General features: G+C 37.7%; 2 protein-coding genes and 1 long non-coding RNA gene across 10 annotated transcripts; 1 reads left to right on the top strand and 2 right to left on the bottom strand.

Annotated features, from left to right (window-relative positions):
- Window positions 1-6,124: 6,124 nt before the first annotated feature.
- On the bottom strand, window positions 6,125-11,437 carry GTF2A2 (general transcription factor IIA subunit 2). Of its 5 annotated transcripts, none has more exons than XM_063347126.1 (5): window positions 10,896-11,437; window positions 10,690-10,815; window positions 10,035-10,139; window positions 8,586-8,712; window positions 6,125-7,288 (listed from the first exon to the last, which is right to left on the bottom strand). In XM_063347126.1, exons 2-5 carry the CDS (start codon window positions 10,759-10,761, stop codon window positions 7,263-7,265), a joined length of 330 nt encoding a protein of 109 aa, XP_063203196.1. In that variant the 5' UTR covers window positions 10,762-10,815; window positions 10,896-11,437; the 3' UTR covers window positions 6,125-7,262. The 5 variants fall into 5 exon arrangements, with proteins under 5 accessions (XP_063203196.1, XP_063203194.1, XP_063203199.1 ...); XM_063347124.1 differs by having other exon boundaries at window positions 10,946-11,437; XM_063347129.1 differs by having other exon boundaries at window positions 11,088-11,437.
- A 38-nt stretch (window positions 11,438-11,475) lies between these two features.
- Window positions 11,476-31,590, bottom strand: BNIP2 (BCL2 interacting protein 2). Of its 4 annotated transcripts, XM_063347120.1 has the most exons (14): window positions 31,461-31,584; window positions 29,576-29,644; window positions 27,076-27,213; window positions 26,479-26,609; window positions 25,639-25,706; window positions 24,755-24,922; window positions 22,643-22,819; window positions 21,893-21,995; window positions 21,460-21,591; window positions 20,773-20,859; window positions 20,520-20,618; window positions 19,034-19,069; window positions 16,359-16,403; window positions 11,476-12,183 (listed from the first exon to the last, which is right to left on the bottom strand). In XM_063347120.1, the coding sequence occupies exons 4-14, from the start codon at window positions 26,526-26,528 to the stop codon at window positions 12,084-12,086; spliced, it is 1,065 nt and encodes a 354-aa protein (XP_063203190.1). In that variant the 5' UTR covers window positions 26,529-26,609; window positions 27,076-27,213; window positions 29,576-29,644; window positions 31,461-31,584; the 3' UTR covers window positions 11,476-12,083. The 4 variants fall into 4 exon arrangements, with proteins under 4 accessions (XP_063203190.1, XP_063203191.1, XP_063203193.1 ...); XM_063347121.1 differs by lacking the exon at window positions 29,576-29,644 and having other exon boundaries at window positions 31,461-31,590; XM_063347122.1 differs by lacking the exon at window positions 19,034-19,069 and having other exon boundaries at window positions 11,477-12,183.
- Window positions 16,417-26,456, top strand: LOC134521061 (uncharacterized). The gene is made up of 5 exons (XR_010072610.1): window positions 16,417-17,208; window positions 19,703-19,771; window positions 22,669-22,767; window positions 23,456-23,522; window positions 26,296-26,456. It is a non-coding gene; the product is annotated as an uncharacterized LOC134521061 (long non-coding RNA).
- Window positions 31,591-59,553: the final 27,963 nt, after the last annotated feature.

Here is a 59,553-nt window from a genome sequence, read left to right as displayed (position 1 = left end):
GACAGATGTCTGTAGGAGATCTAAATAATTTATTTTTCAAAGAACCTCCTGAGCACCTACAAAAAGCAAAAAGGTGTTTGGGGAGTGGAAGGAACCCCAGCCTGAAATAGTGAAAGATTTTGAAAGAGGGACCTCTCTTATTTTGCAAATGTACCCGTAAAGAAAGATACATACTTCCAGATTTGTTAACAGTAATTTTTATCCCCTTCACTCTGTAAATATGTTTAACTTCTTCAGCTGTTTCTTCTTGCAGAAATATGAAGTATTGCTTCTATACACTATTTAAGTAACAGTGCTTCATCTATCATTGACAGGCACTGCCCTGGCAAAAAAATGTTACAGATGGAGAGACAGAGACAAGTATTTAGACCTGAGGGGGAAGTGCCACTTCAAATCTGTTCCACAGTAAGTCTTTTAGCAAAGGCAAAATAATTTTTCTTTCAGTGTTACTTGTTGCAATCTATGCTCTTCCTGGTTAGACCTGGAGACAGGATCAAAGTATTTATCCACATTTGAAAGAGCTTGCCCATCGAATATGAAGGCCTCAAGTGAAACCAGCATACCTAAAACCCAGCTTGGTGACACACCAAGAGGGACAGCAGTTACCTAACAACATAGCCCACACAACCTTCCCCTTTCAGAGAGATCACTGATTTGTATCAAAACAAATGTTCTGGCATTATGATCTTGGAGATGTAAGCAACTTGTAAACTTCTACATCCAATTCTCTTGATTCGAAGACATTTTTCAGTTTATGTTGGCGTTATTACTCACACTTTATCTCAGATGATTTGGTTCCAAATACAAAGGCGTATCTTGTGCAAATTTATTTTCAACTCACCCTCTCCTTTTAGTAGTGACTTAATTTATTCTGAAAGAACGAGACTACTCCCAAGTTCAGAAGGTGAACTAAGACAAAAATATTCTTACAAAGGAATGTTTTCAGCATTTCCTCTTCCAAAGATATTAGAAATGTCATTTTTATGAGTGTAGTTACATGTCAAAGCGGTGACACACACACACAAAATTTATGTCTCCTTATAATTAAAAATAACAATAAAAAGTGTCACCCAATTCTAATACAGAACTTTGTATTCCAGAGATCTTAAAGTATCTTAGAAATAGCTAGCATCTGACAACAGGGCACAATGAAAAGATGTCACTGGCCAAGGTTAGGTGAAGAACTTAAAAAAGCAAAAACTTCAAATAGAGTAGGACACACACAGTGCACAAAGTAGCACTGGCATATCAGCATATAGGATCACCTCCAAAAAACAGGTCAAACCCTGTATGAACTTCATCGGTAAAATCTTCAGCTATTCAAATTGGAAATACAGTCATATCAGAAATATTAGTGTTAACTTTGTCTAGTGAGAGGATGAAAATCTACTTCTGACACTTCTGTCTACGATCAACTGTTAAATAACAACCTGAACTTTAAATAAACCACCAGTTGTTTAAGGAGGAAATATGTTGCAAAATGCCATTTGCCTTTCAAGATATGCACAGGAAAAGGTGAAACTGTAATTCTGAAATCTAGTAACAGATTTATTTTTTTTAAACTCACATGGCTTTAATTTATATTTTATTTCCAAGTGGTTCTCACTTTATTTTTACAAGAACAACCTAACGCAAACTGGAACTGTCATAGTACATATTTACACAGTGGGTCCATGAACAGCTCTCCTTAACTCCAGTTAGGAGAGTCTGTTTCCTTCTTGCTTTCCATTTCTTTCGTACTCTATATGATAATCTCTGAAATGTTCTATAATAAAGAGATGGGCCAATTGAGGAAACCAGGTAACAAATTACGAATAAACTAGAAGCAAACATGACCTATAGGAACAAAATATCAGTAAAGTATTTGCAGTCATGAGTAAAACTGATTCAAGGAACAGGGTTAGGGTGTCCTTTTTCTTCTGACTGCAACAGCAGTGACCATGAAACATTAACTAGACTCTCAGTGAATTATTTTCCACTTTCTTGGAGAGCGCAGGCTCTTTTAGCACAAGTTGAAAAACCAAAATATTAATATATCTGTGACTTTCTACCTATTAAGCCATAATGGGTAATTTATGCAGTAAATTTATCTTTGAGCAAAGTTATTTTCCTAACAAAGATCACCCTTTAAGTTACAGTGAAGGAAAAGTCCACTTCTCCCAGTACAGTCTTATTAAAGTTCAAATGCTTTTTTACCATGCTCCTACTTTTCTTCCCCCTACTCCCAAGAACTTTTAGAGTACAGAAAAGCAAAAGTCACTAATACCTGAAGTACTAGTTCAGTACTACTAGTAACTGAAATACTACCTCCTAAGCTGCTGAGATCCTTAAAAGCAAATATCTGTGTTTTGAGTAACTCTCATCTACCTCACTGTACCTAGTCATTGCGTAAATTGACATATGATCCTGATTAAACTTGTCTTCTGGGAATTCATCATAAATTCTTCCTGCTCTGCACCTTCCTTTAATTTGTGTCTCTCCGATAACATTTAAAGTCAAGTATTGACATCCGTGAGTGAAGAAACAGCTTACTTCAGGTAACATCCTGTTGTGCACACTTAAGGAATTCACAGAATCCTTTTTCTTGGAAGCCACGTTTAAGCGCAGGCAGTCACCCACAGCCACTTCTGTATTGGCGTTTATTCTTCCCTTTTCTTCACTTTCTTTTAGTTAATTCACTTTCTAAATAGAAATATCCATTCCAGCTCAAGGTCAAAGTGCAAAGGTATCTTTTACTGTCTCTCTGCTACGGATAGGTGGAAGCAACCGTGACATTTCTGAAGAAAATCAACAAAAAAAAAAAAAGAAAAAAGAATTGGTCTATAACACTACAGGCAAGGAAGAACCAAATAGGCAGCAGCAAGTATGTTGATGCTGTAGCAAGAGAGATGGTTTGTCCTCCGCTGGATATTAAAATAGCTTAGTATAACAAAAGTGCAGTTAACACTTTTAGGTGTAAGTTAACAAATCTTCTAAGATCACAAAGCACATTAATCATATGAGCATGGAGGGATTAGCTGAAATTCAAACACAAAAAAGAGCAAGGAGCAAGAAAGTTATGGAGAGTAACGCGATAAAAAGCAGGATTTGGCACCAGATCCCCATACCTTCTCTTTGCTCCCCTCTCCTTCAGTGAACTGAAACAGCCTCCACAGATGTAGCAGATCCGGGGCCTGGACAAACACCATACCAGAAACATGGTTAGAGCCAAAAAGAATGTGTGATGCCAAGCTAGTGTCAGAGCTTGTGTTGACAGCTGTGAAGTTTGCAGGAATTAATTCCTCCAGAAGCATGGGCAAGCTTCTTTCCTGCAGTGTGCAGGCAGCAGTCTTCACCCTATAGGCAGATACTCCCTGAGGCACCACTGGAGCAATTCTATACATCAAAAAGTTTATTCCCAAGAATTATTTACACCTCAGTATGCCTCAAGAGTTGTTTTCTAAAGAGACAGCAGAGTTAACAGGGTAAATGCCTTACGCTGAATGGGATGTTTAAGAAAAAAGGATAGTTTAGAAACAGCAACGACAACAAACAAACAAACAAAAAAAGCGAGAGAGAAAAACTAGGGGTAAGCTAGGAACAGAGAGTATTTCCAAACATAATAACATAATACAGAAAAATGTCAGATAAGGTTGCAACATCAGACCTGTGTGAGGTTTACTTTAGAAGCTTTAGAAACCATAAAGCTACCCTTATTCATGTTCTTACTTTTCAACAGTATATTCACTGAACAAACAAACACTGAAGAAGTGGTACCTGGAGCTTCTGCACTGTAACGTAACAGTGCAAGGAGCAAGGCTGCCAAATGCTTCTCTGTTGCATATGCGCAGATTGCCTTTTGGCTCTCAAAGACAACAGGCTACAGGAGCAAAAAATAGCATTGATCATAAAAGTTCAAGTATTCTTTGTGCGCCTAGGTAAACTCAGTAGTCTGTATGTGTCCAGATTTAAATTCCATGTCCTAGAAACATCCCACAGATATAAAAATACCAGATACCTGCATTGCCTAACACTGCAGAGTCATGAAGGAGACAGAAGATGCATATGTAAGCTAATTTTAGGAACAGTAAGTCGTCAAACTTGTAACAAAATATCTATTTTGTAAATTAAATATGGAGTACACAGAAAATAAGGAGGATTCTGCCATGAGAACGGAAAACAAGTGGCTTGCAGACCAACAGCTCGATGCATTTGCCATAACCAAACTGAGCTAGCCTATGTTACCAGAAAATTTTAAACAGTGTTACTAAAACATTAATCGTATGCAAAATAAAATTTCAAATACCACTAATAATTAGCCAGACAGTAGCAATACAGAAGGTTCAGGGTATGTGCTTGCCTGCCTTTCCTTCAGTTTTTATTTTTGTTGGGTAACGTCTTCTTTCTGTTCTGTATGAAAGGCCTTCTCAGACTTCCAGCTTGAGAGAGGAAAGGAATGTCTAGATTACAGAAACATATGTTATGAACACCTACTTGTTCCTACTCAGTTCTTTGCTGTTTCACCTTAAATGGTCCCTTACTCTCCATTCGCGCATGCTTTCTAGCCTTTCACACAGCCTAAATTACACAGATTCCCTCAGCATGGTCCCTTTGTTATCACTGAGCCCAGGAACAGATTGCTTCCTGTCCACAGCCATTCCAGTTGCTCCAAAAATCTTGAAACTCTGCCGTGCGTTTCTTTTAAGATATTATTATTAGCAAAAGGAGAAAAATCTTGTAAGAGTTCAGAAGCATACATAACATTTAATGTGTTTTTCATCTATGTCACTTTTTGCCACTCACTTAACTCAGGCTGAACAACAAGCTCAGGCTGAACATTGGTGCCACTTAAGTTTGCATATTTTTTTGGTACAGGAAGACTCCGGTACAGAGCATTCAAATTCATTTCAGAATGTCCATCTCCTTTTAAAATGCTTCCTTACAAGGCAAGGCAACATTAAAATCTCAGTTTTCACGCCAAATAGGACCCACCTGATAAGTAGGGTATACAATTCAAAGTACTACTGTTACACATCAGCACAGGGAATATCCCATGACCTTCTCCATGCAAAGGACCAAGTCTAGTGCTTCAATGGGACTATTGCGACTACTTTTTTTAAACAAGTCAGTAAAGTTGTCTTGAATTATGAACATAAGTCCTTTCTGGTTCCTGCTCACATTGATTTGAATTTCCTGAATTTATAAAATTTGAAAGAATTTCCCATTCTATTTGAATTTGATTACTATGTAGCAGACATCTTCGTCAACAAAATTATTTCTCTTTTCATTTGTAATTTTTCTTAGTATATACATCCATTACATTATTTTCTTTTTCAGTTAAATATTACTTTTCCTTTCAATTAACAGCTAAAGTAGCACTAAGTCTGGGAGTGCTAAAGTAGTAGTATACAACTGTTGAAAGACAAGAGAAATCTGACAGAGCTGAGTATCAATGAAATGTAAACATAAATCCATTCCACACAGTAATCTCACGTCATTAGTACAATTGTGCTTCTCTATTAAATTGTTTTATAATAGAAAAATACTATAGTAAATATGCTAATACACACTTAATTGGAACAAAATCAGATATATAATTATTTGCATTAGGAGGGAGTGCAAAGGCCACGGAGAACTGGAGATTGAGAAGTTTCTGTCCAGAGACAGGATGAGACTGCAAAGCCTCGGAGGTAGAGACAGCAAACTTTTATACTTGCAAGGGCTGAAATTCAGTTTACCACATGATTATTAGAGAACAAAAAAAACATTTAAACCTAAAAGATTTGAGTCTGGTATAGAAAAAGAAAAAACCACGTTACTGATATACATTTGCATCCTTTAAGATAATGACCTCAACAGATACTTATTGTGTTGTGCTGTTCAAATGAGAGCAATAGTCTGTTCTTCTGGTTTCAAAAATGGTTACTTACAAATCTGCAGTTTGCAGCCAAGGACATTTAGCATAGATACAAGAGCAAAAAAATTAATGGTAAGCATAATACTTCGAACAGCCTAGCAAGCAAGTTTGTGAACTCCTTTCTCACTTGAAGTGAGGGAAGCAGAAGTTAACCAAACCTCAAATATATGTTCTTTGATGACCAAAGGTAGGATTTAGAGAACCATAACATATCAGTCTGGAAAGGTATTAGAAGAGATACTAAAGCTTTATTACTTTAATAGACTGGGCCACTGACACATAAAGAAAGGTTTCAACATGTAAATTATGTTCATTTCAGCACAAACTAAAGGTTTACATTGATCTGAAGTCAGTTACCCGCAACTTTTCTTCCATACGGTTTCCAGTTTCTAGTGATCTGTAAGTAGCCCCTCGTCAAAAATAAATAATTTGACACAGCTGAGGCAGCCAGCATTTCTATGACCACACTCCAACAGTCACTGCTGTTAAGTCAGAAAAATGAGCTGTCAGTATATTATATTCATACTTCTAGTGAAGAAACTATTTTAAGGGTTTCTTGATTGGAGTTATTTAGTGGAATGTGCAAGTCTAAAAGGAACAAAGTTTTTGATTTGATCTCTCAACATTCATAGTTCTACTCTTTCACTGAAATCCTGTTGCCCAGGCGTCCAACATAAATGCAAAAAACAAATAGAAAAACATTAAAACAAGCAGCACTAACATTTGTTGAGATGTAGTGCAATCTTATGAGACTCAGTTTCATTATTTCAATTTGATTAGATGTGCAATAACTTTAATACTTGGGTTAGTGTATTATTAGCAGAGGCTACCAGACAGACAAATTTATAGAGAGAAAGATGCAGTAACAAACAGAAAACGACACTGTCCAGCATGAGTTGCTAAGTTTTTGGTCATGGACACCTCCCTCATTCTAAAACAGCCATTTCTTGCAATACTAATCAGTGCAACCATACTCAGAAACCTGTAGCTGAAAGAGCTGTGCATTTGCCACATTACTCTAAACATATTTTAACAACATTGGGAAACGTATTATATTAATGATTGTTTTAAACAAAGTTTTCACAAGTTTTTAAATAAAAGTTTATTAAAGAAATTATTTTGAACAAAAAAAGGCAACAGTATCTTTTGTAGTTAAAAAAAAAAAAGTAACTTGTATTCATGCCCTGTAAGGTGAACTGAAGAAATGCTACAGTTATTTCTTCCGCTGTTGTTTGTGACGCTTTCTTGTATGGATTAACTCACATCCGCATCACAAGAATTAAGTATGAACACAGTCCTTTCCGTGCTTTTCTCCAGAAAGTGCTGCATATTAACAGAAAATATTGCAGACAAACCACAGTTCTATTCATTCTGCAGTATTGGAACCAGTGTCTAGGAAAGAAAAAAGAAAGTGTGAGTATAAATTAAAGAGAACCATTACTATTATCTAATACCTTCCCCAATCTCAGAAGCATTCCCCAAGCATTTTAGAACATGTTCTGTACCTACTCAATTCCCTCCATTGCTACCAATGCGATACATGAACTGCTTGTGCTGTTTCACTTCAGTTAGCAATGTTGAAAAGAGACAGCACAAAACCACAAGGTTGTGCATAAACGTCATTTTCTATTAAGGCACTAAAAATATAAGCAGCTTTGCTGACTTGTAGTGATAACACAAACACTTTATTGCAGTCAGCCACAAGCACATCTAGCTAAATCACAGGATCCACTAAAAAGAAAGTTTTGCACATACAGTAGCATAAGCTGCTATGGAGCATGGTCTATAGTTTATTATGCATTTTGAAATAGACGCAAGAATGAGCATGATCTTTATAAAACAACTAAGAGCAATTCTCTGTTCTGAGCTTTTGTCAGAAGCGCCAATTAACGCCAGTGCAATTTCTGGTATTACTACCATTACTGCTTTCTTATTCTTAGAGCGATGGAAAAAATACATAACTTGGATACAGACAAAGACAAGTCACTGCTTACTACATGCCTTTAGCAAGTCAGCTTCCTGTGGGATAACAAGGCTGTAATGTTAATAGCAACTTTAAGTCACCCAGTTCTTTAAATCTTATCTGCATACCTCATCATGACTGAAAACGATTTAATACTTGGAAAGTAAGGTTTCCTCTACTAGCTACAATAAGCACACAAAAACCAAACAGAGTAAGCTTGGCTACTACCAAAGTTGAGCAAACACTAAGTTCTGTCAACTCTTTAGAACTACAACTTGAAGTGACTACTGTAATCATGCCAGGATCAGGAAGCCATGAAGAATCTGTTTCAGAGGTCTAGGGTATATTTAAATAAAGCCTTTTCCATTCTCAGTTCTTCCTTTTACCATCACTCCTTTGTATTAACAAACAGGTTAATACTAGAAAAATTACCATACAGAAATTCAATTAAGATTACTTCTGGCTTTCTAATTGCTCTAGTATTATGTACTTCCCAACAACAGGTGTACAGCGGTCTCTAACACCTTCCTATTTCAGTGCTTATGAGTTAGGGAAGCATTTAGCTTGCTTTTGTTTCATTTCTCATCATAGGTACAAGGGAGTACAGAGCCCTGCTTTTGTCTGAATAATACAATCCATCTAGCTTTAATCAGACATTTGGTCAAAGCTTTTTATAAATGATCAAGTCTTGTGTCTCAGGTTATTTATATCCTATTCCGTACTTACTTTTTCCATCACATGCTACAATTTTCACTTTATCCACTTTCACAAGTTCAGTGACCTCCCTAAATTCAACATCATTCAGTACGAATGTCCATACGTTGTCACAGAATCGGTATGTATTCAGAGACCCCTTTAAAAAGACAAGAGACATTTTCTATAGGATGCATCCCAAAAGTAGCAGAAAATATGATGTTTACTACTTACTGAACTACATACCTGCTACAACTAGATTTGCCATAAAGCCAACTGTGAACCTGAACGCACATAAACTCGGCAAGCAAGCAATTCTGACAAAACTGTAGTTTAAATGCCCTCCAGTGGCTGAAATTTTCAAGACCGTGTAGTGACGTTATAGTCTATCCCAGGAGCAGCTTCACAGGTACGCTAAGAAATTTTTTAACTTTTCTAATATGTATAAAGAATCAGTATTAGAAAAGATTTCTTAAAACACAGGCCATAAGAAAAATCAGTTATAGCAGTGATCATAACAAGATGTGAATTCTGCAACTGTTTAAATAAATCGATAGTTTAAATAAAACATCATGACAAAACTGACCTGTGTGACATAAAGGGATATCCCTCACGTTTGATGTATTACTGAGGATGTTGGTATCTAAACCTTTTAGCCTTCATCTTCAGATATTTTAATCTGTTATTCTTGAAGTGAAGCTCCCAAGTAACATTTTTTTAATTTATCCACTACACACATGCTGAACAGTTTTCTATGCTGTGTTACATACACAAAGCAAGTTATGTGTGTTAAAGAAGTTATGTTCTTTTTAACATATCTATATGGTTTAAAAATCTCAGATCTTAAGAGCTCACTTCACTGATGCATTCTGCATAGACTGTAGAGGAAATATTAGGACATAAGTTAACAGGGAAGGGTTGTTTCGGTTTTTTCCTCGAAATTACAATCAATTTGACATTTAACAATTTTCTGGCTATCTGACATTAATTAGGATGGCTAGCTGGGAAAAAACACCAAACTCTTTATCTACGATACCTACAGAAAGTAGCTACAAAATGATCCAGTGACTTGCATAGGGGGTAGATCTACAACTCTCTAGTTTCTCTTCACGTTATAGGTGTAGCTGAGAATCTGGCCTCATCTCACTTCTGCTGGGTACAACGAAGAGAAGCAAGTCTCCTTCCCCATCTGCAAGACACTGAGGATTGCAATGCTACCTATCTAAGTATTTCCCTCTTCCCCTGCTTTCATCCACCCACCAAATCCATTTCTGATTTTTGCATTCGTTGAAAAGATCCCTGGCAGAATACAAAGATAGTAAGCCTTACAACTGCATACAGAATATACACATAAACAGTCATTATTTCAGACTCAAAATGGACCTTTGCAAGTTTCTGCTTAGAACGCACAGCTTTTAAGGACATTTCTGCATCAACACTTACTGTACTTCAATGAACAACTTTTATACATTGCTATCTTACCCTGAAATTGACTCTGTTCCTGACTCGTTGTGCCAGTGCCGAATTTATAGCTTTGTCAAACTGAAGTAGCACCTGAAGGGCCAGCTGAGGTGTGATTTGCTGTGACTAAAGTAGTTTAAAAAAAAAAAAAAAGTTTTGCATTGTTTCAAAGTAAACACAAAAATGCAGTAAAAAAATTAAAAACATCAAAACCAAGTTCACAGGAAGCAGATCTCCACAAGAACAACTTACAGAAGTATTACATTCCTGTGTTTACTTCCTTTTTGCTATTTAATTCTCAGAGAAGAAACAATGTGCTAATGTAATTTTTTTGTGCTACACAAAGATTTCTTCTGATAAACATTCAATGGAAACAACAGAAGAGCAGGAAATCGATTAGAGCATTTCAGATTAACTGATTTATTATTTATTGATTCATTTACTGGGCCACACAACAGGGGATTATGTCACTTAGATAAAACATTTTCCTTCATCTAGAACGTTAACAAAAAGACTTCCCACATGGAGTACCAATAGCTTTTGATTTAAATCAATAAGTTTTCCAAACATTGGCCATAAGTACCCCGACACAGCAACCACAAGCCCGTTTTACTAACTAACTAACTAACCTCTCTTTCTCTGACGCGAATTCCCCAGACCCTCACCCCGCAGGCACCTGTATCAGCTCATCCAGACTCTCCTGGAGACTGTTCCCCAGCGTGGTGTTCCTGTACAGCTGATAGGCCATGGCTGGACACCTGCCTGCTCATCCACCGCGCTGCACGTCGGCTAGGTCCCCGCACTCATTAAAAAAAAAAATAGTATATATATATATAAATATAATATATATATATTAACACCACCACAGAGCCCTTAACGTACAACGCACAGCAAGAGCAAACAGTGTTTAAAAACCACTCCCAAACACCGACCGACACTTAAGAGGGCTCGGGAGCGCGAAGCACCGATGACCGGGGGAGGACCGGCCAGCGGGGCGCTCGCCGCCCGCTCGGCGTCCAAACCGCCCCTCGCGGGAGGCCGTTACGGCGACGGCCGGCCAGCGCCGGGACCCACCGGCCTTGCGCCCCGTCGGGCCGGGCCCCGCCGCCCCCCCTCCCCGGCCCCAGCGAACCCAGGGGAAGATGCCGGCCGCCGCCCCCCAGCCGCGGGCAGCCCCGGCTCCGGAGCCCCCGTTGGGGGCGGCCCCCGCCGGTCCCCGGCCTCACCCGCTCCCGGCCGCCGGAAGAGGCTGGCCCTTCCGGCCCCTCGTGGCCCGGAAGCGGAAGGGCGAGGGTGGCAACAGGGCCTAGCCCCGCCCCGCCCCTGGGGCAGAGCCCGCTGCCCTCCCGGGGCTTCGAAATAATCGCTGAATTTCACTGCCATCGGGGAACCGGCACTTCCAGGGCTCCGGGAACCAAAGTCAGATCTCATGTCGGCGGTGCGTACAACCACAACAGACTCGCGTAGTGTCCATGTATTCCTAAGCAGGAAAATAAGACATTAAGACCTTTTCCAAAGGTATTTATTGCATATAGTATTTATTTTTGTTCCTAATTAAGAAGTTTCCTGTAAGTATTAACAGCTGGCACATTCAGAGACGTGTTTATCACATTACTCCATGACACAGTGGAATGCAAACAGAAAACATGCTCACTTAAAAAGAAAGGATCGTAACATTCTTAAGAGGTAGGTGAAGTCTTGTACTTACGTAGCTTTATAGTAAAGGGCCAAAGGAAAATAGTCACATCTGTGAAGAGTAGTCACTTTAAGCCAGTTATATCATCTGTGATTCACAGCCCGTGTTTTTGCATGAGTACTGCAGCTTCGTTTTGTTAAACACTGCACCTTTCACATAGGATCAGTAAAGGTTAATATGTGTGCTAACAGGCAATGCCTTAGCCCTTCCATCCACCACTCAACTGGTGGAGCACCCTATGACTCAGCCTCTTCTTCTCCATAAAAAGCCTTTGTTCAGATGAGTGAATAAGAAACACTGCAGAACCATGGGGAAAGTAAACTTTCCGTGAATATTTTTTGTAATTACTAACCTGGAATTCCATGTCATAAATATTAACTAGCAGCTGAGCAAGCTAGAGTAAGGAGCACAGTAAGATAAGGACCTGACTTTCTGAAAACACTCCAGCAGCTTCTCCTCAGAACATTTTCAATACTGAAAAAAGAAAAAAAAAATCAGTATGTTTCAGAGTTACCTGGGCAGTCCAGATTACAAAACTGAAAAAAGATCTAGTTGAGCAATGCCTTTAATTTTACTGATCTCAATCATGCTTCAAGGGAATGATGAAAAACTGTAACATGACTGCACCCTCTTCACTTCACAAATGCCCTTTTTTTCCTGTTAGCGCAATACAGGGAACAAGATGCGACAAGGGAAACAATGTAGTTCAACTTAAAATTTTGAAGCTAGGAAAGCTGCAAAATTTGTCTTTCAGAATATCAATATTTAAATATTCCTTATATTTCAGAGTGCTACCCTGACTAAAACCAGCTATCCTTGAAAAGTATAATTAAAGCACTTACTTCAAGTGTCTGTGACAACCAGTGGGTGAAACAAATCCTCTAGAGAATGACCTGCATCCACAAGGACTGAATAAGAATTTTCACCAAAAGCTTTGTAAGACTTCTGCAGCTGCAAGAAGCAGACAAGCTATTACCCCTCTCCCCTCTCTTCCTCACAGGAGGACTTTTCTGAGGGAGACTGGAATGACTCGAGAATTAAAGTCATCTCCAAAGACAACAGCGTTTGATAAAAGATGCATTTAAGCCATCTTTCTACTTAATAAATATTGTAGAAATCCGTAGGATACACAGACAAAAAATTGGCACTGGAAGAAATACGCTTTTCACCAAGAAACTTACTTCTTTGTGACAGATTTAGTTTAGAAAGTGCCCATTCACAATGCAGTTCCATTATTTTCTGTTAACTACAGACATTTCAGTAGGTGACCCCAGTGAAGCTGACATATGGCAAGGCACCAATGCTGCCCTCTCCTCCCTGTGACACACTTCAAGGTCATTTCATGAAAGATTCCATTACCACCAACATGTATCTAATCTGGAAGTCTGACACAAATTAACTGTTGAAAGGTTTTAAACTGTCATTGGAGCATTTAAGTGTATGATGCAGCAAACCTGCTGAAACACGCTGACAAACACAGGCTATATACTAATTGTGTGCAATTTGGAATATAACTCCTGCTTCTCAGGACAAAGTTCCTCACAGTAGAAGTGCTATTCTTCACTGAAAAAAAAGGGGAAAAAATGCTAATCTGAATTGTTATGAACAAGGTTACATAGTATTCTAACAAGTTCTAAGCTTTTTGGAACCAAAAATTCTCCATTTTAACATCCCAGAACCTCAAAGATTTCAATCCGCTTCAGCACTAAATCCATATACATCCCCTCTCCATTCCTTTCTAGCAGAACATGGCTTTGCTGTACTACACAGCACATCAAGAACATTCAAGCAATCTAAAGTATGCTCACATCAAGTTTTAATGACACTTTCTCCAAAATATCTTTGCCACTTCGGAACACTTATCCTGTTGTAGAAATCCAACTGACAAAATGTCACATCCACACACAGAGAGGCCACTGGCCCAAACATTTCTATTGCAGTTGCGCAGAGCAGTAACAAAAGATAACTAACAACTTATTACCACATATATAAATAAACTAATGAGACCTCCAAATCAAAGGTAAATTAATGACTCATTAAATTATCTTTTCTTGACAGGGCTCAAACCGTATTCTAGCAACATAAGCTTTACTTTTAGAAGGAAGTGCCATTGAAAGGCGAATTCCCTACATACTCTATCTTATCACAAAGTGATTCAGGTTTTGAAATAACTTTTATTAAAGTATGACATTCCAACTTTTCATGGTTTTAAATATTAAAATAAATTATTTTTTTAGATTTAGAAAAACATAAGTTTGACAAAAAGTTACCCCTTTTTGTTCAAGATAACTTGGGGACCTCTTTGCTTTTTGTAAACATCCACCTCACCATTAAATGATGAGCTGCAAAAGGTCAGAGGGGACTAATTCTTTAGTACACCTGTTTCTCAACAGCTTATCTCTGGGAAAGAAGAACTGTTGTGCTGTATATTCATTCACAAAAACTCATGCTAGAGAAATAAACCATTAGGTAACCACATACATGTTTCCAAAAGAAGCAGTGCTACTGCAGCATGAAATGGTAGAATCACTCAGCCCACAGCGAAGACAACAGTAACAATCCCATCACTTGATAATATGGCCTATACAGAGGACCGGCTACTCCATACTGCACTATATGCATAGGAAGCAACAGGACATATAGAACTACAATCCTTCCACTAAGAATATGATTTTTACTGAGAATAATTTTTTTAATTAGTAAAAATTTGAAATGAGATGATCAGAATGCTTAGTATCTAGCTTAGGACCCACAGAGAGTCAGGAAGGTTTACAGGTTTGCATGTTCATACACACTGCACTGTGAAAGTATCAGAAGTAAATAGGATGTAAGTGTCCAATTCACTGCCCAGAACTTTACAATAACCTGGGTCAACATCGAAACTGAAGCAGGAGATAAGATAGCCCTAAAGAAACTGTTCCCATTTGTGTTCTGCTTTCAGAGCAAGATCCAAACCTGATGAAATGGATGCAAGGCAACTCGAAACCAGCATTGCCTGCTGAAACAGAACATCCTGCACATTAATCTCTCTGAAACTGCGATACAAAGCTACTAGAACAAAAGTACCTAGATCTTGAGATGAGGCTCTGAACTGCAGACTTAAAACTCCCAGAGACATGGGCAATTTGCTCTCATCTGACATGAATATGCTCTCAGAGTCTATACACATGTCATTAGAGACAGTAGATTAATTGTTAACTGATAGTAAATCTTGATCATGGAACTCTCTTGACAGCTGTTTCTCAGTGTCAGCTAGTAATCTGGTTGAACACCTTTTTTTTTTTTAAATAAGAGAACTGTATAACACTAACTTTTAATACAATTAAGAACTGATATTTTTGGCATTAAGACAAAATTGTGAGCACAATAAAAAACAGAAGTGAAGATTTAACATATTTGCTACAATATTATATTGCTCAACTCCTGAATGGATTTATTTGTATACACCTGTCCTTACCAGGAAATAGCAATGATTATCAAAAGATGTTACAAACTTTTACAACATATCAACCAGTGAATTGTTGTTGCCCTGACAAACCTATAAAAACTAGCTCTGTGTCCAAAACACCTCTTAGAGACACAAGTTTACCACCATTGTAGGGATAAACCCCAACCTTTAAATAATTTTCATTGTTGTTGTTAAGTGAAATTAGCGCTGGTGTCATATGCCAAACTAAGAGCTTTAGAAATGGATGATTTACTTAAAAGGGTGACACAGGTAGCATAATACTCCCCGTAGCTCTGCAAACAATGGATATTATGACTAGAATATCTAACTCCCAAGCTATACTGAGTATGACCAGAGTTCCTCCTGGTGACAACCAATATTGATCCAGGAAGAACTGCAATGAACTCATATCCTACTGGTAGCTGAGATAGCCTCGATTTACTGAAGCAGAATCTAAATTCACAACTTAAACTGAGAAAGGTCTGATATCTTAGTCATTGAAACAGTTCAGCTTCTATTGCAGCTTAGGCTTAAACCCTTTGGCCAACAGCCTGAAATTCACAGAACTGCAGTTCTGCATTCTGAAAAGTGGACTAAAAGACACCAAAGCTCAAGCTCACTCTAGTGAGGTAAATGAGTACTGCTTGTATTAGGTATGTGAACAAAAATAAGGATCTTCACACTTGTGAAACACTACATTATGTGATTGTTAATATCCAAAAAAATTAAGGCTTCTGTGACAACAAAGAAATGCACTTGACCATTTACAGCAAAACGGATTTATACAATAACAAGTAACTTATGGCCTTGTCTACCTGCAAATGAATTCCTTCAGCAGGTACACACAATATATTGCTCAATCATAAAAATATATATTATCTCTTTCCTTTAACATTTAGGTATATAAATATTTTACTGAAGAACATGCATCATTTAGATAAACAACTGCAAGAACATCCTCTGACAACGTAGGGTTCTTTGACGTTTAGCAGTATAAAATGATTACATAAACATAGCTATTAAAGTCAAGACAAACCAATACAGCAGTAAGCAGTCCGTTGTGTGCTAGTCCAACGAAATTAAGCACCTTTTGCAACAGGCTATATAATATATACACACACAGAGAATGCTTTGTAAATGGAGCAAAACCAGGATCCTTCCATCTGCATATTCTTCAGTCTTGTTTGGACTCCGCACTTACTGTTCACTTTTCTGCTCTTGTTTTCCATTCAGCTCTTGGTCAACTCTGCTTAGCAAAGAAAGCAGTAAAATTAAAACCATGTTAAGAAGTAGTTTAGTTTGATAGCTCATATATTAAGCAAAAAGTATTAATCTTAACAGGAAAACACAAAGCTTTTACACGGAAAAAGTTTTAGTAAGTAAATATTAAATTAAGATTTTTATTGAATGCAGTCATAACAATACTTTTTTTTAAAAAAAAAAGAAAAAATCTGTTTTCCTACTTCCCCCTAGAAATTAATTAAAATTGTTAAGAAACCATTTAAATTACTATAGCATTCAAAAGGAAGCATTTGAAAAGTGGAAGTGCTTTTGCACAGAAGAAAAAAAGCAGGTTCTGGGCTTTTATTAATGAATGCAAGCAGGAATACAAGTTTCCAGGTAACAGGACAATACTGTCAAGCATTACTACTTTGATGAAGTTATACACTGCAGAGTAAGCACAGAATTATCTTTCATGTTATAGTAGCTAAGCCAAGAAGGTAACAGCACTAGATGAATCAACAAAAGTTAAGTGGCTCCTTAATAATACTTTAATTTCTAAGACTCTTGTAATTACCCAGGAAAAAAATCACCATCGTGCTGCTAAAGCGGTTTTTTATTTGTTTGTGGGTCTTTTTGATTTAGGGTTTTGTATTTTTGTGTTTTTGTTTTTTTTCCTTTATCTCTGCCTTGGGACTAGCAAACAAAATGCTGCTTTGCAGAAACCAGCGGATGGTTGATAGTCCTGCAGGAGATGTACTTTTCCTCTTTACAGTAAGAACAAGCTACAGTCTTAACTGTATCTTCTGGAAAATAAGTTTTGCATGGAGGTAAGTTACTTTTAAAACCAACAGCAGTTCCAAATTGAGGGAAAGCTAAGGCCAAGTTTCTCTCCTAACAACCTAATTGTCTGACCTACCTGGCCAGTCTCTCAAACTATAACCAGACAGTTTTTCAAAATTATAAAAACAATGACAGCTCTTCTAAGGCCATGAACCCATAAGAAAAGGGAGGCAAGTTTTTGAGGTTTTTTTTTGCAGCTGTAAGAACTGAATCTAATACATAAGGATCCAATAGGTCTGGAGCAGTGTTCTCTAGAAGCAACAGTCCTGGTCGAATACCTGTTCACCTGCACCATATGCAGCTGCAACTCATCCCTGCCCTCACTGCAGTATCTTAGGAAAGCACATTTTGACATGACTTACAGGACTAATCACAGAAAGCTAAGAAAATATGGTAAGCTAATGCAAACAAGCTATGCATAAACATACAGCTGACAATATAATTCCATAGAAGTATATCATATTCCAGCTTCCAAAGTGACTCATACACACAGCCAAAGAACTCCCACTGCCACCCTCAACAAATTTCATAACTAAACTTCAACAGGTCCTTTCCCCCCCATTATAATAAATAATGCCTACAACTGCTTTCAACCCGATTAAAGTCTCAGTATCAAATAGCACCTGTGACCTCTCCTCTATACAGAAGTTTCATTTAGGAACATGCTACTTTTTACAAAAGTGATGGTAGTATTATTGTGATTGTTGTACTGGAGATTTTAAATAGTTTTTACATTACTGTTTGTTTGAATGTCTCAGGTTTGCATCCTGAATACAATGGGCCTTGCGACAGAATTGTGCCAAATTATGCACACTGGGGGGGGGGAAACCCAAGCAGAGCTGTTGTTCAATATGTACTGAAAGGGCTTCTTAAATTTGACAGGCTTACTACTTCAGGTTACAAACTGCAAGATTATCACTTAATTGGAATTCCTAGAAAATATTGAACATATGTCACTAGCTTTACCTGCTAGCTTTCAGAAGGAATTTAAATTCCTTTTCTTTTAACCTCTCAGTGTTCCTCTGTACGTCCATTACCCAATTTACACAATAAACCTCCCTCAATAGTTATGCGCGCACAGGAAGAATCATTAAAAAAACAAAGCAAAGTTAGTAGCAAAACCTTTCAGTACATTTGTTAGTGATAGAGTGAAAAAATAACATATCCATTCAAAAAGTTTCATCAGCTGCTGGAATAGCTTGAATAGTTAGCAGGAGACTGAAAATTAAAAAAAAATGAAAATCCAATGTTTATTAGCAAGGAACATAGGCACTGCAAATACAAACAGCACTAAAAATACTAATTCAGATCGCATCTGTGCAAGTTAACTAAAAAAGTAGTAAATACCAAAAATACTTAATACAAGATTCATTAGAACTTTCTTCCAGAGTTGCATCCCTGCTCATGCATAGCTACAGCTTAGCACCTAAAACCAGCTCTTCCTTCAGGTATCACTTCTTGTTAGAGACAGTGAAACTTGATTTAACCAATTCATACAGAAGCACCACTTTTGCCTCTTGAAGATTTAGTTGAGAATCCATGTATCCCCTTACAAGTGAGCAACTCATGTAAGAGTAATAGAGACTACTCACAAATAACTGTTTGAACATCCAGGACAAGTTCTTTTAGATGATACTACACAGATGAACTGTACTTGCAGACAGTATAGTTACTTTAATGTACAAGAACTTTGTCACTAGTGCATGTTTATATTTACAAATGCTTATTCCTTTATGCAAGCCAATCAACTGGGAGTTAGTTGCAGTGCAAATCGTCTTATCTAATGCAACCCTAATCAAAATATGAATATACCTTTTCTGTTTCTTTCTAAACTTTTCTTCTTCATACCTTGGTGAGGAAAAGTTTGATTCAGTAAATATAACATATGAAGGCCAAATTCAACAGAAGCTGCAAACTGGTATTAGTGTCAATACAGTTTGTAGAAACATACCAACTTTTGAAGTTGATGTAATTAAGAAAAAAATATATTATTCGTCCAACATTTATAAGCATTAAACAAGAAGCATTAAGATTTAGTTACTATGACATAACATATGAATTCAATACAACTTCTTGTACAGTATTAACAATCTGTACTTGTAACAGTTTGAAGACAGCTATAATCCTCCACAGAAGTCTGAGAATTAACTCCGTAAGTCAGTCAAGTTCAGCCTTTGCAGAACAGTTAAAGGTTCATCAGTACAGAAAGGAGTTTCAAGACTTGAAACGACAGTCTGAATATTCATTACACATCCTTCAAAAGCCCCAGTAAAAAAAAAAAAAAAATATTCTAAAGATAGCACAAGGCTGCTTCAGCATTGTCACGTCCTTCCTCCCCACCCCAAGAAAACTGTTTTCTCTATCTCATAAAAAGTTAAATTGTGCAACCAATACCAGCTGAATGTTTACTGCAATAAATTTGTGGGGGGGGAGGGGATTTGCAGATTTGTCTAACATGTATGTGCCCTTCTGTCCACACAGTGAGACTATGCCATCTTTCCTTATGGAGCTCCCAGTTTGCAGTCCCATATTGTGATGCATACTCTACAGGTTTTGTATCTTATACCCTCTCATAGTCTGATCAGTTTATCGTCAGAATTGTTAGTGTTTTCATCTGGATTTTTTAAGATCCAAGTTTATGGTTTCTACTCTATTACTGCACCCACAAATGCTATTGACAAAAGTATCACCATAATATTTGAAAGCAGAGTTGTGCTGAGGTTAAAATGGATATTTATACCTGGAGGGAAGGAAGAAGAGAAAACCAAGGACATTGATGCTGCCCTCACCTCTTCACCAAAGTAGTTCTAGAACTGTTACAGGTAGGGATTTAGCATTTTTCCACCACAGCACTTCTTTTAAATGACATCCCAACCCAAGTAATATTTCACAACTCAACTTGTTCTGCATTTTAGCATGAACACTGAAGATACTGTAACTTCAGTATCAACATGCCCAGAATTTCTCACTCACAAACCAGTTTAGTATACTAAGGGGTAAATCAACTGCAATGAGGCCTCATCTCCAGAAGACTAATTTACACACCATAACTTCGTAATTACGTAAGGCACTATCTGTGAAAATCCCTATACATTTACATTTTGACTATCCAACCGCATACCGAACTGTAGTTAGCAATGTCATCAAATATGGATACTCCTCCTAGAGATAACAGTGATCTGAATTAAGTTCAATTTTATTAAATGCAAAGTATTACATTCAAACCAATCATCGAATACAATATATACTGGTTCTAAAACATGATCAGTGTAGAACATGTTTGAATAATAAAACGTACTGTTTTATGCATTCTGGGATGCCAACGTATTCCATGGGGATGAGTTCAGCTAGTTCTGCCAGGGTAAAGACATACCTAATTTTTTGGCTGAATTTTGAGCTGTGGAAGAACAAATGCAGGGTACAGTTACAACTTAATTTTTTTCAGTAGCTCAATATTAAAACAGTTTTTGAAATTTAAAGTAAACAGTTGTTAGGATTATTTAAAAAAAAAAAGAAAAAAGGAATAGCAGGAATAGCTTCCAGAGTATTACCTAATAAAAGGTTTTGTGATGGCCAGAAGTGTTCTGATGAACCAAGAAGGATGAACTATGATCAACGATTTCAGATTTTTCCTTAACCTGGAGAATTCAAACATAAGTGGACATAATTACTAGAATAAAAAGGTAGCATGACAAGGTTTCTTTAATATATAAAAAGTATGTTTTTGCAAGCACAGCGTTCCATTATCAGAAATTACCAGCTGCCAGAAGAAAAAAAAAAATCACCCACACAACTCTATAGTCAAAATTTAAGATGTAGTATCCATTTGACAACAATGACAAGGAAATAACATTCCAAAGAGAAGCTTCTTTGGATCTTTATACACAACTAATGATGAAGTGGTTCACAAAGGAACCCCTCCTATTACCTTATCATATTAATATGTGAAGTTTTAAGGATGGTCTACATGGTAACAGTATTCAGTATTCTAATTACTACTTTCAAAAAAAAAAAAAAAGAAAAAGAAAAGGCAACAACAAAAAAAAAAAAAACTAGGCATGCCTACAGCATTACTCCACATGGCCTAGCTTAGGAAGAGGTTTTCAATACAGCAAGCAATTTGTTTAATGAAATCTTAACCAGTACGTACCAGACACCACATTAAACAGCAATTTTTCCTAAATATGCGTATCACCGAGCATGTGAATGTTGTAAGAAAACACTGCAGAGCTGCTTACCTTCTATCAATTTGCTGGTAACATTTCCTAAGCCAGCCTAAACTTGGCATTTTTCTCCGTGTTGTTGCACCATTCAGGTAAACTATCATATAGTTCTCTGCTACTAACAGCTCTAAAGTGCCAATTACATACCTGCAGAGACAAGCAAAGAAAACTTTCAAGTGAAGATCTGTGGATATTAAAATAATTCCTAGTAGTGCTCAATATATTTAAAAATACAGGGTTGGCAACAGTGTTGAGCAACATCTAATAATTTTTTTCCTTCCTCTGGAAGCAGGTTAGTTGCTTTTCTATTTGTTATCTTTCCCTCATCTGAAATATAAAAAGCTTCATTTAAAAAAAAAAAAGAGAGAGAAGTAATTGCCCTTACATTAAAACACTAAGTTTCCCAATGCGAAATTAAGACAGTATTCAGAGGCAGATGATGACTTACTTAAATAGATTGTCCATTAGGTATCTGTAGTTAGGCTGGCTGCTTTCAGGCATAAAGCAAACAGCAAACACAACAATGGCATTTAGCCCATCGCCATAATAACCTAGAAACAAAGAAAAAAGCAGCAACAGTGACAAAGGTGACTACACATTGATTACATTTACAGAAAGTCAAGCACATTCAGTAAGCTTTTTCATTATTTACCTTAAAAAGTTTTACAAATATCTATTCTATATGGATGGATTCACAGTTACAGAAAACCTTAAGATTTCTTTTTCAAGTTTGTCTACTTCTAAAGAAATAGCTGAAGTTGATGTAAATCAAATGGTGTACCTACAATCAACATCTCAGTACAGAATCTCAGTATATTTAATAACATTTTATACAGTCAACTTTTCTTTCTTAACTCCACAGAACGCTGGGAAGAGTCATTAAATTAATTTATGCCTTAGTAGGTCTACAGTTAACGCTTTCAATGCTCTTAAAACCAAAAAATTATACCGGTAGCACGGAGACTGTAGAACAGATAAGTACATCTTGTCACCTATGTGTATCTTAGCAGGTTCATCAAAACATATACATTTTGGAACTTTAATAGGGAAAAAATATTAAATCAACCATATGCCTTAATTCTGCAATAAATGAATCATCACGTGAGTCTTTATGCCCAAAGCTCTTCTCGTGCCACCCCAACTCAGCTTAAAGAAGTAGCATCTCAACAGTTCCCCTCAGCACATCGCTAATTCTTACCGCCATGACTGATAACTTTTTTATAGGGTTCAATTGCCTTCATGTCCACCCTGTGGTCCTGTTCTCCAATCCTAAACATTCGCCAGCGTCGACCATCATCTTTGTCCTCTGCTGCAGTGTATTCAGTAAGTGATCCTTTCCTAATTACATCAGTAGTTTTTGGTTTTGGAAGATCATCTGCCAAAGTTAAAACATGTTCAAGATCCATTATGAATACTATGTATAGTGACAATCAATTACAACACAGGTTAACCACTTTGCTATTTAATCTATTTTAACATTCTTTAGCCAGTCAAACATACCAGCTGACTTAGTTCCTTCAGTCATTACAAAATAGGATCTTATGGGCATCATATGTTTTAACAAAATCCTCTATGTTGGAAGTTATCCATTGACTGTAATATTCTATGTTAAAGTACATAACAAATTTCAGTTCACGTAGGAAGCCTATTTAATTGTAGGCTTTTAGAACACAGACCATGATGAATCTCACTAAAATAGACAAAGTGGTTAACTCCAACAATAATTACGCAGGTTGCTTGATCACAGATTTACATAAAAGCATGATTTCAAACATTGACAGTACCTTGCAAGCAGGCATGCAGGCAAATCTATTAGAAATTAAATCTAATTCATGTGTGTGCAATCAATACATATGAAATTTGTGCTGACAGCAATCTGTAAAACAATTTGCTCCAATTAAATTACGATTCTTAATTTTGTTGCGTAGACCTTACCCAAAGCGAGAAAAACCTACTGCAAGTTAGTTGTCTGTTCCCAAGACAAAGCTGTTAATTGAAACTATCCTTCCAGGAAAATGAAGGCAGCAGCATTAAAGGAAGAAAAGACAGAAACCCTTTTCAGCACTTTTAAAAACAAGGTACAAACATCCGGAACATTTCCTTCACATCATTGCAAAACTAACCCTAAATACCAATTCTTCTTCACTAAAATGATGAAAAACCAGAGTCTCTGTTACAAAAACTTTACCTGCAATATATCTTTAGCTACTTTAAAAAAAGAAAAAAACAAACCCCAAACCCCCTTATTCTGAAGTGTGTTTCCTTCTCCATTTACAAGCTACCATGGAATGAAGAACAGGTAGTGTTTCATACTTAACAGTGAAAAGAGAGCTTCCTGTTTACTCAGGAATTAAAATTATTTTATTTCCAGGACAAATAAAAAAATAACAACTGAGTTTACATGTTTACTTATTAGAGACATTCTTAAGTCATGAAGTTTACAGAAGTTCAAGACTCCAACTGTTTGACCAACACAACAGTTCTTGGCTGACATAAAAGGGCCTTAAAACATAATTAAACTGCAAGTTTAAAACTTATGCTTTAACTTCTACACAGAACTTTTTTACCTCAAATAAAATTTGTTAGAATCTCCAGGTTTAGCCTATAAGAATAAGATGAAGCATCTATTAATTTCTGAAAAGTAAGACCATTACTAGTGTGGCTATAGCTAAGTTAACTTCCTATCAAGTCCTTTCAGAGCCCCTTGACACAAAATAGAGGCTCTTCTGCCACTTCCAGTCCATCTGGAAAGCGTGCAAACTCTAAGGCTACTGAACTTTTGCCATTCTCACCACAGTAAGATATGAGATCAGGTATTACTCAATATTTTAATAAATACCATTCAGTCCTCCTTAAATACAAAGGCTTGCAATTCATCGATTTCTGACTAGCTAATCTATAATCTATATCCCTTTATATGGTTCACCTCCATTTAAAACTGATCTATAATACACGTAAAACACCTCTGATTTTTTTTCCCCCAGGTTGGTTCTTAAAACAATAGTGCAATGGAGAGGATTTTCCATAACTTTGGGTCTTATAGGTGTTTAATGACATTCACCTAAGTTTATCTGGATTTATGGCTATTATGTTGCCTGCTTACTAATCAGTTGACTTACTAATCAGTTGAGCTGATTTGCTCTGTAAAAATTCATTGCGCCTATTTCTAATTTCTAATGTAATCACTCCCTTTATATTCTTCCTCTTGTAATATTGAGTCGTAGTCATTTCCCACCTGAGAAACTGTTGATCTGCATGTAAAAAAACAGAAATATTTTAAGGCATCAGACCAAAGTAACAATATACTTACCTTCCCATTCAAACTCATTGCTATTTTCTGAAGGAGTGTCTAAATTGTCCAAATCAATCTCTCCACTCTCATCCAAGTCATCAGACAAAACAGATTCCCCACTGTGATCCAAAGTTAAGCTAATATCTGGAGCCATTAGTTTCTTCCTTACTTTGGTTCCATTAACCTCTGTTATTTAAAAAAGCAAATAATTTATTTTCAAAGCTAGAATGAGTTTAGATAAGCATATTAACAAGACACAAGAGCACAGTCCTTCCCCAGAATGCATTGTAAATTAACGACCATAATTTAGGCAATGTATCTGGAATAAAAATTAGACACAGGGTGAAAAGATCAGCATTTGGAGGTCCAAGTCTTCAAGACTAAGTCAACCCGATTGCATACACACTATGATCACAATAGTTGACCACCACACTCCCTACAGAAGAAAAACCTGAAGTGCTGCCACCACCTAAGCAACTATAAGCCATGCTAGCTAAATCAAAGTGCACCACGAGTTGTTCTACATATTGTACGAAATAGGTCTTGCAAATAATCCAATAAATTAATGTCCCTAGCCCTTGTTAGGTATTGGTAGCATCATAACAATCTTTGATGAAATAAAAAATAATATACAAGCTGCAAAAAAACCCAAACAAAGTGGCTGACAGACAACAGCGAGGAGAGAAAATTAAATAAACTATTAGGTGAATACACAGCACACTTTTGAGACAGACGGCAAATACTTGTGTGATTTAGACAGCAGTTGAAAGCAGGGAATAAAATAAAATGACCACCCCACATAAAAAAAAAAGCCACCAAAAATCACCCCAAAACGAAATGGAGCTTTAGAACAGCCATCTTAGTAGGAAGCATTCAGCTTGACTGGAGTGGAATGTTCTTACCAGCTTCACATTCTGTTCCGGCTGCAGCCAATATATCTGACTCAACTGGATCATCCTCTGGCAGGGGCCTGGTGCACAAAGTAGAAACTATTGTTACAAAACTTTTTTGGAATTTTTAAAATAGCTAGCTAAATACCAAATATTTAGACTTACGTACTGCTTAAAAAAACTACCGTGGGATAGTACTGAACTAAATTTACTTATAGCCTAAGTTCAAGATTCCAGTAAACAAAGCACCACAGTAGCAGAAAATTCCTTTACAGCATTCAAGTGACCATCTGTCAACGTGACAAATGCCAAAATACAGGTTGCCACTAGTGTATGTCAGCCTTAAGAAAACTTGTCATATTCTTGCTGTAGAAAATTTGACATTAAATACATTACAGAAGGAGTTTAGTCATGTTATTATATAATGCCTCTGAAGTAAGCTGTTTTAGTTTGTAGGCCCAAGCATCGCTAGTAGTCTTAACTGTTAAAAATTTTGCTCAGAAATGTTGCTTAATGAAATATTTGGGCCTTCAGACACTGGTAATAACATGCAAACAATGTAGTTGCAGAAGATTACCACAGAAAACAAACAAAGCCAAACTTAGAAATTTTCACTTGATTAACTCTGGCAACTTCACCAGTGGCATTCCCGTATTACTTAACTTACAGATGAACACGAAGCGATCCCTTTCCAGACCACAAAGAAACATGCTACAAAACCTGCTCAAGGCTACTATATTAATGGAAATCACTTCAAGATTATTATTGAGTGTTAGTTCACCAGAAAGATAAAGAGGTAGCTTATTCCAGATGTTATGCATTTGATTTGAATTACTTTAAAAAAATAAAAACCTTGGAAAATCTTCATCTTGCCATTCCTCCTTAAACTCAACACCTTCCATTCTCCAGCCAACTTAAATTGCTAATGGGTACTCCTGATCAGCCAGAACCTCTTGTCTTTAGGCCAGTGAGCTGAAGAGGAGCTGCAGGAACACAGCAGAAGATGTTAGTCCAACACTATTGTAATTCCCATACTCGCAACACATCCTTCACTTATCAGTGCAGAAAGGAAATAAAAAAAAAGGGAAAAGTTTATGGGTTGTTTCCTTTACTTTTTTTTTTTTTCCATACAAAGCTGCTTATGCAATGGTTTATCATACAATAATTTAGGTTGGAAGGGATCTCAGGTAGTCCAATGCCCTGCTCAAGCAGGATCAACCTCTTGGTTAAAATCAAGGCCGTGAGCAACCTGATCTTTCATTTAGGATTACAATCAATTCAAACTGTAAAAAACCCGACGGCTCTCTAGATTGTATAGGAGATATTGAGTAAGTATATATTTCAAGAACGCCACCCCCCAGACGGTCAGATCTAAAATACAACCCAGTTCTTAAAAAAACCAAACACTTTAAAGATAACTATTTCAGGAAGTGTTTTCAGAGAACTCACCCTGTGATGTGCAAGTCACGCTGTGTTTTTTCAGGCTCACCCATCACCAGCAACAAGGAATCCCCAGTAATGGAACATAATAAACCATTCTGCTGACATACAAGTCCAAGTCAGTTGAAGCTCTTGGCTGCGTTGGTTCTAAAGATTGGCAGGAAGAAGTAAACTTATCAATGAAAATGTTAAGAAAATCCAGACTAATCAAACAGGAAACTGAATGATATTTTTAAATACAAAGAAGCAATCAACACAGAACACCAGTAAGTACAAAGTTTGAATGCAATCATACTGTTAATTCAGACAGAAAGTTTATTTTTTATGTGGCTAAAAAGAAACAAGTTACACTTACTGTTCTGTAGGATCACCTTTCACAACAAATCTCAGTTTCTCTTCTCCTGACCTGATTACAACCACAGACTGATTTTAAAATGTCCTGCAATTCTTAAAGCTACACTACACAAGCCAATTAATGAAAACAATTTAAAAGACTGATTTTTTTGTAAAACTGCAGTACCAGAGAAAAATTAAACACTAATGACCAAAATTTAAGCTTATTTTACTGACATCTCCCTGCTTCCCTCACCCAGGAAACAGAAATAAAGTTTCTAGCAGGTAACAACCTGGTTCCTCTTGAGAGTCAGACTCCTTGTTTGAATCAATCAGCCTCTGCACTGCTTAGCTGCTGGCAGCATCTGCCTGTGCACAAAGTCTCCAAGAGGTTGCCCCCAGCAATTCTCCTCCCAGCTCTCCCCTCTTTCTGTTTGCCCTTTTTGATCAATATGCTGTTTGGGGTAGTTATTTGCTGCTCGAATCTTTCCTTATAAAACACGTCCTCTCTTTCATTAAGATGTTGATATTCTCACCATACAGTTTCTCCTGGGTACTAACCTGCTGACTGTTTGCAACAACAAAATTTAAATCTTTGGTTGGAGATAAAGTCATATTGTGATCAGTAGTAACAGTGAATATGTGCATAGTTCTTTATGCACTTGTGTCAGAACACTGAGATGAAGCAGGAGAAATTTCACAAGGTACCATACATAGTCCAGAGAATACAGTGGTTACAATCAGGATGGAACAGACTATCTGATGCAAACACACAGCTCGCTGTAAACAGACACTAAACCTAAAAGAAAATCTAAACCCCTAAACTACTCTTAAGTGACAGACAAAGAAATGAAGAAAACTGACAGTTAAAAAAACCCAAACCAAAATACCACCACAAACCAATGCTATCACTGTGCTGGTGGCTATAAGATCCTACACTTGAGCCCACCTGCACTGCGTTCACAATACACTTCTCACAAGACGGTTTAAAGTAGGGCTTCACTCCAAGACTCAAACAGCATTCTCATCGCACTTTTGAAGAATACCAAACACCAAGTAACATCTATTAGTTTCAGAAGTACAGCATTTCAGTACGGAAACACTTCTGACCTGCATGTATTTTGCTGCATTGAGATAAACCTGATAACACTACGACAGGCACAGAGTTTAAAAGGTTACTCATGCTGTAGTCAAAGTTTAAGACACTTGTACAAAACACTTCTCACATTACTTATAGAATCCTCATCAGCAACTTATTAAGGTAGATTTGAAAGCAGTCATTCACTAAATACTGCATAGTACAACTGCAAACAACTTACAAGGTAAGTTCCAAGTTCAACATCAGATAAGCTTGAATTTAGATTTTCAGCATCCTACTTAACATGCAGACTAAGTAGTTGTTTTGGATGTTTCGATGGATGTTTAGGTGTCTCATGTACAAAAGCACTATCGTTTGTCAACTAGAAGAATGAGAAGTTAAGGAGGAAGGGTAATCTTCTCAGGAGAGTTAGAAAAGTGCTGACTTTAAAGTTAACTACCGAATAATTTTGCATCATTAATATAAATGCGTACAAAGCAGGGGGAAAAGTCTACTATTTCTGCTTATACAAACTAAAGCAGAGTTTAGAGTAGTCTTCCTACAGCTGCTGTAGTAGTGCTGACAGCTTCTGTTTCTATTATGCCAAAGTCTCCTTTTAAAATTCAGGTGTAAAAACTTAACTTGAAAAATGTAATATATTTTAATAATGCAAGTATTTATTAGTCATGCAGAAGAAAAGCAATTAATTTCTACCTGATCCTAGCACTCTTCACGGCCAACTCAAAAAGTCATGGTTTCTGAGAACAGCAAGCCTGATCATTTTTACTCTCCATTGCTCATTACTTTCCATTTTATTTAAAGAAATGGAATCGTGAGCTATCTGAAGTATCAGAAACTTCAGCACATCAAAGAACATCCTCATGCAGGATTGCCATGTGATTCTGCTCTCTTACTGGAACCACTGGACTTTGGTGCTCAATGATGCCTTTTATACTTTTAAGTACCTCAACAGCCAAATTATGATATTACAAAAAGAAAAGAAAGTATCACAAGGGAACAGGTCACTAAAACCCACTACTCTTCCACTACAGCTATAATGAAGGGATCTCCATTTCCAGAACACCAGGTTAAACCTACTTAAGTTCTCATCTGAAGAGTATTACTGCTTGTACCAGAAGTCAAACATCAGTGTTCTCATCCTTTTTCCTGTAAAAAGAGATAATTTACAGAGTTCTCTCATTAATACCGAGTTGGCAGGTGACAGAATACTAAATACAACAGCGTTTAGAAGCCTATTACAAATGGCCATTTAAAAAAAATATAGTTTACAGCTAAACAGAGACTCTAGCCTGTCCCAGATACTTAAAAAGGAAGAAACTCAACAGAATACATGAGATTATTTCATTCATGAAGTTAAAAACCCCTTGCAAACATTACTTTTTAGGTTTTCAACCTTGAGTTCTCAGAATAATACACAGATAAATGAGAGTTACGCATTTACATGGTCATATCTGCCTATCCAATACAAAGACCTATTTTCAGTCCTTGATCAGCTCCTCAGCATTTGAAACAGAGTAAGCACAAAGTTTATTCTGCAAGATAACTGCAATGATGAGCACGCTAGTGAACCATGTACCTGACTGGCAAAGAACAGCATACTGTTTCACTCTCAGAAAGTTGAAATCGAATTCAAAAAAAGGTCAGTCTACTTTTTTCTACATTTCATCTTCACTATTTCAACAGAAACATTAACTGTGTCTTAGTTACATGAATTCCAGGTTCCAGGCATTAAAGAGGTACCTCTAAGAATATTTTCAAGTTTGATTTAACAGCAAGCCAAAAGTAAGGAATAGATATATTTTCTGGTACACACATTCACATGGTGCAGCTCACTATAATGTTTTTATAAATACATATAAATGTTTTTCTAACCTCATTGGCTTTTAGAATGTGGCCACGCTAGCCACAACCCCAGGAAACATTTCCCAGATCTGAAGACAGACATCCAAACTTTATCACTTGCAAGTTCGCATAATGATGCGATGCAAAGACTTTAATTAATAAAAAAAATCAATTCTTCATCTCCTTTTACTCTCCTCTCTCTGCATCAAAGCACTGAGAAATCTGTCAGCTGAAAGAGGACTTTTGAAAACACTCTTGCTTTCATCTGCCAGGATACTACTTTAAACTCCGCATTCGGAGCAACAGAAAAATCTGCATTCCTGAATCACTGAGATTCATTTAAAGCTAAATACTAACTTGTCAGACAACAGCCAAAACGAATTTATACCTTACCTAAATACAATCAATATTCCTTCGTAAGATTTAAATACGCATATAAGTTAACCAGAAATAATTACTAGTTAGCGTATTACATTAGTAGCTGGAAATAAGGCAGAACTAAAATAAAAGGCACTAGAAAGCAACTCTAATTTCTACGACAGAACTCTATACTCTGCATTTGCTAAACCTACATGGGAAAAAGCAATTCCGCGCACATCCCCCCCACTCGTTATTCAGCCACACAAGAGAAAGGGGGCGGGGGGGGCGGGGGAAGGCGGGGAAGAGTGTCCGTAACCGCAGACAAACCCTTGCCTCATTAGCGAAAACAAGGATGAGGTTTGTGCTGCTCTGGCACGACTACCCTATGGGGGCAGGGGAAGGATTTTCAAGTTTAACATTTACGTGCTCCAAGCTCTTCCTTCCGCCGCTCCCAGCGCCAGCCAGAGGCGCTGCACAGCGAGACCGGTTGCGGAAGCGGCGCGCCCGGCCGAGCGGCGCTGCAGCTCCCGGCGGGGCGGCCTGAGCTGGTCCGCGCTCGCCGCCCCCCCGCGACCGCTGAGCCAGTCCCCGCCGCGGCCTGGCAGCGGCTCTCAGGCCCGAGCGCGGCCCCGGAGGGCTCCTGACTGGGCCCCGCCACCACTCGCGCACCGGCGGGCGGCCGGGCCACGGCCCCGCCCTGCGCCCGCTCAACCTGTCCGCGGCTGCCAGCTCGCCGTTACCGCCCCCTGCGCGGCCGTACCTGGTGGGAGATGGACGGGGCGGGGGGACGGGCCGCGGCCTCGCCCGCGCCGCCGCGGAAACGGCCCGCTCCGCTGCGCGCCCCGGCTCACCCGGAAGCGCATCCGCCGCCGGACTCACGTGACAGCCCCTCGCGCTCAAGCACATGCGCAAAACGACGCGGCTGCCGCACCGCCCCTCCTCTCCGTATGGTTGGTGCATGCGCGCTCCCCGCGCGCGGGGCGGGGCTCGCGCCGCGCTGAGGAGAGGCGGTGGCCGGCCTGCGTGGTGGCCCTCCCTCGCGTTGTCCTCTCTTCCCTGGGCCGCGGCCAGGTTGAGTCCCGCGGCCCGTGCAGCCCTGGGGTCGAGATGACGAACGGCGCCGCTGCTGTCCCTAGGCACCGACGGCTCTCTCCCCCGCCGCCCTTCCGGCCGGGGCGGCCGCTTGTCAGAGGAATGATAGCGAGGGGCCGAGTCCTGGGCGGCGGTAAACGCGGCACTGAATGGAAATTAGAGTCCAGTCACTGAATTCTGTGTGCGGGACCAGTGCGCTGTGATTCTTTAGGTGCTCAGGGAAGTACGACATCAGTGCCAGGCATAAGAGCTGAACCTTCTCCAGGAGGAAAAAGAGAACAGATAATATCAGTATTACATACTGTTGAGGCAGCGGTAGCAGCGTCACTGAGCAAAAGCCCCTGAATCTGCACATCATTTGAAATTAGAACTTCGGCTGTATGAATATGGCATCCAAAATACAGTCCTTCTTCATGACATGATGCAGTGATATTACACAACAGAAGCACAGGAAGTTAGGTAAATCCCGTTTTCACCTTTTTCACATACCTAATACTGGTAATGGTAGTCAAGATGGAAGGAAGGTTTTGGCTACAGTTTAGAATTTGCCATAATATAGAGGCAGCTGCTAACTTGATCGCAGCTAATCACTCACAGCTGATCTATTGCCCAAAGGGGAACAATGGAACAACAGCAACAAAGTTGGTGTTATTGAAGAGTACTGAAGGAGCTTGGAATAAATGTGGCAGGAGTGGAAAGAATTAAAAAGTGATATAAGGGGACACAAAATGAATGGAGAAAAACACAAGAAAGAAAAATACCACCAGAGAAGAACAGGATGCACAGGCATCCCCAGCCAGCAAAGATAAAAATCTACAAGTAACACGAAAATCCCCCAATTATTAAGGTAAATTAATTACAGCATTGAAAATATATTTATAAACAATTAGCATCAAGCACAGCAAATGGCCTGAGGCCTTTAGGCATTATTGTAACATCACAGCTAATAGTTAAAAATGTAAAGCAAGAGCTAGCTTAAATGTAAAGAAAGGGTGTGTAACTACTGGTAGGAGAAATACAGTACACCAGCGAGGGGAAACAGCAAAAGGGAAAAAATATGGTATCCTGACACCTTTGTTATGTCACCCTTTTTTTGTCTGTGGAAGTAAGAATGCCACAGAAGATGACCAAATACTCCACGCTTAAGGACATTATATCTTTCTATCTGCTTCCAGCAGCACAGCGAACTTACTGTTACTAGCGTACCTACTTTTTAACTTCCTATGCCTGTGGCACCCCAGCTTTTAGTGAAGATCTGATTATGTGATTAGTTTGTAAGGTACTTGCGTAGGTGTTGGCGACTGAGTGGCAAGAGCTCTCAGCCTGCTGATTTGGACTATCTGTGAACAGTTGGAATTAGTCCAGAATGAGATGGGTCTAACTGAGCTCTAAAGATCAAAGGTGTCTGTGATTCCTAGAGTGGCACATTGCATTACAGAAAAGAGAAGTTCGCTTTTATGGGCTGCTCAGTTAACATGGATCAAAACTTATCTATTAGTTTTATGCCTAAACACCCCTTATTTTATAAGCAAGCATACGTTTACAAAGTGCCAGAGTATAGATTTTGCATCAGGACTGTTCTGTTCTGGCTTAGAAAAAGTAGAAAATGAGATTTAATTATGGTAATAAATCATTTTAATACCCAATAGATAATCTTCCTTGTCTTTCAACAAAACAGTCATAAATGAAGGGCTACCACGACTTATTTATTAAGGCAAAAGGTTGAAAGTTTTCCAGCAAATTAATGTTTTAAGAAAAATTAAGTCTCAAATACTTTTAATGCTTTTCTAAATGTGCCTCAATTGTTGATAAACTCAAAACTCTCTTCAAAATGCACAAATGTCATCTGCAGGACACCAGCGCCAAACTCGTCACGATGGTCAGCAAAGTTGTGCAGTTTCCCGTCTCTTACACGGGGTGGCACAATATAGCTGGAAATCTATCAAGTGTTCAAATGTAACCTAGAAAACAAGCAAACAAGAGGTCAGAGCCAACTACTAGAGAATGTTGAATAATTCTATTTTTAAACATCAGACAATTGCAAATATAAGCAGATTCTCACATGAAAGCTTTACCAAAGAGAACAGGCTTGAAGGAATGTCTGTCGCATTGCACTGTCGCATGAATTTTGTCCTGTACATGGGAAAAATCAACTGATACACCATTTCGTGTCTGAAATAATTCACAATTAACCTTTAAATAGAAAATAGTAATCAAAAGCAACAGAATACCAAAACATTCTTTTCCCATTTTGCTTATTAAACAAACTTTCTAGTAATATATAAAACAAAACAAAACAAAAAACAACTCGATTAAAAATGCCCCCCCCCCTCAAGTGGTTCAAGCAACAGCTCAGAAATGTTGGCATTTTAAAACATTCATTTGAAAGTCTGTCTCTGTGGGGTTATGTGTAGATACTACATTTGTATAAAATTCCTCCTTGCCATTTTCCCTATACAGAAAGTACGAATACTGGTGTTTTTTTCCAATTTTATCTTGCCCTTTTTTGATTATAAGGGCTTCGGGCTGCAGTTTACTTCTGCTTTTGTAGTGCATGCACATAATTTGGCTCCTATCTCAGGCAACTGTGGTACAAAATGACAAGAGCAACGCATTATAGAGTAGTAGCTTTCAGATGTGTGGACGGGAAGTAGGTAGTGTGTAATATTTTGCCTCACTTCTGATATTCCTGTTGGCTACATCATTACCTCTTTAAAGCCATTCTGTTGGCATCAGTTGTCACGCTACTGTAGCTAGCTGAGTTTCATAGTTGCATCGCCTTTGCATACCATGGGGTGAATTATTGCGCAGAAAGTGACCCTTACCACAGTCCTTCTATGTCTCTGTGTACTTTCTCCCAAGCTTCTCTGACCTGCTTCACATACAACCCATGATGCTGTAGTGGACTAGTTCCTCTTGAGCAGACTTACACTTCACACCTCCTAGCCCTCCTCCCTGACATTTTACCTTTTTCTATCTGAACAAATACCTCGTTGTTGAAAAGAAGTCAAGGCCTAAGTCAGGTCTAAGTGAAGATCTTATGTTTGGAAGTCCAAAAATACAAAGAATGAGCATCTTTCATAACAGTCAAACCAAACCCCAGACCTTTGCCATTTCCAGGATATAGCTATTATCTACATAGAAAAGAGAACCTGTTTATCCTCTGTGTGTATGATTTTTGGGGTTTTTTTAATATATTTTTCCTATCAGAGAGTATTGCAGTTTGTTGGGTACAAACAGCCATACTGGTATGAGAGAAAGCAAGAGCCAGCTTGCTAGGCATGAGAGTCTTCATGTCTGCACTTGTGTGTGTGTGTGTGCGTGCGCGCGCACGGAGCGGATATTATGACTATCTTGTTTATGGAAGTTGTTGCACCTCTGCTATGAGGGCAGGCTGAGAGAGTTGGGGTTGTTCAGCCTGGAGAAGAGAAGGCTCCGGGGAGACCTTATAGCAGCCTTCCAGTACCTAAAGGGGGCCTACAGGAAGCATGGGGAGGGACTCTTTATCAGGGAGTGTAATGATAGGACAACAGGTAACGGTTTTAAACTGAAAAAGGAGAGATTTAGATGAGATATTAGTAAGAAATTCTTTACTGTGAGGGTGGTGAGGCACTGGAACAGGTTGCCCAGGGAAGTTGTGGGTGCCCCATCCCTGGCGGTGTTCAAGGCCAGGCTGGATGGGGCTTTGAGCAGCCTGGTCTAGTGGGAGGTGTCCCTGCCCAGGGCGGGGGGGTTGCAACTAGATGACCTTTAAGGTCCCTTCCAATGCAAACCATTCTATGATTTTATGTTCTTCATTAGTATTTAAATAAGATTTCTGTATCTGCAAGTGAAAGGTTCTAAATACATTGCTATTTATACCATATTTGCTAAATACTATGCCCTCAAGAAAAAAAGGTATCAATCCTAAATTTCACTTTGGTTGAAAACTGAGGGACCCATTAACTGTGGGAATAATATTGAAAAATAAAAGTAATGTTCCCTTGAACACCTCCAGGGATGGGGCACCCACAGCTTCCCCGGGCAACCTGTTCCAGTGCCTCACCAGGTGCACCAGTAGAATTGCAGACAAGCGTGTGGCTGTATACGATCAACTCACATTTCTTAATTTGTACAAGAAAGTCTGCCTATCTCAGAAAAAGGACATAGTTACACATAGTCACAGATGACTGCTATTTTCAGAGGGTATTTTCTTCATACGTATTTTTGACATGGTAAACGTTCTTATCTTACTGTATCTCATAAAAAATGTCCGATCTTTGCCATTTGCTGTATCAGCTTAATGTCTACCATAATGCTGTGTTAATAATATCATTTTTTATCACATTGCGGTCAGAATCCAATATCAAGTGTGGATGAATCACACCAGGAAAATATTTATGCATAATCAAAAAATTTGCAACTTCCATCATATGGAACTGTTGAATTCTCAATTTGCGTTTCTGTGTGTTCTGATGGCCAGGCTGTTATTCATACTTGCATGCAGTATGAATTCAGTGATACTTGGTTCAGCTCACTTCTTACAGTTTCTGAAAAAAACATGAAGTACCCTGTTACATGGATAGAAGATATCTGTGCTGGTTGAGCTTGAGGGGAAAACTGGGTACAATTATATATTCTTTTAATTATTCATGACTTGGGTCTGAAGTGAATGTGTATACGTTTTTCACTTATTCACTTTATAAAATTCAAAACTAAGCCCAGAAGCAGTTTTATTCTTGGCAGCGTGACAAGTTTCCTTTCCTCAACGAACCAGTCAAAGGAATTGTTCCTCAGAGAGTTTGTCATCCTCACGTATCCCAGAGAGTCGGGAGGGGAGCTGGCATTCATTACACCCCCCCATCATACACGCCTGTGCGCTCCCTCCCTCTTTCCCTTTTTCCCCTCTCTGACTATGACAACAAGCCCATCTCAGAGGACTGTGTTTGTACCTAACATGTGGTTTCATTTGTGTAGCTGATTTGTAGTTTATTAATCTAGAAAGCATTGCCCAGTTCTGGTAAGGACAACATATCCATCCATATTCCGCTTATTCTGCCTCCTATCCCCAGCGCAACACACAATTTAGAGAAGGGGAATTTGCTCTGTTTTGAGGAACAACTAGAGCAAAAGCAGCTCAGGAGCCAAAGCTGATGTAAACATACATTAGGAAATTGTTTTGATCTGGCCCATCAGGCTGCTGGCAATGCACTGTGCTTCCTTGGGAGACATGCAAATTTATGGGACACAACTTGACATGATTAAGGCAATGCATACAGAAGAGGTAGTTGCCCTTTGGCAAGAGAATGATGTCAAGAACCAATGATTCTTTACATTCTTGGCAGTGCAGGTAGGATCATGAAATAAGGGGCCTCTTGCAGATTCATTATAATTTAGGTGTTGGGTTGGGTATTTTTTAAACTTTGTTTTCCCAGCTTTTATGGTTGTATTACTATTAATTGTTTGTCTTGCAGGGGAACCTAAGGACAACAGTCAATTTGTAGTCTTCAAAACCTAAATCTCTTATCTGCTGATATTGTGATAGTTTATGGTAGCTTGTTGAGTCTGGAGAGGGGGCGGGAAAAAAAAAGTAAAGAGGAGTTAAAATAATGCCACAGGGAGGCATCAACTTCTGCTATTCACTCACAGCAGTGGGGTTCTTCACTTCGAAATTTAATTATCAGAGACACTGACACTCCTTGTTGACAGACATGTGCTCAAAACTCATCCACATGCCTGAGTGTAATCAGATTCATCTTGTACCAGGGTTAATGAGAAATTACTGATCACTACCTGGGAATTTGGGGGTAAGAACAGCTGAACTTAAGGTGAAAGACTCCATATCCTATTACTACTCCCCTGAGTCAGCCTAGCAAATAGCTAACTGTAATATCTTAATTAACCATGTGTTAGAATCAACCTTATTCTCCCTTGCAAGCTGTACACATTGCTAATTACATTAGGTAAGCACACAAGAGCACAAGGGAAGCAGGCATTAGTGCTGTGGTGGGGCAGTTACGTTTCCTACTGTACTGTATAGCAAAGCAAGTCTGGTGGTACTGGGGTGATGTTGAAACAGCACCCTTTCATTTAATGCAAACGTAAGGGTAAGGGGAACCATACTGTTTATATGCTGGAGAATATTACCCTTCCAGCCTCCTGGACAAAACAGGCACAACAGACAAAGGAGGCTGTCTTTGCATTCCCTTCCCTTGTTAGGTTTGGCAAATGAAAAAACTAGCAGGTAGAGCACAAAGCACGCAGCTCTGGAAGCTGCCATCTTTCATATGCTTGCTATACAGAGAGCCTCCGACACGCGTTCGGCTGCTTTAAATGCTCATGAGCCCCAGTGTCAATGTGGCCTTGCTGTGCTGGGTGTGCAGCAAGAGGGAAGAGGAAGCGTGATTGGAGTGTGTTGTAATTCCGGCTGTGCACAGCTGGCATATGATTCATCAGGGACTTGTACCATCTGGTACAGATGAGAGTCTATCATGTTACACAGTGTCTTTATCAGAAACGGGGACTTGGAAGAACATCACAAAGCTATGATTAGTTTGCTGCTGCAAATTTAACTTTTGAACTACAAACCTCATATGGAGAGGCTGACAACTTCCAACACTCACATTCTCCAGTTTGTCCAATGCATAGCTGATAAATAGTTCATTATCTAGGTTCTGATAGTTGAATACAACTTTAAAAAGTGTGTAATTTCTTGTGGTTTTTTAGATATAACAAAATATAGACCCAAAGTCCTTTTTAGAGCTAAAATGCTTCAAATTTGTTTTTTCCATCCCTCTCCATCAGTACACAATTTCTTTGACATTTCCTCCACTGATACCGGTCACGTTCTTCTTTAAATCCATTTGTGGTTCTCTGTTGCTTTATGTATTAAATGCAATTTTTTGAAGTAATTCCCATGTAAGCTTTCTCTGTCAGTCCCTGGCCCTTCATCTCTAAGCTTTTATTCAGTTAGGATGATACTTAGATTTTATCCTAGCCATTAATTTTAATTTTCAAACAGTATTTTTTGAAGATTAGCTAAATTAAATCATTTTTGCAATTAGTGTCAAATTAATCCATAATGGAAGGTAGATAATGGCAGAGATGGAGTCTCCTAGATTTTGACAGATACCCTCATTGGGTTTAATGTTTTGTATAATATCTCCTTAAGTGAGCAAAGAGCTCGCCTTGATGACTTCCTTCCCTCACACCTAGTCTGCCGGTCACATAGAAGTAATATCTTTGATTACGGGGAAAACTAAATCTCTTTTTACATTTCTGAATTCTGCGAGGGAGTGTTGTTAACCCTGATTGTATTAAAAAACATGTTTTGCCATTTTCAGGCCTTATCTGTGGCACTTGATAGCTGAACCTCCATGGACTGTAACATAAAAAGTCTACCACAAATATATTTTTTTGTATTTGATTTAATAGAGATAGGTGAAAAAGAAGCCAAACGATCAGTTTAACTGGTGGAAATCAAGAGATAGTAATCTCCAGTAGACAGACTAGTGGAGAGAAGGAGGCTGAAAATGGGATAACAAAACCAGTCATCTCAGGATCGCTTCCTGAATCAACAAGACTTGAGTCTGAACATACCTCAGTATCTTAACACTTTGTACTTTAGACTGATTAAAGCGAAAGGAAGCAAACACACTGGTACTTCTGTTAGGCTCATTTGAGTGTTTAGCTATAGACACATCTGTGCCCAAAGTGCTTTAATTTGAGGTACCTGATTCTGAGCACACCTTCAGCTCTGACCTGTGATTGAAGTCAGCTTGACTTTCTCCAATGATTAAATGCTTACTCTTGTCTGCACTGGGCCCTTGGTCGCTTTCATTTTCTAAGATTTTTTTCTTTTTAAATAATGAGGAACATGGCTGTAATTGTTCATTTGTTCTGGCATCATATAGCATCACTTAAGTGATTGGTTTAAGCAAAAACTTCTTTTTGTGCCTGATCTGGCCTGCCTGACTTCAGTGACAGTTTTGTTTAAAGTAGTAGTGTGTTAAGAATTACTGTGATTCAGGAATAGACCAAGAATTTCTGAACACCATCTCTGAAGTTCGAGAAGATAAGTAAACAGTTCTGTTTTGTTATTGTTTACTGGTTATTTTTTACTGGTTTTGGATGAGCTTTCCTCACATACTCTGTAGATGTACTTTGGGCTTGGTGACATCCTACTAGTCTAGCAAAATTCTCACAGAATACTAATAGAGCCGGGTAACAAAAATCAACAACAAAAAAAGAAAGCAAACAAAAGAGCCCAAGAAACCAAGCACCAAAAAAAACCCCAAACATTAGCTACTGCTATCACAAGTAAACACATAAACTTTTGAGATCGTAGGAATTAAACACAGAAGATACTCATGGATAAAATTAAAGAACTGAAGTCCTTAAGGGATAGCGAGACCTTCAGCAAGCAAACAAGATTTTACCTTTCTGCATGTATAAGGGCCCCAATTTGTGATGCATCTCGGCTGTTGCTGCTGAAGTTACCAGGCCTCGTTGCAGCTTTCTTGCCAGGCTGTGACACAGGCTGTAGAACAAAACAGTGTTTCTTTTCTACTACAGTTTACAGCCTGTTTTACCAGCACAAATTGAAAGCTGTGGCAATTTAAACTAAATTATTACATTATTAGGTTAATGAGTAAATGCTGTCTTTGCTGGCTCTACCATGGAAGCAGTAACAGAACAAGTCATTCTGATAACCACGCCTGAATTGGAGATAACTAATCAAAACCTTTTGGATGCCTTTGAAATTGAGACTGACGTATAGAAAATCTGTGTGTAATTTCCAGTTCTGCTCTTTTTCTGCCCTTTGCCAAGGAAGATCACAGTCTAAGGTGTGGTTCCTTACTACTCCAATTCATAAACAAACTGTGTAGCCTATACATTCTTCTGAGCAACGATGATGTTAAGCTGTTAGTTTTGCACAGTGAGGCCTTGGCTTTACCTGGAGCTAATGTTACTGTAGTAGAAATCAGCAATACCAACCGATTGATTTAGGGATCATTTAAATTCAGTGTTAATGATACTTGTTCACCTATAGTCCATGTATGAACCTCAAAAATGAGGATTCCTCCCAAGTCATTGAAACTCCTATGAATATCCTCTGTAATATTTAAGCCTTTCAATTTACTTAATGTTGAGTTGAATGTGTGAGCTCTGCAGTGATTAATGAGATCCCTGAGAATGGGGATGTCTCCCTCAAATACTGTTGCCGTGTAAAGTTTGCACCTGAGTGCTTCCAGAGACTTAATTATCATTTGTGGGTATCAGTCTGTTCTCTCACAAACATACTGTGGATCTCAAGTTCAATAGAATTAGGGAACATACGGAATTGAGATACAAGCACAGCATTTTGCAGCCAAGCGGTTGCATATAAAATTAAATCCGTCCTATTTGTTGACTAGAACATTGTGAAGGAGAAGATTTTTCCTGAAAACTGAACTGAAAATCCTTTGCATCACTGCTATTCACTCGAGGGAAGCAAAAATCAATACGGATTTGGCTAGAGGTGGATTTTGTTAGATTCATGGTAAAATAAAATGTGAAAGCACTGTCATGCGTAACAATGTTGGGGCATCGTAGGCACCATAAGAAAATAAAAAGGTAGTAAGAGACATGATGGTGTCCCACAGTCCTCAGTTTATCCCCCAAGCATGCAAAAGATTTGAGAAACCAGAGAGCACCTTCTACGATGGAGCAGTCTAGAATATTGCCCTCAATTTCCAGTGCATTTACAAACTGCTATTACTAAATATGACTCATCAAGATGAAAAAGGGAAAATAATTTAGTCAGAGCTGTTGTCAAGTCACTATTTAATGTTACTTTTTGTATTTGCTGTGATAAGCACTAAAATTTGCACACTCCTTGATAAATCATTGTTTAGCAACATCTAGAGGGTCCAGTAAACGGTTTGAAATTGCCACAATGTAATAAATGGTTATTTGATAATGAATGAAATTGTTTGAAAATACTGTTAAAATGTCAAGTTTTAACATATGGAACATTAGTCAAAAGGAGTGCAAACATGGAAACCATAGTGACACTATAAATATACTGCAACAAATGCATTTATTTGTACAGGGCAAATAGTAGATGCGGTATACAAACCAGTATAAATTGATACATGAAGTTAATTTCAATCTGTAAAAGTAATTGCATTGGTTTAACTTATTTAACTCTCCTTACAATAATATTTATGGCAGAGCAAGAAAGTAAAGAAATAAATGATGATAAATAGATAAAATACATAGGAAATGGAAATTGTTTTCCAGTTTAATTATGCTGTCACATAAAATTATCACAGAAATACACTATGCCGACAAGAAGAATACATTAAAATCCCATTATGCTATGCAGAGTTGGCTAGCTTTTGTTGCCATTTATTCCATAAATAGCTTTTCATCTTTTCAACTATCAGGAAAAGTTAAACTCTGTAAAAAAATACAGTGGTGCATAAAGCACAATATAGGCTGCAGCAGTTGATGGTTAGCCTGTAGCACGAAGCTGGGAAGCAAGAATGTCTTACCTTTCTCTTCAAGAATAGATCTGGCCACACAGTAAACTTTGGAGGAAAAAAATGTCCACCCAGAATAAGTAATTTTCTTTTTTTTTTTTTCCTTGGACACAGCTCTTAACTGGTGAGTTTTTGCGTGGCTGTAGTCTCTGAATAACATGCTCACATATTGTGGAGATGGGACACTGTTATAACTAACAGTAAGAGCAGGACCAACAAGCAAGCAAAACATTATAATAAAAGAGCATTTGTTTTTTCTTTCCAAGCTAGATATTTGTGGTTTCAAACTGAAGTTCATCTTCTCATTTCTTTTCATGATGAACAGCATTAACGTGTGGTATTTTTTATCCAACTGCTTTCCATGTGTTAGGCTGAACACAAAATGACAGCCTCACCAGAGGCAGAAAGATGAATGTATTTCTTTGAAGGGGACTTGATTTTTCTTCTTCTCTATCTTTTTTCAGAACAGTTGAAGCTTAGTTTGCTTGAAAATAGTTATCTGCTTAGAATATAGGTAAAGAACACTACAATGCCGCAATTAGTGCTAATAATATGGCTGTATTATTTTGACCTCTCAATTATATCATAAATCTTGCTGTGTTTTTAAATTTGCAACTTCCAAAGCTGTGTGATAAGTAGGAGTTCGTGTTTTACTTAATTAAAAAAAATTAAACATTACTCTTCAGGTTTCCAGTAAAAATCTGGAAAATGTGATTCTTCAGAAACTTCAAATTCAGAAGAAAATTTTTAATATAGACTTCATTAATTTTACAGATCTTATTGCTTTTAAACCTACATTATAAATCTTTAGCATCTGATTGATGAGGTTTGATCAATGAGGACAAGCAATACTCCAAGTAGAAAGGAAACCTCCAGAATATGAAATACCTGTGAAGAGAATACTATGTGCAAACTGAAATCCCAAAAGATAAGGCAGCTTCCTGTGTAAGATGAGATTTAGGTCATCAAAGATATCCCTAGTACTTGTCATACTTGAATAAATTAAATGAATGGGCTTGCTCCAAAACTTTATTCCAGCTCTTTAAAATTATGTGTATGCTGTAAGAATGATTTTTTTAAAGCTGTCTATTGCTATAAAAGAACGGCTATAACTAAAGTAACCTATCATTAGACTTTGGAAGGGATCGTTTATTATGCTCCAAAATGGTCTGTTATTTACAGTTCTTATTAAAAAAATTGAACGTGGAACGCATTCAAATTTCACCAAAGCTGTAATACCGTTAACTTGTCTTCTGACAGTAGCAAATGGTATTTTGGCTCACAAGAATGATTTATAGCCTTTATACGACCACATGAGCATTTCAAAAGAACAAAAATTGAAAACATCATCTGAATGTTTATGCAAATCAGAAACAAGTACCTTAATTCTCCTCCTCTTGTTATTTTCTGAACTTAACCCATATAGTACCTTCAGTGACACACGAACAGTTATGTTTTTGTTGGTTGTTTTGTTTTGTTTTTTAAAGTGCTTCTGATTTTAGCAGTCCAAAAATTAGATAAAGCCTAAATTTTAGATATATATATATATAGCATCGAAACTATGCTGAAAGCTAGTGCTCATCTTCAGTAGCCCCAGGTATCCACCTCAAAGCATTTTCAGAACTGGAGACACAAAACATGACAGCCATAACTATCTCTCATTACAGATCTTGAGAATCAACTGCTATAATTGTTGGAGTTTAGACACCATTATTATGAAGACATATAAAGACATATGTAAAATAATACACCTGCTCCTAGTGAACACGTCTTTTAGGTTTTGTCCTTTATAAATTGTGCCACTATAGTTTTTGCTTGGGGAGTTGGGTTTAAACAAATTCAAAATTAAACTTTACCAGAATCAGAACTTATCTATTTTCAGCAAGAACCATGAACTTGGCTTTGACGTCTTTAATTTGGAGGTTCTTTGTGAGATTTACACTGTTCTAAACATTTCAGGCAGCGTGAAGGTACTATCCATTTAAGGGGGGAAAAAAAAAAAGCTAAGTCATACTGAGTTATGAAAGGTCAGCCCAGAATTGAGTGATATCATGAATTGCTGTCTTTATCCTATTAGTTGAAATAATTTAAAATCTTTGAAATTTTATGTTTCTGTGATGGAGGAAATTCAGAATCCTTGCATCAATGCTTTCAAGCTTAAGATTGATGCACGTTTTTTACACACCTTTTCAAGATGAAGTACTGTTCAAGCTAATCAATAGTAATAATTAACATTAGAAGTATCAAAATTACAAAGTTACAAACACACACACACCCCCAACATAAAAAGAGAACTAATTACATCCATCGGATTGAGTTATAACTATTTTGCTTTATGCAGGACAACATTTATCATCAAAACTGTACAGAAATACTCCACAATAATGTCCTAAATTCAGAGTCATCCTGTAGGGTCATTTGCATTTCCTTCCTCCTTAATTATGGCTTCTTGGACTCCAGTCTGTTCTCAGTGGAGTCAACAGAAACACAACAGGAGCAGAATTCAGGCCCTTTGGCCACAGATGAGACTCTGAAAATCACTAACTTCTAGGAGTAAATTGAGGTTTCACTTGAAGCTCCAGTAGTGGCGCTTTTGTGCCACTTCATTTGAGCAAGTGTCTTGGCATAACAGAAATAATGCTTATCTTTAAAAGCATGTTCTAAGGTCTACATTTGTCACCTTCATATGGCAGGGTATTAATGCTTCTTTCCATCATATCTTACATGTTCATACCTTTGGCAAGAGCACAGAGACCCTTTTATGTCTGAACATACTCCTCAAAACACAAAGAACTAAATACAGGTAAAAATCTACTTCTCTTACTAGATCTTTTGTTTTCTAGAAAATTACATATGTACAGAATCAAGAATTCCTTCAAGAAAGGAAAGACACTGTCAGGGTTGGGTTTTTTTTGTTTTGAAAAATCAAGAAATTCTTAAATGACAAGTATCAGTATAACAACAACAAAACCATCTTATCTTCAGACATCAGATACAGAACTGAGTCTCTAAAATTGAGGAACTTATTGTTCCTAAAACAATCCCTCCACACTGTCATTGAAGCAGAATATGGAATTCCTGTATGTTTTTCCAGCATGTACCAAAAGTTGTACTTGAATCTCCCGCATTTTCTGCACTGGACTTGAAGTGTTTTTACCAAACCTAGAAGAAAGAAAAAGAGCCTGTCAGTTACTGTTGTTGTAAAACTGAGAAGTTTTTACCACTGTTGACTACTAATAATTTGGCACATATATTTGGTAAATAGGACCCAAAGTAGTCCCATATAAAGGCCTCAACTCAGTGTAATATTTAACTGAGTAATCCATGGAATCATAGAATGGTTAGAGTTGGAAGGGACCTTAAAGATCCTCTAGTCCCTACCCCCCTGCCGTGGGCGGGGACATCTTCCACTAGATCAGGTTGCTCAAAGCCCCATCCAGCCTGGCCTTGGACACCTCCAGGGACAGGGCATCCACAGCTTCCCTGGGCAACCTTTTCCAGAGTCTCGCCACTCTTGGAGTAATTTCTTCCTAGCATCTAATCTAAATCTACCCTCTTCCTGTTTAAAACCGTTACCCCTTGTCCTATCGCTACACTCCCTGATAAAGAGTCCCTCCTCATCTTTCCTGTCCTTTACTTCTTTACCTTTAGGTGCAGGCCCCCTGTCTGTCAACAGGACAAGGGGCAATGGACACAAACTGGCACACAGGAAAATTCCATCTCAACATGAGGAAAAACTTCTTTATTCTGAGGGTGCCACAGCACTGGAACAGGCTGCCCAGAGAGGTTGTGGAGTCTCCTTCTCTGGAGACATTCAAAACCCACCTGGATGCATTCCTGTTCAGCCTGCTCCAGGTGAACCTGCTTTGGCAGGGGGGTTGAACTAGATAATCTCCGAAGGTCCCTTCCAACCCTACCATTCTATGATTCTCATCAACCAACACCCCCACGTCCTTCTCCTCAGGGCTGCTCTCCATCCATTCTCTGCCCAGCCTGTATCTGTGCTTGGGATTGCCCTGACTCACGTGGAGTACCTTGCGCTTGGTCTTGCTGAATTTCATGAGGTTTTCATGGGCCAACCTCTCAAGCCTGTCCAGGTCCCTCTGGATGGCTTCCCTTGCCTCCAGCATGTCGACCGCACCACACAGCTTGGTGTCGTTGGTAAATCTGCTGAGGGTGCACTTGATCCCACTGTCCATGTTACCAACAAAGATGTTAAACAGCAGTGGTCCCAGTACTGATCCCTGAGGAACACCACTCATCACTGGTTGCCACTTGGACATCGAGCCATTGACCGCAACTCTTTGAGTGCAGCCATCCAGTCAGAAGCAGAAGGGCCGTTGCTGTGCGTTAGTCTCACTGGCTGCGAGTTCCTTGCTGAATCGAGGCCAACACAGTGATGTGAATTTACAGATGATGTTGTGAAGCCTGTATAGGTTATGTCAACTGTGCTATGGCTGAGCATTTCCAGTCTTCGTTTTCTGTAAAGACTATGGCTTCCCTTTGCCACAGGCTGGGAAGGCATATTGTGCCTATAATGTTGTCTTCTGATTTGTCATCTGTGCATTGATTAAGATACAGATGAGCCATATGCTAGTGAACTAAGCTGTTAAATGGATTTTTGGGGAAGTTCAGCTGCAAGGAATTTTACAAGTGCCAGCTCAGATTTTCCTTTGAACTGCATTAGCCATAAATATGGATTATTCCTGTAGGTCCTGTATATGGAGAATTCAATCTGCTTTAAAGGTTCAGCAGCAAAATATGAACATAATTATTTCCCAGCCAGATAAATGAGTCACTTTAGTAGAGACATTTTGATCATGTGACTTAGTTGAAGTGCAGAAAAAATTAAATATTTCCATCCCTGTCTGCTTGAAACTTTTACCATTATATAAATATATACATACACATACATTTACATAATATACACATACAAAGTATTGCAAATTTTGACAGCTTTACTAGGTCATTTTGTTTGAATAGCAAAACAGCAAACAGGTTCCTAAATGAAAGGATAATGCAATTTCACTGTCAAAGTCTGAAGTGAATTTAGTGTTTCCTACTATTTGTGAATAACTGCTATCTGAAAATATTAATTTATGAATATTATTGGGCAGGGGACCACTCAGTGCTTAGTAGGAACTAGCAATTAGTGTATGTAAATCAACTAAGACAGCAATATCTCAATTGCTGTTCTGCATAGAGGAATAGTTAATTTGTAGGAATACATGTTTCCAGCCCAGATTTGAAAAAGTCACGTTTTCCACTCCTGAAAACCTCAATACATATAATATTTGTTGTGCATTTTATTATTATTCTTAATGCCCTTGCAAACATGTATAATAAAATGCTAACAAACCATCACCCATTACTTAATTATGTTTATCTAGATGGATAAAGTTGGGGTGGGGGGAGCCTGTGGTAAAAAATACTGTTTCCCATTTGGCAAACAGAGACTAAATTTACAGCTTAATTATTCCTTATAGTGCTGTAGAGAGATTTTCCTGTTAATCATGCTCAGGTCCAGAGTTGATTTAAAAAAAAAAAAATTGTGGATTTTTGGAATTTTTTTTGTGTGTGTAGTGAGGTTTAAAAAGTATGTTGACTCCCAATTAAATCAACTTTTCCTCCAGTAGGGGATTTAAATGTTTTTGAGGCTTCATTGGGAACTACACAGGGAGCTTTTCTGACAGTGATGAAACACCACCTATAAGGCAAGACAAATATCTCAGAAAATAATGTTATAGTTGCTTTCAGAAACTTTGCCTATTGCAAATATCAGAATAATTAATCTTAATTAATAAAAATACCTCTATGTTTCAGCAATCAAGTGCAAGAAAAATAGAGGTCGGTTCCAGAAACCTTTATTCATGAGAGTATCCCACTAAATTCCAAAAGATCACTTGTGTGCACAATGATGCCTATGTGATTAAAGACTGCAGTTTATCTCTGGATGTGTTTTTCAGTGCTCCATGAGATATTTTTAATTTGAAATCTTTAAATAGTGTGTTTTTCAGAGCCAAATCTGCCAATCACCACGGAACCAGTAGACATTAAAAGCAAAATCAGAAATTGTGTCTTGTAACACACTTGACTCTTCTAGTCTTCCGCCTTGCAAAGACAGCCTAGGAAGTGCTTACTGAGAAGAATCATCAACTAATCTTCATAGTAAAACCTTCAAGAATAACTGGGCAAAAGTATTCATTGCAGTTAATACTTTACATTTAAACCAGTCACATTGAACTTGTACCAGTAACCCATGAAAATGTCTCCTTTTAATGCTGAAACTTACCATCTTCATAGTCATAAGATAACTTTGTACATCAGTTAGCTGTATTTGAAATGGACAGGTTGGCAAAAGATTGTTTGGCATATCTGTCCTGGCTCTAGCCAGCTTTGATTTGATTAACTTCCATGTTAAGTAGCTAATAAATTGCTTTCTACTCAGTGTTTAGAAGTACATACTATAAAGAGTTACCAAGTTTCATTCCTCCCAGAGTACCTTCCAAACTTGGCATGAAGCCTGCCAAGGCACAAACACAAAAAAAAATAGATCAACATTTTAAAGGGTGTTTGAATTCTGGATATGCATTAATGAAGTACTTTTCATGATTTTTTTTCCCTAACATTTTCATTTTTTTTTTCCTGTTGTTGGAATAAGCTGTACGTTGTTAAGCACCAGTAAGAAAAAATAAGAGATACTTTACCTACAGGGGTTGAAAATCTGTTCAGTGAAGATATAACATAAGTAGAAAAAGCGTAATACAAAAACCCATACACAGGTATTGCTAAGATCTCATTTATCAGCCTCAGTAAAATGCTGAATTAATAATTTTTGCATAGATTTGAATCTATACTATGAGATCATTTATGTGGACTTAGAAATCTACTACTTGACTAGTTGCCTTGTATTGTCTTGACGTCAGTGTAGTTCTTGAGTAGCCTATTATGAAATGTTAAACAATTACCTATATTCGTAGCTCTTGAAGACATCTTTGTGTTGGAACAGATTGTATTTAAAAAAAAAAGCTGCAGAAGTTTTTTTTCTTCTTCAAAAATAATCAGTAAGAAAACCCAAATATTTATTTCCGTGGTCTTCTACAGATCATCATGTGGCAATGAAGAATCAGAAGTAATAATCAATATTGAACAGTCACAGTAATGTTGTTACAGGAAAGGTTGTGACTTGTTTCTTTTCTGATGTTATCACACCAGCAAACATCTTGGCATACATTGTGCTTTAAAGTGTACAGTGCTTTAAAAGGTGCCTTTAAAGACTTTAAAGGACTTGTGTTTCCTTCATGGGAATAAACTGTATCAGTGTAAAAAAATTCATACAGATCCCTATCCACATTAAGGGAACTTTTTTTTACTTTTCATGAAATCATTATAAAGCAGTAGGAGCTTTTTTTAAATATTTCTAAGCTAGAGACAAGCCCTAAATGAGACCTGCTTTTTACATCAGAATTGTTTTAATGCATTTTCTTTAAATCAGCAAAAGAAAATAGGAAAAAAAATCTGAAAAGTGAGCTTTTAAGAGAACTGCTTATAATCCTGGATGCTAGCATACATGTAATTAGGAAAAGGTGGAAAAAAAAAAGATAAAGAAATATTGACATTAGGGATGCCATGTATGGACTTAAAGCTTTTGAAACTCAATACAAGGTACACTACTGCAAAACACAGAAGCAATTGCGTAGCCTTAAAAGCATTGCTAAAAGATAGACAACTTTCAGCAAGACAAAAAATATCAAAGTCATTACTGATCATATGTTCCCTTCAGACGAAAGTCTTTCCAGACACTAATCAAATATTAAACAGAAGAACAGTCAGAATTGGCCGATAGTAAAATCTGTAATAGAAAATTCAGACCTATAACTTAATGCTTTTTAAACCTGACCAAGAGGGGAAGAGGAGTTAAAAAACAGCAGTCCCTGACAAACTGTTCAAAAATAGTTTAAAATGTTTCTCCTTCTCTGAAGGAACTTAATATATTAAATGAGGAAACTGCAAACCTTTAATATGTTAATTTGAAAAGCTGAATCTTTGTTCCCCAAGTTAAGTAGGTGTGCAGACATAGCCAACCTTATTTAAGTCATAAGAATGATAATTAGGGTCGCTCTTCAGCAAAGCTCTTAATCACATGCTTACAGAAGTCGATAGCTTGAAATACCTGTCTAAGCACTTTCCTGAAACAGGCCTTACTAGGTGAAAGTTAACATATGATGATCATATGGGAAGTATCTGAATAATTTCATGCCTATTTATAGTCCAGACAAACATGAACTCTCATTTCTTACTCAGTTTTCACATGTAAACGATTTCATTTAACTATGGGGTTCTGGTAATAGTTTGAATTTTTCAGCTTATGACATTGCATCAAAAAGCTTATGAAACATCATTCTCTATGTATGACATCTTAGAAAACCTTAGCTTAAAAAGTGCTATACAAGCCCAGAATACTAGAGCATCTTCTTTGAGTGGAAATTAGCTATTGGGAACAAAACTAAAAATCCTCTTGTAGTGAATATAGACTAGTTAATACTACCTAGGATAAAAAAAAAGCTTCTTCAACATTTTAGTGTCTCATAAAAATTCTCTTAGAATATTTAAAAGGTAAAATCTGTTATGTTTATGTTGATGATATAACCACTTTCTCTTAGGACCTGGATCAGCATTTATCGAATATAACAGCTGTACTATGAATATTACAGTCTCTGAGCTTAACTCAAAATCTTAAAAATGAAATAGCTGTAGAATATAGATTACATAATCTGTAGCATGTTTTCTCAAAAACAAATTGGCTGTGGACCAGGTAAATTGTTTTTGTTTGCATGTTTCCTGTGCCCTGAAATATGAAGCAAATCCAGTGGTCTTGGTTTTACAAATTGGTATCATCTATATACTCTAGTTGTCTACCTTTGAAGAGCCTCTTAATAACATTAAGGGGCAGGGGGTGAAAAAACATCATCTAGATAGATGAGCATAGAACATTTCTAAAAACTCTTTAAAACTCTTCAATTAATAATCTTGTGAATAAGGCCTGCTTGTTAAATGCCTACTTGTATAAATGCTACCTAAAGGCAAATTTATCAGACTTGTGAGAATTTTGTTTCGATATCCTGATATCTATGAGAAAACATTTGTTCTCCACACTGATCTGATAACACTACAGAATACCGTAACACCATAAGTAAAATCCATCAAGAAATTTCTGAAAAAAAAAAGGTGGTCATGCATTTATAGAATCAAACCACTGTTGTACACATTATTTTAATCACTGGTAAATAAAATCCCAAGCAAACAAAGGAATTTCCTTTAATAAAAATACCAGAGACCATAACTATACAATTAGTTTGGGGTTTCCAAAACTGTTCAGCATTAGCCTGACTTCTCTCCTATTGAAGTCAATAACTGGCCCAAGGGAAAGAAAGGTGGTAGGCTTGTTGCTAATATGGAGTTTGGACCAGTCTGTCAAAAGTTTTCAGAAGGGGCATTATTCCATTAGGAAACGTCAGCTTAGTGTTACGTGCGGGCCAGCTCACATGTATAATTCTACATCGTGTTTAGAAGGCAAATAATCCAAGATATTTTTGTGCATGCAGAACCTGAAGTTCTTTCTTAATGGAATTTTAGGCTGTATTTCAACGGACCCCACTGGAAATGCTCATGTAAGGACATGGTGGAACTCAGAGTGCAATGCCTTCTACACCATGTGCTCGGGGGCTTAAAGCAGTAAGCTTTCAGGTGTTAGAATCCATGAGATGGAATGCATAAGAAAACCAGCACTACGAAAGCTGTGGAGCTTGACTAGATCACAGAAAAAAATTTTCTTTTGGAAGATAATAATATTAGGCAAATCCTTTAGTAAGTCCACTTAGACTATAGACTGCATGCTGGGGCTCTCAGAGAAGCAATCCAGAATTCAAGTAATAGAAAAACAAACATTTTAACACTTAGTTAACTAAACATTATCACCAGTATATGTATGCTTATAATCAGACATACGGAAGTATTATGAAGAATAAATTCAGGGTCATATATAAACTGAATTCACACCCACTTCCTAAATTTCCATCAGTCTTAAACATACAAACAATGCTTGTGCCAGGCTCTCACTGGTAATGGACTTGGGCTTACCCGGATCTCTGGAGGGGTTTAGGTTTTTTCGTTGTCAAAGGACTGTTCACTAACTACAGTAACTTTAAAAAAAAAAAAAAAAAAAAACAACAAACCAGCAGCAAAACAATGTCAACAAAGCTTAACATTGAAAGCCAGATATACAATCAATTTACAAACAATTTCTGTCTGCAGTCCTGTTGTTTTTCCATGCTTGGTCTTCATCCAGACAAATTCTCCCTGAATTCAATGCATATTTGACAATTAAAACACAAAATAAAGCTCTAGGATTAAGCCATTGCTCTGATAAATGCTACTAAATTAAACTAAACCAGTTTTGTTATTCTAGATCTGGATTAAAGGCTGCTACACCATAGGGCATCTTGGTTCTTTAGTTTAACCCTAGACTTACAGCCACATTTTTGCTAAATTAAAAATGAACACTACATTATACACTAAGACCCAAAGCAAGTTTTATTTACGGAATAAATACCACATACAGCTTCATCAAATTCTAGTCTAATTGTACTGGTGTTACATGAAGTGCATGTGAGCTGTATTTCTACATTTTCTAACTCTGTGGAATGGTAATACTGGATGCTAGTAAGAGCAGAGCCTGGCATAATGGGACCTTCTGCTTTTTATAACAACCCAGTGTATGTTATTGAAGAAGTTGAGTGGTGCGTATTTACTCTAAAACGCTATTGAGAGACTTTGCAGAATTTAATGACTTACATCAATCTACAGTGATGGAAGGCGTGATCCAATATTTGCAAATAGATACAAATTCCTTAGCAGTAAGCTTAAGTAGAAACATAAGCATTATTATCAGAAAAAATATGGTAAAAAATATTTGTCTAAGTCTACAGTAAGATTTTAATTAATTTTTTAAATGAATTTTAATTAATTAATTTTAAAAAATTTTAATTCATAGTGCTGTAAGACTAGAATGTCTGTTTTGGTGTGGTCTTGTCTCATTCCTTTGCTCCTGAAACAGAGTTCACACTATCACTCACATGAGAGAGATGACATGTGGATTTTCCAGTACTTGGCAGAACTTGGAATTCTGAGGTCTCCTTACCTTTGAATTTAATTCAGATGTATGTGTGAGCAGGGCGGGTGAACAGAATATAGCTTCCAGTGTGTTTATAAACTGGAATTTTGAATTTGCCAAGGCTCTACACTAAAGACTGAATATAATTGGTCACTTCAGGTAGTGATAAATTTAGAATCAAGGCAGGGTAAAAAAAAAAAAATGTGCATTGAGCGATTTGCACAAAACCTAACAGAGAAAAAATGCCCCATCACTGTTGATGGAATGAATATTCTATCAAAACTGCAGTCACATTCTGTTCTATTGAGATTAACTTTACCTGCTGAACGTTGTGAAATTTATTTCAGTGGCCTATGACCACCATATATCAGCATCCGACCCCTATCTATATAAAACAATAAGCATGAGCTTAAGGCTGTCTTAAAGGCTGTCTGAGAGATGTATATTTACTGACATATAACCTGACTAAAGCCAAACATCATTACCCCTGTGACTGATTGGAGGGCAGCCATAACTTAACAGTTTTATTTCCCTTCTACAGCTGAGCTCCTTGACCATGCTAGCTGAGCTGACATGGCATTTCAAGACGGCTGGTCTTGTTACCAGCTCAATGGTTCTCTTATTAAAAAAAAAAAGGGGGGGGGGGGCGACTGGAGAAGAAAAAGCAAAGGCACCTCTTCATTTAGTCTCTCCATCTTGATCATTGCTGATGGGCTATCAATAATTTCAACTTGGTTAAGCAGCTGGCTGAAGGTTAAATAAATTCTGCCTGGTTGGTTGCATGATCATACCTGAATTCAATAATTTGCATATGAAACAGATTTCTTTTTGGCTGGTCCTTGGGAAGTTCTTATAGAGTCGAAGATAGGCTAGATAAGAAGTTATTTTTGTGGAGAAGCACAAGAACAAAACTGAAGTCGATGGGGCAAAGCAACCATGCATTGAAATTTCTGAAAGGAAATCTAAATGGATAGTAAAGGCTTCATATAGGTACATACACACTCCCACCACCAATTTAGATGAGGACAACAGGAACAGAGGTCATCAGTAATCCTCCAGTCAGAAGGATTTTGCCCAACTGCTTTAACAGATTGTTAAAATCTAAGAACAGCTATCCACTGATTCATGAATGAATCATGATTTTAAAAGAAAAGAAAACGGGTCATTCCATTTTGCCTGCAATGTATTCAATTATCTTGCGCACTACTACTTTGACACCCAGAGAATTATTTACAGCATGCACAAGCACCTATGTGTCTCAGACAATGTGCGTACTAATATGCTGTTAATAATGCATTTTGTGGACTCAGCATTCCTCTTACTTGCATCAGCTTTATTGTTTATGTAAGTATTTACTTCTTGAGAGCATTCCCATTTTATTTTAGTACAAGAAACTCCAAGCACAATATGAATCAAATACACATCCTTTCACATTTAGCTGTAGTAGAGTGATTTTGGAACAAACACACTCCTTGATACTGAGACACAAGGAAAATGCACACTGAAATTTGTCTAAAATAATCAGAATAGTTAGTGACTTACATAGCAGGTGGAAAGAAATTACGGTTATGTTTTGAATACTCATATAGCTGCTTTGCCTCATAGAGGTTTAAGTGTATAGTCTACTTTTACACAGCGGTTGATTTTTCATAATCAGATTACCCGCATTTTCAGTAGTTTGCTACTGAAAGGCAATGAACTAGTTTAGAGAGAGAAGTCAGATTAAGGTCACAAATCTTGAGTGCAAGAGCATGCACATTTATAGTTACCTCATACAGCAAGTGCCTTGACTTCCTTCCCTCAGCTTTCACTACTTGACATATAGAATTCCTAAGATCTACAAATAAAACATCTGAAGTTTAAGAAAAATGAGCAATAATACAAACATGTGAAAGGGTGGGAAAAGAAGAATCCGGCAATTCCTTAGAGGTTTTCAAGACAAAGCTGGATAAAGCCCTGAGTAACCTGGTCTAATCTCACAGCTGACCCTACTTCGATGAGGAGACCAGACTACCTCCAGAGAGTCATTACAGCCTGAGTTATCCTATGACAGTATGACTCCAAATCACTGTTCAGACAGAAACTGTAAGCCTGTTCAGGCTTCTGATAAAAGCCGTGGATGTGAGGGCCCATCCACACTCTGGAGCTCTGCTGTTCAGCGTTCCAAGGAAACGAACAGTCCCTTGTGTACATTGATGCCCAAACCTTTTTCTTGTTCTCTATACATATGACATTTTGTCTGTATTTTAACTTTATTTCTTAATACAGAAGAAACTATGCGTTTCATTGTAGTATGGTGCACAGTATAATTATGATGCACAGTGTAATTACAAAGCACACACAACTCGGTCCTTTGCGTGGTATCCTTGGGCAGGTTGTTTTCATACTTTCAAACACAGGGCAGTTTTCATACTTTCAAACACAATCAAAGGTGAAAACACTTTCACTCCTCCCAACTAACATTTCTAACTGTACAAATTGCAGCATGCATGAAACTATGTATCATTTCGAGCCTACATATGCAGATGTTGTGCTTACTCACCGAAGCCCAAAACTACATCATTTCTGTAATTTGATTTTTCTTATAGCAAGAGAACAAAGATGAGATTCAGCCTGCTCTGCAAGCTTTCTTCAGGGCTTCTCAAACCACTGCCTAGATTTTTACATCCCTTTTTTCTCTGAAGGGCAGCATCCACCTGTCATACCAGAGGAGCTTGGAGTTACTTGCTCCTATAAGACGATCTTTGACCTTAAAGTGAGGGACTTGCAGATGTAATAGCACGATCTCCAGATTGATGCCAGTTAAGTTTTTTTTCCCCCCACTCACTGATATGTGCTGCATGGCATTTCTCCACAGACACTGCATCTTCCTTAAAAGCCTTGTTGACATGATCTCTCGTTCATGTCTTTGTCCTCTCCCTATTATAGAAACCAGAAGGAACAGAACCTGTCTCTGAGCTGCAGAAAGCCACCAGAATTCAGATACAGATTGCCTCCACAACAGTGTTTCATAGCATAGCTTCCCCCCAGCTTAACATTTTGTAGACTCCTGTTTCCCAATCCAAATCCTACATAACGAAAAACCTCAAGGACTTCCGACTGCATAGCTTGAGTGTGTTACGGCAGTTTCAGGACAAGGACACTTCTTGGGCTCTGTGTCTTTCTCTCGCACTTCTGGGAGCTTTAAGAAAGGGAAGGAGGAGGATGCTCCTCCCCAAAGAACTGTGCCAGTTAAATCAACAGAAGTCCACAACTGTTTATCTTATTCTTCCCTCTTTCACGAAAAGCATTACATGGATATCTTCATTCAAATTAATTACAGTGAGTTAGAATCATAGAATACCCTTTGTCCTATGGGCTGATAAACTTTTTACTGTGAAAAAAATGAATTTCCTCTACAAAAGTAATTCCTAACTTCAGTCTAAAACTGCTAGTTTATTCATCAGCCAATGTCATTAATATATCTGTCAATAGCTTATAAAATACCACCCTAATAAAACAGTAGGCTGTGATCAGATATTAAATATAACCCAGTAAAACTTAGCAAAGGCCATGCAAGTTGCTCATCAACTCACATAGTTTTACAAATTACAGACCCAAGGCAGCAATCTCTGCACAACAAGAATATTAACTGGAATAAAGTGATCATTTTATGAAACATTTTATGGAAGCAAAAAGTACACACAGTTACGTTTTATTAACAAACTCTTGATCTTAACAATTTCAGTGTCCATATCCAAAATGTTACTGTTCAGCTAACCCCAGAGCTGGCCTCGTTCCTTTTCTAAGTCCAGTGGAGTTGTGTCAGAAATGATTAAAGCAAAAGGATACTCAAAACAACTGAAAATTTGTAATGTGAAGTGGATATATTACCACTTGCCTCTGTTGTTTGCCATTAAAGGCGGGGGGGGAAGTTTTCTCAGTCTTCAAAGTTTATTAAAAACACAGCTTTGAGTCCTCTGTTCTTTGCAGGGCATTTTGGCTTCTGCAGAAGCATCAGGTACATTTTTTTAAAAAAAAAAGCTTTCAAAGAATTAGAAGCCCAATATCAATGTATCATACGTCAGCTCCATACTGACTAAGCATAAATTCATCATACATGTTGTTGTAGGGATGCTGGAATTCTGCCAATTGTGTGTGTGTAAATACATATACACTATATATACTGTATATAGTGTATATTGTGTATATATATATACACACACAGAGATTAGCAATATCAGTATTGCCACATGTAAGGCGTGCAAATAGTGCATGACTGGGAAAACTACCACTTCCAAAGGGAGACACTTCCAAAAGAAACCAATACTGAGCAATGGAACATGAAGGGGACACCTCACCACAATTGCATGGCTTATTTGGGGTTTTGCATTTGTTTTCTTTTTTCATTAAACCCTTTTGGGAAGACTGTTACGGAGCATTTTCCAACAGAACCAACCTCCATCTTGAACTTTCTTACACTATATTACATGCTGAGTTGTTTTCTTTGATGAAATCTTCTTGACCTTCTGGAGGCATTCAGAGAGTTTAGGTTAAATTAGAAAAATATATTCCTGTAATATGTTGCCCACTTTGAAATTAAATTCTGTTACATGATAGTTTTCAAAATTCTTGATTTATTAGACCTTAAAGATGTGACCCACAATTTTCATTTTAGCTTTTTTTGTTTTTAAAATATAAAGTTTAAAAGCTATTTAGTGATACAATCTATTGATATATATAGAGAGAGTTTCTGTTTTCTGACTGAGTGCTGTCTCTCTGGGTGTTGACACCAAATGAAAAGTTATATAGGTTATTAGGAAGAAAAAAAAAAGTACATGAAATACTTTTCTTTCTTCCACTGCCCAGAGGTCCTTTGCCAGGGAAGATGCTCTAATTCTCACATATCTCAAAATTAGCAATGCATCCTGCAAAACCTCTACACGTAAAGAAAACTGCTAACCCAGGAGGCATAAATCAGATTCACTGCAAGAAAGAAGAAACACTGTTTCTTTGTCAAATTCCATTTTTCTTTAACAGTCTCTCAGCTGTCAATTTGATCAGGGCTGCTTGATTCTGCACTCACGTAACTGGGGACAAGTCCTATTCCAATCTACATTATGTTCATCTGTTAATCTGATGACAGAATTTGTCTCCTTAGGCAACAAATCTGGGGACTAGAATTTATCCACCACTAGGTTTCATTCCACTGAAGGGTAAATTAAGGTGGATTAGTAACGTCTTTGTTTATCTGAAAAATTTAAATATATTGAAAGAACTTGAAAGCAGATTTAATTTAAGAGAAAAGTAAGGCCATTATATAAACAGCAGCAGACCTCATCCAGAATATGTCACATAAATATCATACTATCAAACAAGAAGTGTAAATTATCATACATACTCTATAATTGAAAAGTGTATTATACATTAGTGAAGTCACCCATTTATCTAATCATAATCAGTTCCAATAAAATCTCATTTAGGAAAGTTGAGTGTAGTTCAGGGTGGATGGTTATGAGGGTATCAGTCATGTGAGTATGCACTAAAACAGTTTTCAAAGACAGTTCTTATATGTAGAAATTCAATTATTGCATACCTCGTGAAAGAAACTTATGCTGATATGGGCTAAAACTGTGGCATTCAGAACCAGAAAAAAATAAAGGAAGTATACTGAATAACACTATTTTAAATAAAGTTCTAAGGAAATCTTTACTCAAACAAGATTTTACATTTACAATAAGATATTACAAGAATAACATGGTGTTTAATGCTAATAAGAGATAGTTCAAAAGCAGGGGAAAAAATCCTGATATATCATTTGAAGGTTCTGATGATGTACGGCTCAGATCCAAACTTCCCATGCTTGGTTTTATAAATGCAGCCTTTCAGTAAGAGAAATTCTGATTGACCAAACATATACAAATCTGTTACAAAAGGAGGTAAAGTGCAAACATTTTGTATCATTGCTGCCCTTCTACTGTAGCTTTTTAGATAAAATAGCCTCCAGACATGAACAATAAGCGGTTTTGTTGAGCTTGTTGACATAAAAAGACATGAAACAGACTAATTTTGCCATTCGTGTAGTACATCACTCCACATGAATT

This window comes from Chroicocephalus ridibundus, chromosome 9 (assembly GCF_963924245.1).
Source record: "Chroicocephalus ridibundus chromosome 9, bChrRid1.1, whole genome shotgun sequence".
NCBI classification, from domain to species: Eukaryota; Metazoa; Chordata; class Aves; order Charadriiformes; family Laridae; genus Chroicocephalus; species Chroicocephalus ridibundus.
This window is presented reverse-complemented; position numbering and strand designations above follow the sequence as displayed.

Coding starts and splice junctions, on each gene's coding strand:
- GTF2A2 (XM_063347126.1), bottom strand. CDS start 10,761: ATGGCCTATCAGCTGTACAGGAACACCACGCTGGGGAACAGTCTCCAG. Junction 10,140..10,689: donor GTCTGGATGAGCTGATACAG/GTGCCTGCGGGG, acceptor AAACTACTTTAG/TCACAGCAAATCACACCTCA. Junction 7,289..8,585: donor TGTAGCATGTGATGGAAAAA/GTAAGTACGGAA, acceptor TTTCTTTCCTAG/ACACTGGTTCCAATACTGCA.
- BNIP2 (XM_063347121.1), bottom strand. CDS start 26,528: ATGGAAGGTGTTGAGTTTAAGGAGGAATGGCAAGATGAAGATTTTCCA. Junction 24,923..25,638: donor CGGAACAGAATGTGAAGCTG/GTAAGAACATTC, acceptor TTTAAATAACAG/AGGTTAATGGAACCAAAGTA. Junction 20,619..20,772: donor ATCACAAAACCTTTTATTAG/GTAATACTCTGG, acceptor GTTCTTCCACAG/CTCAAAATTCAGCCAAAAAA.